Source organism: Metopolophium dirhodum, chromosome 3, assembly GCF_019925205.1.
Source record: "Metopolophium dirhodum isolate CAU chromosome 3, ASM1992520v1, whole genome shotgun sequence".
In the NCBI taxonomy this organism is placed as follows: Eukaryota; Metazoa; Arthropoda; class Insecta; order Hemiptera; family Aphididae; genus Metopolophium; species Metopolophium dirhodum.
The window spans coordinates 34,613,988-34,686,076 of NC_083562.1; the positions used below are offsets into that span (position 1 = coordinate 34,613,988).

At 30.6% G+C, this 72,089-nt stretch overlaps 1 protein-coding gene across 1 annotated transcript; it reads right to left on the bottom strand.

The window, feature by feature from the left end:
• Positions 1–30,817: 30,817 nt before the first annotated feature.
• Positions 30,818–31,747, bottom strand: LOC132940648 (zinc finger BED domain-containing protein 5-like). The gene has a single exon (XM_061008360.1). It carries the CDS (start codon positions 31,745–31,747, stop codon positions 30,818–30,820), a length of 930 nt encoding a protein of 309 aa, XP_060864343.1.
• Between the last annotated feature and the right edge of the window lie 40,342 nt (positions 31,748–72,089).

Here is a 72,089-nt window from a genome sequence, read left to right on the forward strand (position 1 = left end):
CCGTGCGTCGTTGTCGACTGTAAACGTGTGTGTATTTAACTATTATGAATGTATAGCCGTATACATTGGAGAAATAAGATTAATACGTCTGTTAAACGTTCTATTCAACATTCCTGCTCAATGAGAAAATGCTTCATCGACTTGAACAATGAACATACGAGAAGACAGACTGTTTGTAGAATACGAAAGAACGGTTTTACATCACCGGCGACCACCTACTACATTATAATAATATTATTGTCTCGGAGTTCGCTCCGACCTGCAGAATAAGCGAAAAACAATAATATAATAAACAATTATATTATTGTTATTTCCGAACGCCAATGAGTTCCATGGAAAAGGTCTATACCCATCATCGATTCCGACTGCCGCGATAGTGGTTACCACCCACCCCACACTTCTATTATATACGCGACTCATAAAATATGTAATATGTTTTACTTAACCCTCCGCGACCGTTTTCGCCTGCGACGCCCCAAAAAGTTTGCAAACGGATTTATATTACGCGTTTCCACATTTTTTTTTTTGTTTTTTTATCAACCTGCACCACACGATTCGCCGATACGCACACCGCCCGCGGGTAAGTGGTATGACTACCGATCTCATTGCCAAAATCGATATTATTTTATGACTCGATGAGGGAGGGATACATGGAATAGAGCTATTGCGCAAACTTTTTACTTATAAATGTGCTGTGCCGTTGTATTATACCAATGACGTAATATTATACTATGTATTTATATATGACTATTGATTGATTAGAAAACGCCAACAGGCAGACATAACGTGTGAGTTTGTTATATTACTGTGTGACGTCAACAGATATCGACGAGAAAAATATTTATTCGAATTTCGATGTCAATTAATAAAGTCAGACATTATAATATTATATTATAGTCTATAAAAAATGGAGACTATTCGATCGCGATAGTTAAAGAATAATATTATTATCACTAGGTAAAATATAAATAATATTTACTAAGCTTATTTAATAACTTTACTTACTAGCGTATTATTATTACATGCAAAATAAAAATTCATTAATTCATTAATGCAAATTAAAACGTTACCACATTAATAATTATTATCATTAGTAACACGCAGATCACAGTTGTTACAATGAATATTATTATTTATTTTATTGTGTTGTTGAAAATATGAAAATAATTTTCATGTATTTTACTAACCAATCATTTTATTACTTACTATTCCAATTATCCTACTAATGACCATGGCCTTCTTTAAAACATTTAAAAAAATAGACTATTATACTAAGATTTATCGAAGAGATATGATTGAAACTTAACAAAATGTGTTAACCATAGTACGCAATGATGTAAAGGGTTCAATTACTTTTTTCAGTATCTAACTGGTAATATACTTTTATTCTGTTGAACATCTATTCCTTCAAACAATATTTGTTGACTGTATTGGATTTTCAACCCTTTAAATATAGGAACATACTTAGATATTTTTAAAGTTTACTTAAATGTGAAAACAAAATTAGAGAGCGCAACAAACAAATCAAAAAATATTATGAAAACGTTATGAACGTATTATATATTAGGTTATGTATACATACAATATCATAGGTATATAAACATGCAGTATTTAAAATGTTACAAACACGTATATAAAAAATAAATTGCTATTTTTATAAGATATTTGTTTAAATAATTTCTTCAGAATGAGTAGGTACTAAGTTCCTACCTACCTATTTAGAAAGTATTTTAAATATACTTTTCAATAATACCTTTTAGTCTTGTAACTAAATATTTTAACTACCCAAGTCTTAAATAAAAAGTATATTTCAGTAATCCACAAACTATTGTATTCAATTTTATCTTAAAATGTTGTTTTTGTTATGTCTTAATGGTTATAATATGTTTATATATTTATATATAATGTATAATATTACATATTTGAGTAGATATCTACTATGTAAGTGTATATCTACTAGATATCTATATGGTATTAAAACAAGTTTAAAAGTATATTATTTACGACTGCATTGCTTAAATAATTTTAGATTCTTTGTAGACGATAATTACTATAATATACTAACTATATTGTGTACTGTGTAGGTACGTGCTCAATGAAATTATGTGGTTTTGCATGAAATACGCCGGACTGATGGTTGCAATTAAAAAAACTCTGAAACTTTATGCCTATAAAAACTACTTTTTTTCCATCCGATCCAGCGGTGAAAACTAAGTTGTATACACAAAAATGATTTGTTGGTTATACAAAACCGTAAGTCACATAATCAAGCCTGTCTAATTAATCATCAAACTTGAAAAGTACAGCAATTAGCGCTCCGTATTATTATTAAATTATTATATTGCGGTATTCACATAAGACTATTGAACAAATCTATATGAGCAAAACGCACCGCTGCAACTATAATATTATGTACCATTGATAAATATTATACATGCCTGATGTTAATTTCCAAGTGTGTGGGTGTAAATAATACGTTGATGTGGGCAAATTACTAATGTAATGTAGAGAATAGCGAAAATAGATGGACGTACCGCGACGAGAATGCATAAAATATTATAATAATAATAATAATAAAAGTGAAGGTGACGGCGCCCAGGGAATCATTTATACCTTTGTGTCTAAATCCGGATTTCTGGGCTTTTTTTTTGTATACATATATATATATATCCCCGGATACTTTCAACGGAAATTGAAGGGGAGAAACGTGCCATCTAGATCTCACCCTCGTCGGCGTCCGCGCCATCATGTCACGAGTTCCCAGACCCGGGGCGCTCTCATAAACTAATGCGTTTTGAGTAGTCGGCCATTGTTAACCTTAGAAGAAAAAAAGAAATGCCCTCCCGGTCTCCCCGCAATAATTTAATTCATTTTGTTCTTTAACTCTTCGTTTATTTTTTTTTTTTATTATTGCTTTTATTATTTTTTTTTTTCGCATTCATTATTTTCGTTTTGCTTTTTTGTAATATTATTATTATATAATATACCTCAATTGTGATTCAATTAATTTGGCTGGGTGGTGCAAAGCCAGCCTTTACGACGGGACCCGCATGGCCGCCGCGCATATAACGGATTGTTTATTGCTAAATAGTTTTGACACGACAGTAAAAAAAAAAAAAAATAACACAATACACGCACTACGTATAATGTATATATATATATTATATACATATGTATTGTAATAGTATATTTTGTATCTACATAATAATAAATATGTATCGATCAAAATAAAATAATGAAATATTGAATCGCGTATTGAGGTCGATTTTCGATAGCATATGTTTTGCTTTCATGCTATAACACTATAACAGTGTATATTTTGTAACACCCTATGTCCATATATATATTATGAGCGTTTTCATTTTTTCGTTTCGTTCCAAACCCATTAATCAATATTTTTTTTGTTTTAAATAGGTAGCTGGTTAGTGTGTCTGAACGTGTTAAACACACAACGAGATAATATATTATGTACACATTACACACTACACACTGCATTTGCGGGGGTAACATAATGTTTGGATTTTGGCATAGATTAATTAATAATATTACTGCAGATTAACACTAGAAAACATCGATTTATTTTTGTTAATTTTTTCACAGTCAACGGTTTGTTAAAAAAGACACCGTTGCGATTCGGAGACAGGTTAGGACCTATACGTTTCGGATGCATAATATAATTATATTATATTACAAAATAATTGAAAAAATATTATATTCATATACTAACATAGGCACCTACTGCCTATAAAATATTAATTAATTTTAATTTAGACGAGTTTATTAATAAGAGACATAATAATATTATAATATGTGCCATATGTGATATGACTTTACCGTCATACAATTATTGATCTGATATAATTCGTTACTTTTATCAACTTAAATGTCAGCTATAGCTTATAATACCATACAACTATACAATATACTATATAATACAAGTGTAATTTCGTATTATGAACGATTTACGAAACGATCAAAGGATAATAAAAGAAATATGAAAATAATTAACATTCCATATATACCTTTTGGAAACTGAAAATAACCGAATACTTGGAAATGTATGCGCATATTTTAATAACACTGGGTATACGAGCGGAGAAAATCAATTTCCATGTTGAACGGATGTATATTTTAATCGCGTATTAAAAATAATTAAAACAGTTTAACAATGTTTTTCATTGTTAGATAATAATATGATAATAATATTACAATGGCACTTAACGCCGTATAATAGTGTCTGTTTCACTTCTTAATCACGACGGAGAAAATATTATTTCGTATCACTATAATACCGTTGGAACGCTCTCGATGGATCATATTTTTAAAAAAAACGCATTGTGAAAACATCTACGCGCCTGCTGCTTCAGTCTGCTTAGTTTATAAAAACACCGGTTGCTCATCCTGTGGCCCGCGCTTTAATCACTAATCAGTCTACAGTCGTAGTCTTTACCGTCATGTGATGAGTTTAGGTGCCGTGTTAGGTATAATAATATAATATTATTATATGTACCGAGTCGGTTAAAAAATACGATATAGGTATTACACTGCGTGGCTCTACTCTCGGGAGATTCCGAATAAGTCATTAGTGTTTTGTAAAAGTCACAGTGTGTTTTTATCCAGTCGTTCACACGCATTGTACAAACACGACGTGATGGTTACCACGACTCCGCGAGTTTATTATAATGTGACGTGTGCACAGACGACTGTGTACGACTTGTCGGTAAAAACATTAAATCTAACATATTATTATTGTTATTCGTTCTGCACTGGCCCGTACAATATATAAATCGTATACGAAAACGCATACGAACATCATTTTACACTTCCGCACTCATATTAGTCATCACCAGTGCAGCTCGGGACTTAAAGCATTTGCTTATTTTTATGGATTGACTTAAAATGTAGCAGAGTGCTATGGAAGTGTAATATGTCGTGTCACGACACGTTCAATTATAAAAATTTGTTAGTGCTTTTTTTTTCCTTTTTTCATCGATATTTCTATAAAAATGCTTATTTCCAGTTTTTCTACTTTTTTATGGTTTTCCACTGCAAAGTTATTATTAAATCATTTAATGCAATAATGACGGTAAGATTTAATTAATTAATTTTTTTTCAACTACAAGTAAATATCGTTTACATTTTAATTTTCAGAAAATCCCTCGGAAAATCTATAAATAATAATGCAAAATGTCTGGAAAGTGAAGTTTGATTTTTGTTTATAATATTAAGATTTATTTATGTCTTTTGGTTTTTTAGTTAGAAACTTTTCCTAATGATCATTTTTAGCACAGTTACACAAATTATGTCTATAGTATCTACTTTATCACATAAAAAGAAAGTTTTTTTTTTTTGATAAATATTTTTGCTGGAATTTAAGTTTTTTAAATTTTTCTTTGAGTGTTTATAATTATGTTTTTAAGCGTTTATTTTAATGATTTTAAGTGCTATAAGTCCCGAGCCCTGGTCATCACGCATTTTACTGCTTTTTTTTTTACTCCCCATTTCATTATGACAATATTATTATACCGTAGTACAACTAGTACAAGCTGTATGTGGGTACGTGTTATATTACGTATAGGTATTCATATTATGAAGGGTATAGGTGACACTGTGACAGGCCACCAGTGGCTTATTTAAAAGCACGATCAAAGATATGATAATATATCTTTAACCGTGTTTAAAAAAAAGAGGTCGACTAGGCGTACAACTCTCCCATTGACAACCTCCCCATCAGAAATTCTAAACTCTATTAGAAATTGTAAAAACATTTTTATCTTTATATATGTATATATTATACTATATAGTATATAATATTATTATAGACTAAAGCGAACATAATACGATTGATTATAAATTATACACTGTTATAATCAATACTATGAATAAGTGTAAATATTTAAACAAATACCTATACATGTTTAATTACTCTCAAAAGTACCTAGTATTTTAATATGTATATTATATTGTACATAAACATATTTCTAATAAATGCTATATATGATTAAAGTATGATTTTATCAAATTAAATTGGTCCCCACAGCTTTGCTATTGGAAAACTATCTCAACCCCTTCCACCCAATTAAAAAAAAATTGTATTTCTTATACATTATTATTGCGTCAATTGTCCACTGCATAGCACAAATTGAAATAGGTATTCCGTGCCAGTAATCGGAAGAGTTACCCTCGAAAAACAGACGGTACACTACCGCAACGTACAATTATTTATTGTTATACGCCGTACGATAATATAAAGTGACATGCGCTCATTAATAGCAATTTTATCTATAATCGGTTTACCCACGTGATATTTCATTCAAAAAATATTTACCACCAACCGTTAACTGTGTGTTTAGCGTAAGGGAGTTCAGACATTTGAGGATTAGAACGGGTTCGTATTGTCTGTGAAACATTTTATAGGATTACCGCGTTTTATTGTCACCGGCGGGCGAATTAATTATTTTCGAAATAAACGAGCACATTGATTTATAGTGACACACGTTTGATCGAATAGTATCTCAATCGGATCAGTCTGTATACACTATACCACATGGCATATATATACATACATACATACATACATACATACATACATACACGTTACACTTAGTTTATATACTATAGTATATCATATTATTATGTCATAATATGTGTTATGTGAATGTTCATAGAGTTGTACAGCCAAATGCTCGGTGATTTTTTTGTAGGTACCCAACGCGTGTTTTATAGATGGACGGACGTCCATCGCAGGCGTTTTACAGACATAACATTATTGCAACGGATATATTGATATTATAACATCGACAGAGATATTTCTCAACGGACCTATGCCTATGCGAAATAAAAATATGTACGAAATGCCTACACCAAATGGTTTATGTGCGACGTGCCGGATGCCGGAAACGGCGGAAACAACTGCAGTCGGCTGCAGCTGATGACTATAACTATCGCTCGCGAATTATCGGCGCTATATGGATGGAACGGTTATAATAAATTATGATAATATTTTATAATCATTATTGATAAATTATAATAGTAGTAACAACAACACGATAATACTATATATGTATACCACGATGATAGACATTTAGTTATGCTCATAAAGGTTTAGATATATATAGGTAAGTATCAAGGTAAATCGGAGCATTATTAAACTTTATTCGAATGCAATATAAATAATTATATCACGAATAACGAGTCATTGTGCGCGCGCAAAATCATAATAATATAATAATAACGTAAAGTGTTTACGTAACTGACACAGTTCGGTTATTATATGACGGTTGAAAAAGTTAAACGGACAATGTGAAAAAAAATGTATGCACTATTATATACCTATGCTATCTATACAGGCCACTTTAAGTGTACTTATGAAAGTATATGATAAAATAAACAATTAGTTATGAAATTACAAACATTGGCAATGGATTTGTACAAAGTGTTACTGGCTACAGCAGCAGGAGCGTTTGTTATTCAAACGGCAATAAATCTGTGCTGTGGTGTCGGTGCGAGTGTGGGTGTTATTGTATAGTAGCCATTATGGTGATTAAAATCGATAAGGATCGCGGCCGGTATATACTGCACCAAGTGAATCATTATGATCAAACACTATAATATATATATAGGCCAACCATTACTATAGGACTATTTTACTGTTGTGAACAATATGCATTTAGATAATGGTACGTCAACAATGAGACCGCATGATAATAATATATAATGTGCAGACGTAGAGCACGCGGCATTTGAGCCGAACACATTTTCGGTTTAAACATTTGAAGTCGAATTATTACAAAGTTACAATATTATTATGATGTCTTGTCGTTTCCATTATTAATCTACCTATATCATATTAGTATAATAAACACAGGCGTTTGAACGCATTCGGCGACGATGAGGTTGCTGCACATTTTCTATAAAGGGGGGGGGGGGGCAAACTTAAATCGTCATATCCTGCGGCATCTGTGCCGTCTGCTGCAGCAGCGCGAGATAGTAATAATAATAATATATTATGTGTGTATGCGTCGTCAGTAGCGTGCGCAGGATTTTAGTTCGGTTAGGGTTTTACCTGCCAAACAGTTTTCATCTAATTGATTATAACAAATTATAATTAGTCTCAAATTTAGCCTACATTTAGAACAGATATTTGTCGAGTGTTTAACCTGGACGCCTGGTCATCTATATAATAGAGCCTCTTCGCAGGTCGTAATAAACGTGGTAATGATTGATGGACCATGGACGATGATACATGAATGATACACCGACGACGATTATGACAGGAGTTTAGCTATGTTCTAAATTAGCCGAAAAAAACGAAAACTATGATTATTGACTTCTTTGTCATATTTAACAATTTATTTTATATCTATTGAAAATTACCAACAATTGATCGACTCTGTGTATTGAAATGGTTGTAAATACGATTTTTTTGTAAAAGGGAAAAATTTCAGGGGGGGTGGGGGGGGTCAGAACCCTAGAACCCTACTCCTGAGTACGCCACTGTACGTCGTATAATATGTATAAGGTATAACCAATAATAGACACCACTCCGATTCGATCGAAGACGAAAAGACCTTAGGGGTGATTGATTACGACATTACGACGCGTTCCCTTGCTTGCTCGATGGCTATATACACATTATAATAATATAACCAGAAGTCCAGACCTATTTTATCAAGAGCACATACATTTATAATACAGGGGGTCAGATTCCACGTGAACTTTTTTTTTTAAAAAGAAATTTTACGATTTTATTTAAAATAATCTTAAACAATATAATATATTACATTAATATTGTTGTTCATATTCATGAAAAAATTTGCAAGTAGTTATTTCAATACAATACATACGATTCTACATAATTGAATACGTAGGTAAAGTAGATAATATACTGCATATAGCGGCAATGTACGAATTTAATATATTACAACACTATACACCTACTTTATTTATAGAATATGATATAGACAAGATGGGCCGTGCTGATTTCACAATTGGGTGCTTGTTAAGCCGGGTCCACACGAATATGCAATGACAGCAAAACGCGATTCTTGCAATAATTGTGACAGCTAACATAATATAATCGCGATGTAGTATTGTAAGCTATAATATAATATCTAGGCGCCTAGGCATAACTGCATAAACAAAGACGTAAGGCGTAACTATAGGCCTTGGAATTCGAGGGGGGGGGGCTATTGAATGCACCTTAAACTGTTTTTACCTACACTATAGTCTATAATCTATATCACTATAAAGCTATATATATATATATTTTTAGCACATTAAAAATACTTAAAAACATTTATTTTCATACGTAAGTTTTTTTCCACTTATTCCCCATCCCTCCCTGTCCTAACACACACGCACGCACACACACACACACACACACACACACACACACACACACAGAACTACAAAAGGTATGTAGTATATTATACAGTACACGCCACTGCGATGAATGGTGTATACTGTATACAATTCGCAAGCCACCGATTGAAAGAATTGCGCCAATTTTAATCCGCTACGTTCACGTGCGTGATGACAAATTCCGCGTGAGGAAACGCCGTACATAACGGCTTGTTTTCTGTTGTCATTATGTTATAATATTAATTTGCCAAACACATGCTTGACATTTTCGGGACAACTCTACGATTATAGGTATGCAGTGGCATATATTTCCATATTTATGTGCACCCCTCATCTTCACCAGGGTATCAATTATTTCCCCGTGTATTTTCTTCAACTCGTACCTATAGGAGAAAACGAAATAAAAGTATTGACGTAAAGATTTCTTTTTTTAAGAATGTTTGTTGTCATACTATCATGGTTATAAAAAAATCGTAAACATTATATTATGATATTTGAATAATTAAAATTGTGCAGGTATTATTATAATGTAGGTTAGTATATTTTATATTATATTATACAATAATATACTATATTACCTAATGTATTTAGTTCCAGAATCTGTTATATTTAACAGTATATATTTGCAATCTATCGGAACATGGATACGGTGGATTTGACTGCCTATTTGGTGTTAATCATTAATTGAATTTTTAGCATTTTATAGTGGCCTATTATACAATTATTCCCTAAGCCTCATTATAATATACAAACAAAATCGTAAATATATACGGCACTGCGATTATGTATAAATAAATAAGTACTATAATATAATATAAAATATGTGCGCCGGACAATAGCCGTATGATAATATTATGATATTAATTCGGTATTACACGATTTCGAGGTGAAATACACTTGGGACTGAAAAAAAGACTCTCTGATCGGCGGCTCTGGATCTCGACTCGGGTCGGATGTATGTGGGGCCGACTGGGGTGGTATACAAATATATGGTTAACGCGTCTCCGCACACGCGCACGTTTAACGCGTACTTATCATAACACACGACGATAAGTATATAATATTATATCGAAACAAACCTAAACGAAAACGGAAAAAAAACGGCGTCGGGTATTAGGTCATATACCTATATAACATAATTTTTGTATACCGGACGAACCGGCCAGCCGCGTAATAACGAAAGTGTGCTCGGGTATACAGTGTGTGTGTGTCCGCGTGTGCGTGTGGTGTAAACCACTTCCGGTGTGCCGTCGCCGTATGTACCGCCGGAAAAGGCAGCTTTCGCGAATGCGCACTGCTCTGTAATAATGTACCTATTGTATATATAGCGGCGGCGGCGGGAATCGACTCGGCGGCGGAGGATCGTCGTCCGTGCACAGTGCGAACACACCCTTTCGGTGTAATTAATGACCTCCGGCCGCGGGGCTACGGCTGTGTGTCTGTCGCGGGGAAGAGTGTAGTGGCGGGGAGGAGGGGTCGGCGGTGGAAAAGGGGAGGCGCGGATGTGCACATGTACGCAGTGGTAATGATATATATATATATATATAATATAATATGTATATAAAATTCGTATACGTCTCCCGCGCCCTCTTTCGCCGCGCCTCGACGCCGCTGTTTAGGGGCTCAAGATTAATTGACCGGCAATTTTCGAATTTCGTCCGACGCCCGCGATTTGTTCGCTCGATGACTTCGCACTGTATTAATATTATTATAATTATTATATTAAATTACAAAACATACCCGCGTTATACTGGTAGATATTATTATCATTATTATCACAAATACGAGTACAATATATATTATATTATATTATAAAAACAATACCTATAATATACAATAAATTATACGTGTACAATACTGCAGTACACAGTGTGTATTTATATCTCGCTCCGAAATTTTCGAGCCTTATTACCGTTGGGATATGTATACAATATTATGCATATTATACTGTTACAATTTCATATCTCGCAGAGTCGGCGCACTACATTTTATATAAGTTAACATAACTTTCCAAGAGAATGCTTACGAGAGTATAGTTCGTGAATCCATGAACAGCATGACGAGGCAATATACAAAAAAAAATCATTATCTATTATATATTTTCTCTCCAGGAGAAGTACATGAAACAATCCACAGACTTCCAAATAAAATTTCTCCGGGACTAGACAAAATCTCTAACTGCGCCCCGAAACATGGTGATAAGAAACGCACGTATATCTTTGCTAAATATTCAATGCCTGCACTATACTCTATTCCATCTAAGAGTGAACCCTCGGCCGACCAAATCACCAAATTCCGCGCATCCCCGCCAGAAACCGGACATCGGCGAGAGCGTTAGCACAGGCGTCCGACGACCGACGATGGCCGGCGATGACTGTCTGCCAATCACAGAACGCATAGCCATCGCATGGAGAGCCAGGCACTGTTCGGCGTCTCAGTCTGCGTGCGCGAAAGCGGTTCACTCTTAGATGGAATAGAGTAGATTAGAATACTTTACTAAGCCATGGAAAGAAGCAACAATCATAACACTGCCAAAACCGAGCAAAAAGATAAAAAATCTGACGAATCATAGACCGATTTTTCTTCTCAATACGATGGGAAAAATACTAGAAAAACTTCTTCTATCAAGACTAAAAATTTATGTTATGCCAAATATTCATCCAGAGATATTGCTCTGGTTGTAGATCTAAACACAGTACGACCATACAATTATAATAAATGTGATAGATGTAGTTACTGACAAATTAAATATTAGACACAAAACAGCGGCAATCTTCCTGGACATCCAAAAAGCCATCAACAAAGTCTGGCATAAAAGTCTTATATTTAAACTGCCAACTATGTGCGTGCCTCATCAATTAATTAACCTTCTCAGATCCTTCCTCCTAGACAGATCATTCAAAGTAAAAATTGGTGACTCATTTTCAACTTCAAGAAAAATTAGCGCAGGCGTCCCTCAAGGGTCTGGCCTATCACATCATCTATTTTCTATCTGCATCAACGACTTGCCAAAAGATAAAGAAGTCAACATCGATTTCTTCGCAGACAATATCGTTTTCTACGCTTCAGGCCCAACGAACAATGGACCAATAAAAAGAGTCCAAAGACAAATATACCTTGCCGTTCCCTGGTTCAAACAATTCACAATAACTTTGAATCCATCAAAAACACAGGCAATTATGTTCACAAATCAATCAATGCACTAAGCCAGAACTTTAAATTTTGAAAATACTCCGGTTAACTGGTCCAATTCAGTTAAATATCTAGGAGTCACCATAATATACTCTAAATTGAATTTTCTAAATCATATAAAAACCTCGATACAAAAAGCCACCGTAGCCAAGCTGTCACTATTTCAACTCATCAATAAACTCAGTCCACTTCCTATCAAAACAAAACTTTACATCTATAACATGTAAGGCCTATAATTATGTACGCTTCTCCGTTGTGGACAGCAAACATTTTTAAATCTAGTTGGACAAAGCTAAAGCATTTCAATCAACTTCTCTGAAAATGATAACTGGAAATGATTGGTATGTTTCTAACCATTTAATAAGAATGTTATTGAATATGTAATCAATCAGGGACACCATTAATATCGACAAAAATAAAATAATTCAAAAAATTCAAAATTCAAATTACGAACACATTTTAAACATAGCAAATAGGAAAAATCATAAAGAATTATTCAAAAAAAAAACCTTATTAGCCTTAAATAAATATCAACAATCAACACAGAAACTTTAAACAAAAATTAATGTACCTGGTATTAATGCCTTGGTACTTCTTTCTCGGACTTGTTAGATGTTATTTAAGGAAAACATTTTAAAAGATTTTTTTTTATTGTTCTATAATATACTTTGGCTGTATAGGCCATTAGTTATGTGTAAAATTACTTTTACAATTAGTTTTTTTTAATATTCATTGTATAGTTTGGATTTTCTTAAAAGTTATTAATTAGGTTATTATTAGGTTATATTTAGGTTTAGGTTATTTCTAGGCTTGGGTCCTAGCTCTTCGTCTAAGGTGTTGGGTATTTTGCATTCTTTGAGCTCTTCTTTCTTCTTGCGACATTTCGTCAGTAGGTGTTCGACCGTTATATAGTGTTACTCCGCAGGTTTCACAATTGTACCTAGGTGGATCTTCCTTTGACATCAGAAAACCTTATGTTTCTTATAGTTATTCTTTAAGTATTGTTTATTCTTTACTATTTAATTCAGGGTTTTGCCAATCGTGTTTTCTGTTTTTGATATCCCTTAGCTTGGATTCATTTTGATTCCCGCGATTGTTTGATATTTAATTTTAATAATGTTTTCAATTTGATTATTTTTATATCCATATAAGTTATGATCTGAACTATTGAGTTCAGACTCTGGAGTGTGTTACGGACCATTTATCACACGTACACAATTAAAACGGTCCTTCTCAGGACCAACAAATAACATGGACAAATAACGACCAATCACAGGCCATTATTAAAAAAAACACTAAAAACAACAACCGAAATATAACTTACAGTGACGGGGGTGACATCAATGGATAGGGGAGGAAAATACCTATCCAGAGGTATTACCAAATTTACCGAAAGAAGAAAACACTGCGACCAACATAAGACAGAAGATACGAGACAATCTGAAGGAGAGAAAAGGAGGAAAAGTACGACGAAGACAAAAAGTAACGAGGTCAAGGGTGGCATCATCAGATAGGGGATAAAAATACCCACCAGCAGACAATCAACACGCCGCCGCTACGGTTACAAGCACCATCCGCGACGTGTAGCTGACAGCGCCCACCGGTCTTACGTCGACTACGACGAATCTACACGGCCCGCCGCCGCGATCTCTCGTGACGGTAAATTGCCTATACGCCACATCACACGGTGTTTTCTCCGGGACGCACCTCTCAGGGCTAATCGATTACTAAATAATATTATTTAGCGAACGTCCTCGAAGTGTGATCGCGGTCGACAGTGCACGGCAACCCACGTACTATCCCGACGTGACGTCAAACGGTCCTTCGATCTGCGGACGGGTCCAAGCTCAACGTTCGACCGACGACGGACGGCACCCGAACCAAAGGAGTAAAGTAATCGCCGACGACCAAGGATCCGGGAAGCCCATACGCTACCTGCCCGGCGTGGCACGAACCACCACTAGCCAGCGAGAAGCTCCAAGGCGCCCGGAAAGACTGCCAGCCAACCGACCGGACGCGCCCTGAGGAACGATTCCAACGCCTGTAGGCGAACCCGCGGAGACGACGACCTGACCAACACTCGACCATAACTCTTTGCCACCAAAATTGCACTTTTCAGTGCTCCCAAAGCATCAAGGCACTTATTCAAGTTGACCTCACCGGAGTACCGCTTAATTAAGCTTGTACCGGCGACGGTCAATCCCCAGACCCATAACTGTACGCAACACATGATCTGCCCGATACATTGTAATTAGAGTCCGGCCTCGGCCCGACTAACTCCAAGCATCACCGACTCTTCCGACTCACTTTTTGCAAGTCTGGTCGTAACAAGCCGACGCTTTACTCACCCTTTGTCTTATATGTATATATGTATATTTTTTACCAAAATAAAGGAACGTGATTACTTACAAACTACGTACGTTCTAATTACTTCACGATTCGGAACGTCCCCCCCCCCCCGACGCTCCGTTTCAAGTGATGTATTGGTTAGATATAATGCCGTTTTTGCTTCTTGGTTAACTTTGGCATTTCCTTCTATATTCCCGTGTCCCAGTATCCAAATGAAATTTATTCTTCTGTTGCGTGATTGAATTGATTTTTCTTTTATTTACTTTACAATACCTGCAGTATAGTGTTCGTTGTGTTTGCTATACTTCTCAGTGCTCTGAGATAATCTGTAAAGACAGTGATATTCTTGTGGATATTTCCGTGATAATTTAGATATTCGACTATTTTAAGAATTGCTGTGGCATCTGCTAAATGGAACAATATTCCGGTAGTTTATATCTGTTTATAAAAAAGTCATGGACAATTTGTGGACATTGTGACTTGTGATCCCCACTCTTTTTTTCTGACTTAGAGGCGTCAGCTTAGTAAAATATATTGTCGTTTCTTTGTATTTATAGAATCTCATATAGATAGTTTTTATATATAATTGGATTTGGAATTTGGATTAAAAAGGTTTATGACATCGCTTATACGAACTTGTGCTGCCAATACACGGATCTGTATACACAGATACACAACCAATGTGTCCAATACTATAATATACAATTGTTTAATGTGAAGTTCATTATGAGTCATCCAACAATAATAGACACTTTATAGACGAAATGTTAGTAAAAATAAAAACAACGATAAGTGCCATCGTGGAATAGAAAATATATTGGGTACTGGGTAGATAATATTATGTTTCTATGTGTATTCAATAGTCGTTCAATTAAATCACCCATTTAAATTTGATTTTTATAACATTGATTTGAAATCAATCGGACAACGAAATGAATAAATTCGAGTAAAAAAATACGCTAGAAATTGATTGTAATATTTGTTTAAACAATTTTGTCATCGTGCGCATAAAATATATTATAATATTTACATATTATAAGCGTTTTATTTTATCGCCATTGTTGTTTTAATTAATGGACTTGTCGGTCGGACGCCTTTAAACAGCAGCACGCAGCGCAATATACTATGGTTTCCGAATGTTTCGGGAAAAAAACAGCAATATTTATTTCATTAAAAAAAAATATGTGTTCCACCAAAAGACATTTATTTCGTTTCTTCTCAATTTCGTAGAAACGTTTGTAAATTAAGCAGGTTAAAAGACCAAGCCAATAATATTTATAAAAATATAAAATAATTATTCTAAAATGTTGTTTTCGTGATACTGTATTTCTGATACATGAATAGGTATATTGTATAACTACAGTGTTTCCCAACCAGCTGTGGTGCGTTAAACAATTTTTAGAAGGGCGTGAGATTAAGCTTAATTAAAAACAATTTCTACATAAAATAAAAGTGACTGGCCTATAATACTATATTAATTATAAGCGTGTATAGAGGTGCCTATAGTATATTATAGTTTATAATATATAGGTATAAACATGAATAACATGAATTATGAGCATATACATGCTCTATGACATAAACAACGATTAATGAAAAAAATTGTAAATTCATAATTTTTTCATAAAAAATTTGTGATTGTGCTTCAATAAAAATGTACGATAGTTTTGATGAATGTGGAGTGGGTACCCCACGACCCACAGTTTTTAAGTATCTATATATAACTTCAGTCTCTCCAAACAATTGTTTCTATTTACGCATATTTAATAGATCATGCGAGATTGATGATCTCATAGATGTTTTCTAATAACTGTACACTTGAGAACTTTTAGTAATAATAAAATCCGTGTCCACAACATTTCAATCATATTTAATGTAATAAACAGAAACGAAATCGCACTACAATTTTTCAAATTAGTAATATTATATACTATATAGTGTTTAGTCGAAAAAAACTTCGTTTCAAGTCCGTTTAAATATATGATAAGTATAGGTGCTGCAGTTTCAAGGTTCAGAAAAAGTCTTTATTTTTCAAGGTTAATGAGTTTTGCAATATTTATATCATATAAAATACTGGTCATTTGAATAAATTGAAAACGTAGAATTTGCTTGTCATCGAAATAAAAGCACAATATTATCTAATTATATATATCTTATCACCATACTTACTTACATAGTTATAATATTATATGTATTATATGTTTATTCATTATTTTTATTTATATGTATAGTGTATATAGTTAAGACACCTACTCAACTATACTGTGAAACAATTTCAAAATTTCAAATCGTCAATGCGTTTTTGATTTTTTAACACGAAATATTGTTTTTATTTTGGTGTAACACAAATTAAAATAAGTCTTAATAATAATACACGGAATGTTCAAAATTTTTCAACTCAATTTATTCACTTTAATTTTTTCCACGCAATATTTCTTTCCCTACTCACATACGCTATATATTAATTAACATTCACAACGGTTGGATGAATACAATTACAATTTCGCTATATTATCACAACACATGCGATTTTTTACTCTAGAGTTTAGAATGATAATATTTTCGAATTACTTTGTTATTTTAAATAAGTTAAATATTTGTGCGCCGTAAGCCCCCATAAGCTCCGGCTAGATTAACATCCGCATAATGGTGATGGTATTTTAATTAAGTTTTACCGAATAAGTCCAACTTCGTTTTCACACAGTTGTGTTATAATAGCATTGGCATAACCTCAATGTAATAGGTACGCTGCATTTAATGATTTCACTAATAATAAACTCACTATAATAGTATTTAATAGCCTTGAATTAAATATTGAATATTAAAGCCGTCGAGATTTTAATGGAACCTACATATTATTATTTTAATATTCTAGAGTATAAACACGTAGGTATTTTACTATCTTCAAACAACGATATCTTGTACGAAAATCAGAGAAAATAGAAAACATTAATTTAAATTCAAATTTAAAATCATTATTACGATTATAAAACGCCGTCGTACCTATAAGCTAGAATATTTCAAAATCAATAAACAATAATCGAAGGAGGTTGCCGATGGTTACACGTAAGGTGGTTAGGTTAGGCTAGGTTACACCAAAGTTGTAATTTTGGTATTTGGTTATACCAAAGGTGACCAAATATATTTAAATAATATGTTATAGGATTTTACGTTAGGGTCACCTTAGTGACATGTAGTGTATGAAATATTTCACAAAAACGTGAAACATTGAAATTTATTTTAACTCAAATAAAAACACAATTTATTTATTTTTTTAACACAATGTTCAGTGTTCTAAATTCTAATGTAAGAATTCAGTAGGTATACAATATACATGTATAATATTGTATACCTATTACTTATTATTAAATATTTTGAATACCATTTTAAATGTAGAATACCAAAGGTTAGGTGTACATATTATAGGTAACATACAATAATGAAGGTAATTTTTGACAATTATATGTAAATATAAAACTCATTTAAAAATAAAACAAAATTTATTAAAATACTGAAATATGAAATATTACATGAAATATATAATTTTTTTAAATTTCATGAAATTTTCAAACAATAGTCACACGGTGTACAGATATTATTGTACATACGTAATATATGTGTAATGTGTATTGTGTATATTATAATAGGTATGTGCTTTTGCGTGTTTTCATCCCGTGAAGAGAAGATATTCTTAAAAAGTGTAAAAGCAGAATATACATAAAAAAAAAACGGTTATGTCCATCGTTAAAATAAATGTAATCTATAATACGGTCCACTATAATAATACACGTCAATTTTATTATATTATTTTCTTTAATATGTTATTACGACGATTATTAAAATATATTCTTTACAGTCGATGTGTACGATTTCCGGATAGGTAGCACACACTTATGTGTCATTTCGATTTCGATCTTCGCTATGAAAAATAGTTTTTACTTGAACCGTCGAAATACAATGTAATAATAATATTATTCATTTAATTGGAGGTACAAAATACCATAAATTGATTATAGCACCAATCACAGACTGCACATGCGGTATTATTATTATTATTATTATTATCATCGAACGGCCCATTAATATTTAATATCACATCAGCTCTGATGTTGTAACGACGTCGTCGTAATAAATAACGATTCAGCAGAGAATGGAAAAGAATACATCCGCTCACGTCGAATTCAACGGCGGACGTCGGCAAATTACCATTTATAGTAGCCGGGGCCGTATCAAAACGATTACCGAGTGTAATTTTGTGCATCACACGCGGGTTCAAATGATCCGCCGACTTGCTAGAAGTCGTCCAGCTCCGATGACGATAATATTATTTGTAATTCGTTTTGCCGAGTCTATTTGGGACGGTGTACTACATCATAATATAGTCGCACATTTTTAACCATTACATTATTTTGCAGCGAACGAAAACATTTTTAAAAACTTGACCTTTTTCCCTTTTTTTAATCAACTTTTTTTTTCTAGACATTCCAACTACGGCGGCGCAAGCATCCTGTGTTTAAATTTGTTTTCGAGAATGTGGCTCGATCGATTCAAAACGACTTCATAAATAAAAAAAAAAAAAGTCACATCTGTTTACAATATATTACACTGTCGGGAGTAAAATTCAATGACGATTACAAACGCATACACAAGCGCGTGCGTATATTTATTTAGGTACCTGCGTTGTTATTTTCCCCCGACAATCTGATACCGCGTTATATCCACCACATATTTTAATATACCTACGCCGCGGTCATAATATTATATGAGCTTATATGAATTAATAATTTCAATTTATTATAGTGGTAATCTGTTGAAATCGTTTTCGAATCGATCATCAATATACCACATAGTACCTGTTTTGTCCGAAAACCGTATACCCGGTATACCTACCTACATGTTATAATAGCGTAAAAAACCGGGTTCACACTACGCCGTGACGTGTAAAATAATCACAGTTACCAAACGATACCACCTGGTTGAATATGACATTCAAATTTTGACCGTGTACATGGTTACACTCATGTGCGAGAATAAGAGATAACTAAAATAAAATTATATTACGCTATCGTCGGGTACAATGTTCATATTATCATTGGCATTGCGTTTTGGTGTATGCTTAAAAATACGAAATCACGCGACACGCGGTGTAGTGTAAACCCCGCGGCTTAAGTCGTTATATTTTTCCCGTGACACGTATACTATTATTGAATTACGCATTATAATTATTTTTTTATAAAAAAATATGTCGTCTAGCTGCAGTCGAAATATTGCGGGCTTACTATACATCCATTCGCATCACTCGCACGACGATAATGTACGGACACAGACGGAAAACCATTGCGTGTAATTGATGAGCATTCGACTGAAACGCCGCCGCTGCAGTTAATAATAATTGTTATGAGGATAATAGTAATAACGACAATGATAATGCGAGACGCGCACTTGTGATGAGTAGACGCACCATAAAATTATATAATACGTATATTATTATGTTGTATAGGTTCTGACTTCTGAGCGACCGATTTTAAGCGTTTGGCCGCCGCCGTCGGCCGTCGACATTATACGATATTACAACTGCTGAGTTATATTATTATTATTATTATTATATTACAATAATATGCACAATAGTGTACCGCACACAGAGTGAGACTGCAGCGGAGAGACGGCTGTGTGCGAGTGGTGGGTGTGACGGAGGGACTGTGGGAGGATAATTTAATACCTGTGCGCATTACATTATGCCAACACGTTGTTGATATTATTTTGTTTCGTAATATTCCGCACTTGGTTATTTATTAAATTTACACGTGAACCTATCTACTATACGATATATAATATATATTATATGTGTTACACAATATTATGGGTTTTAACTTTTAAGCATACACACATGTTTACAGTTCGAGTGTATACGTTGACCTATATATGGTATACAGTAAGGTATACATTATATTATACTGTTGTCCCGTCGACCCATATATATATAGTTTACAACCTATCCCTCAGTCCCCGATTTATGTATATGCACAAGGTGCACGTGGCCCCTACTCATATCGTGTGTTATTGGAGTAGGTATTTTTCACTGCTTGTTTATAAGTGTAGAAAACAAAATACGATTTACCTAGGTACCTACTTAATATATATATATATATAATATATATTATATTCATTGTGCGAGTGCTCGTCTGAAATATGAATATCGTATTGAATATGATGATTTAGTGCTAGACCTAAAGGTTTACGGAGTTTGATGTACAATATGTGATATAAAAATATGTGATACGTAGGTAGGTACTGCAACATTATAACCATACCAATAATGATTCCTCTTAAAATAAAAATTAAAAAAACAATTACTTGCCAAGAAACGGGATAAGACGGTGTGAATACCTATATATTATACTATAACTATAGGATTTCATTCATGTTCTCTTATTATAGTGTAGGTGCTTATGTTATTTATTTAATTTTTTTTTTTTATTAATTACCTACCTATGGTATATCATCATATGATACACATTTTTAGTAACAAAAAATGTTTTGATATTAGAATAACTATAGGTATTAGTATGTATTAATATGATTACTGATATGTAAGATTTAAAGAAGATGTATTATCAGTTTCAATCATTTGTATTTTTTTTATATCCAAGCAATACCTATTTTACTATTAAATATCTGTCCCTCAATAATTACGTAATTATACCTATAAGAAATCTATTTATTTTATAGTAATATTTTACATTTAAAATTTAAGTTATATAAGCTTATTTAAAATATTGGGTGGTTGTGGTGCAATTTCTGAAGTATTTATTTCCACGATGGAATTCAAAGGAATGAGTATGGTAAAACAGCACCAACTTATTACCGAAGTATATACCTAACTATTATTGATATAAATTATAAACCAAGCATGTATACAGAAAATAATTCTAAGAGGGAGGCGTGTGTTTATAACTAAATTAAATTTCAAATTAACCATAAATAGCCTTGTTAAGAAAGAAAAAAAAAATGTTTTTGAAATATTTCAAAGGAATGGAACCCTTCCTTATATATTCTGTTTATGGGCCTGTTATAGAAACCTATACTTTTCCAAATATTTAAATTAATTATAGTAACAATTTTTTGGTATTGATAACCTCCTTAGATGACATTTAAAATATATTTATTTTTTTTTTTGGTATGGGAACCTCCATTTTTTTACTAAAAACTCTTGTTTTCTATACCAAAAGAAAATTATTAACCAATTGAAAAGTGTGTAATTTTATAGTATTTAATATATTCAATACTGTGTCACATCAATATACTTATACATTTTATTCTTATATATTTTGAACTTTATACATTTAATGCAACAATTTACAATAGGTGTTAACTAAAAAAAGTAATTTTTATTTGTTTCAGGTTTTAAAAGATGAAATTAAGTCAATGCATGGAATACGAATACATACAGAAATACCTGTTGAAAATAACAAATAGAATTAATTATGTATAATAAAAAGAAAATAGTTATTGTAAAATAGAAAATGACTTTTCTGTTGTATACATTTTTTTCATTATGAATAATATGCTTCATATGCGAGGGGCCGAGGGCCATTGGCTGTTTAATGTTCATTAATTTTGTACCATTATTATAATATCATAATCTATACTCTGTCTCAAAAGAGAACAATCTCGCTTTGTGCTTTGTGAATGATGTGATAGGCGAGTTCAGAATCACTTTAACACTAAGTTGTTGGTAGGAGAAGCAAAGCACTGGCAAAAATTTGTAAAAATTTTTGTAATTTAGAGTATATTAATATATTTTATAAGTGTACACAATGACATTTTCAAATGTAATTTTTTGACAAAAATTAATTTAACCCACTTTAGTAGATATTTACTAAAGCCTAATACGGAAATGAATTACTTTAATCACAATAATACCATAAAATATACCTACTTAGTAATATTATAGGCCGACAGGCAGTCTTCACTCAGAATCGTTTTTCGTATACAATGATTTTTTATTGTATGATATATAACAATGAACATTTTGAGAAATGTGCAATTATAATTCCTAAAAAAAAAACAACATATAGATACATAATATTATAATATTAACCAATACAATACATATAAGCATGTACCTGTAATATATATATTATATATAATAAAAAAAAATTCAAAAACCTGCATGTTGAAGTGTCTTGCAAGTCAGTAATTTCAAGTTAATAGCCTAGGCAGGCTATCCGACTTCGTCAGAAGCGGACAATATGCTGCAGCAAATCAGGTAGGCAATCCACCTGCGGTGGATGGCAGACCCGACGTCTAGCGGCTTTAAGTGAAGAGAAAAAATAGTACTTCCCAAAAACCCAATCACACGACATTGCCCGAAGAAAAATGCCACCCGCGGCCGGCATCGAACCGGCGCCTTAATCCGCTCGATCACTCCGTGCCCCATAAACGTTTATTATTTTATTTTGTTTGTTTGATCTCACACGTCTTTCGATTTCGTTAATACAATATTACAATATTATTTTATATTATACTATTACCTAAGTGCAGCAAACTCGAAAAGTTTGTTTCGAGTATATAATAGTGTCCGTAATATTATACCTTTTTAGTATATATTTTGTTTCCAGTTATATTATCAGGTTGACCACCACGGGTTTTTTTTTCAAGTAACTTAAAATCGATTTTGAGAATCTATTTGGGTTCTCAAAAGTATTATTGAGATTGACAATTAAGACCCTATTCGGGGTCTCACTGAAAGCGATTTTTAGCGAGAGCTCGTTTTGAGTCCCAATAATCATTATTTTCTAGTCGGATTTAAAATGTACAGTGTTGCCACTTTCTGATTGGATAAACGGGTTGGAGGGTTATAATTATTGATATCACATTATTTAATCGCGGACGGTTTGGTGTTCGTTAAAGATGAGTAGCATCGTTTCATAATATTTTCAGCGAGAGCTCGTTTAGAGTCACAATAGTCAGTATTTTCTAGTCGGATTTAAAATGTACAGTGTTGCCACTTTCTGATGGTATAACAAGCTTGCAGATATCATTATTAGTTTTTTTTTTATCAATTTTTGTTTAAATCGTCAAAACTGTTTTCAACCTAACCTATGAAAAAAAAAATCCGTGACGTACGGGAGTAAACTAGTGAAAGCCCAAAAAGGGGCTCATGGCGGTCAACATGTTATTGATCAATTCGACTGCACAAGTACTATAATATACATAGCGTATAGATATACTAATATAGTGCATTACATACACTTAGAACTTGGACGTGTCGCGCTTCGTTCAGATCTCTATATTAACCTATAAATTATACCAGGTCGATTGGATAAACGGGTTGAAGGGTTATAATTATTGATGTCACATTATTTAATCGCGGACGGTTTGGTGTTCGTTAAAGATGAGTAGCATCGTTTCATAATATTGTTAACTGAAATAAATTTACATAATACTGCGCGCTGTCAATATGCTGAAATTATTAAATATAGATGGATAACATTTTATGCATAAAATCGATGATTCAATTAAGTATAAACGGTGGTTTTCATTATTATAATATGTATGGCAGCATATTATATCTAATAAAAATTATAATGCACGTCAATTAACAATAAAAAAAATTGAATTGACATATATTATTCAGTCTTTATTCTAGTAGTCATCGGCAAATCAATTTCCAAGAAATTACACATGATTCCGATAATACACGAAGAAAAGGACATTGAGTAATAATGTAATATAATTTTGTTTTGGATTTACATACACGCACAAATTTAAGGAAATGTATGTACCCACCGATTTAAACCATAAATATCCATAAAGGCTTATTACGCGTGTCATGGAGTGCTGATTAAAATACTTAGTAATTAGGAACTATTTAATACTCAATTTTATTTATATTCCCAAATTTTTTATTCCCTTAAAAATGTAATAACCTTAGGTACATATTATTCCTAACAGCTATAAGATTTCTATTTTTCTACTTATTATATTCTTCAAAAATAAATCGTTAATTTTTAAACAAATTTTATTCATAATCGTTTGTATGTAATCGACAATCCAAATTATTTCAATGATACGAACCTATTTAACAAGCAAAAAATATTTTAATACACATTTGAGTCAATATTCATTATTTTCAAAAGTTTAAACTTTTTTAAAAGTATTATCCTTACATAATTTACCATAATTACTTATGCCACGTGCCCACGTCCCTAACTTTTAAATTGTCATCTATCAATACTATATTTTTTTATTTTTGTACATACCAATAGTAACTATCATATATATTTTATATTAATAAACTTTGTATAATAGTTTGCATTAACTTATTTTTACATTTTTGTATCCATGTTAAACTGCTGTTTGACGTAAATTAACTAATAATAGTAATAATTTGAAGTTATTACCAAAAAATTCGAACCTCTCGAAGAAATAAAATATATTAATGAATGTAGACCCACGTCTTAATAAATGAATATTTTTCATTTCATTTTGGTTCCATTTTCTTGTACCTATATCTTCTTCAATTAGCATTTCTTTTTATAGTTTTATATTCATAGGTTCAAGTTTTTATTTTTTTACCTACATTCGTAGTTATTTTTTCACGCTCGCAATATCATAAATAATGTAATCATTGTTTAACATTTTAATAAATTATGGTCATAATTCGCCATTTGTCAGATATTTATGAAAAAAACGATTTGTACACGTCGTCGGAAATAAATCTAAAAATATTGTGTATACAAAGAGAGGATATACACGTCACATTCTCATTGTGGGTGGCCGATGGCACTACAATAATTATAAACGCATGACAATTTGGCGTTTTGGAAACTTTTCAAGCGACTTAACGTAGGTTTGTTCGACAATTTACGACATTTCGTCAAGAATACTGCAGGCCATAATAAATAATATATGCAATGCAATTTACACATACATAATATAGGTATACTCGTATAGTTGTAGACTATATATTATATAATTTGATTTCGTTTGAATTTTCTTTTTCTTTTGGCAAAATTGTTCTCGTGTAGTTTATTTTATGCGCGTGTGTCTTTTCTTGTTTAAATTTCACTGCGGGACGCCACTGGCTAGTGAATGTGAGTTCCCCCTCGTGTGATTTAGAAACCACATGGTTTATATTATATTGTAGACGCACGTCACACACTGCCCTGCGATATATATTATGTGCACATAAAATGTACAATAAAATACGCTCAATATAAATTGCGGTTACAATAATAATATATGTAAATATCTTCCTATGTATAATATAATAGGTATGTCGTATGTGTATAAAAATATATATAACGTAATTTATTGTTACTTGTGTAACAAAATAATATATAATATTGAAAACCGTCTCGGCCTAAGTTGAGTGTGCCATTTTTGAGAGCATATAATATCAGACGATTTCAGGTGAGCATAATGAATTTTACACTTTATAAATGTGTAGTTTGGGTAAAATATACAAAGTATAGACAAATTAGGGAGTACAGCATTAATTAATAATGAATGTAATAATTAATGTAATGAATGTGATGAATAAAAAACAATCATACCATTTGTCAATATTAAAGGATTACGAATTGAGATCAATATTGTTACAATATAACATGAACAATTTGTTTTGATTAATTTTATTTTTTACATACATTGATATAATATAATGTATAAAAATATATTTTTTTTAGAACAGTTAAATATTATAACGTTATAGGCATTATAATAAATTATATTTTTGTATCAATCGAGTAAATAATTATCTATTAAATAAATTCAAGTGTGTTGTGTATTATTCATATGTATGTGGCAATTAATACGTTCATATTGTAAGTACACAGTAAATATTTTAGGTAAGAAGTTAATTTGATTGTTTCGAGAAATATATTATACTATACTTCCTATATATATACGTGCTTTTTAATTATAAAATATAGCGAATATTGTTTCTTGCGTACAATATTTTATTACGATAAATGAAATTATTTTTAATACATAGGGGTGGTTTGCCGCGTGTTTTACTGTGTGTAGGGGAGAAAACGTTCAATTCGTCATATACTCATATCGCCGTGGGAGTAAATTATCGATGGCAAGGGAAAGACTTTATTTTTATATATATCGAGGAGTTTCATTTAGTGTATGAAGTACACGAGATTTAATTTCTTGTCACGAAAACGCATTAACTTTTTGTAATTTGTATCTTTTTATTTTAAAAACTATTATTTTTACACTAATAACTTTTCTTCTTTTTTTTCAGACACATAAAAAACACAACATCTGTTCTATATTTTACATTGTATTTATGTATTACAATCAATAACTAAAAGTTATTTCTTTTTTGTATAGCATTTAGTACGTTCACATGCAACTAAAACTTAAAAGGTCAATTTTAACAGAGAATAATATTTCGTCTTGGATTGATAAACATTAGTTAAAACTAATTGTAGATTATTCAGTAAATTATTTGAGTTATAGAAAAACATGGTTTCATTTTTAATACCTTAAATAATGATGTCTGATAAAAAAAAATTGTTATCATAATATTTCTATCTCTAATTTAAGACGAATGTATTTAATTTGGCAGCCAAATTGTGTTTATTATGCAATTACTGAAGATATTTGTAAATGTCAAAAATTATTTTTATTTTGCATTTCAAGAAGTTATACACATTAATGCATAATATCGTTTGCCGTCTGCCGTTGAATCATTTGTATTAATTTGGTCATTTGAATACGATTTAATCTCATGATATCTTATTTAATATGCGTTAGCTATATAGTTTATAGGCAGTACAATTTACATTTTACAAAGGACCGTAAATAAATGTTTGTAAAAATAAACCAACAAGTAGAAATAGTATGAGTGTATGACTACGATTACAAATAAGAATATTGATGGATTCATGAAATAAAATGAAAATGAATATAAAATATTTTAAAAAGCATGTATACATATTTATAGAGTGATTTATAGGATTTGTATAGGTTCTGAAACGAATATAATATATATATGAAGAAATTCTTCCAAAGAAAAGTTGGGAAGCGAGTCGAAAAGGAGGAAATAAAAAGAATAAGGAAAACATTTGTCATAAAAGTCGTTTGAATTTAAAAAAATAAAATATAATATATTCGCATAAAAAATAATTGTACTTTTAAACGAATAACAGTTAGATTTACAAGAGTTCGTTGGCAAAAAGCCACACAGTAATATAGTCATACGATACTTTAACCAGTTATTAAATTAGTTACTGATAGAGATTATAGATAATAAATTGATGTTCAAGTTAAGAATTACGTTTTTTTTATTTTACGCACAAACAAAATACTATTGTCCTAGCTGTGTGATCACTAAAAATTTAGTTTTTCCTCAAACCCGATAAGCGTGGTTCAAAATGGACTCCTTAAAAATAATAATTTTTATACCGCTGTGGAATCGCATAAAACAATATGCTATTATAATATCTAAGCTTTATGGCCAAAGTGTGGTATAGTTTATGCTGAAAAACGTAATAACAATAAATAATCGCTGGATGGATTTTAACGACGACGCGTGATGGCGAAAAAACGAATAATTATAGATACCTCCTAATAATAGATACCTATACCGGACACGGACCGAATAAAATCATTACCTACGCTCGCGGTGATTCGGGCAAACGACGAAAGAAAATATCCAGACCTACCTAGGTACCTATGTGATGATAATATATTATGTTGTATATTCGGACGTGATACAGAAATAAATAACTCGCCACAAAAAGGGACCCGTTAAAAATGTAAAAAAAAATCCGTTCTCAAATATCGTGTGTGTGTGTATATATATATAGGTATAGGTATACCGTAGAAATTTTCATATATTACAATGATTTACTCGATTTAGCCACTATCTCTTATATATATAAATTATAATATTATACACGTATACACACCTACAGCCTAACCCCCGAGTTACTTACCCGCGTAATATTTCACGCGATTTTCGAATAATGCACGAAACGCACCGAACGTCACGATAACAAAAATAATAAAAATGTTTACGCGGTCGCGACGATAACATCGCGGGAATATAATATGGGAAAAGCCGTGTGATCTGCAGGGATGAGTGGCGGCGGTGGTGGCGGTGGTGGCGGTGACGACGACGACGACGACGACGGTTGCTTTATACAGCCGCGTTGACTTTTCCGTCATTTCCGCGAGCGCGTCGGATAGTATCCGGAAAAACTACATCGACTATTATAATAATAATAATAATAACGATATTCAACGGCGGTGTACGAAATATTATGAATATTATATTATATTATATTATAAAAAAAAAAAACAAAATAGTACGACAGATCGGCTCAGTATATTATATTGGGGATGGTTGGTTCAAACCCGAGTCGGTGGGGGTGGAAGTCGCCGCCGCCGCCGTCGTCGTCGTCGTCGTACAGCAGCATCTGGCCCCGCGCGCGAGGGGTAGAGGTGACGGCTAATAATAAATTACACTACCACCCCCCGCCCTTACCCCTACCGCCGCCACAGCCGCCGCCGCCGCCACCCCTAAAACCCACCCCCTCCCCTCGCCGTAGCGCCCACGCGCGCGAAAGGGATGAACGCACCGCCAACAACGCACAATCGATATACACGCGCACACACACACACACACACACGCACACACACGCGCACGCCCACGCACACGCACATACGCCACACGCGCCCGCGCGCCGCCGCCGACCCTTTCCTAAATATTCATTTCGCTTACATATATATAATATACACAATATATACTGCACGATACGCGCTTCGGCTCTTGACGGCACACACACATATTGTAATATATATAATGTGTATATAAAATATATACGACTTTAACCTGCAGCTATCTATATAATATTATGTAGATGCTGTTCTACTTTATATACATAATATATTATATTGTAATATTATTATAATTGTTATTCGAGTATTGCGAGTAAAATATTATATCGTATTATCGTCGTCGAAGTATTATAGCAATATGTGCCTTTATCATTTAATAGCTAATGATTTGTAATTAACCAATCATGGTATAAAACCTATTATTAAACGACATATTATGTACATGGGTAGCAATCGTAACTTGTTGTATCTATATATGTATAGGTGTAGTATTATAAAAAATTATATTATGCGGCGGGTCGCAAAAAGATATCGTCGTCCCGTCTCCCCCCTCTCCGTGATTATAATGAAGGCGTACGCGAGGACCTCTGGCGATTTACGGGTGATAAGACGCGTGCGCACACTCGAATATTATGATTGTAATAATAAAATATAGCGATATATAGGTAGGCGGCATAGCCGTATAAGAGGTAAATACTCAAAGTCCACGACAGCATTTATTCTACTGGCGCCCGCTATAAGAATGCAATCAGACGATTTGGACGCCTCTCTAATAGAATGCGGAAAATATTGCACGGACACCTGATTTATTGCCTGATCAACCTGCAGGAGTGCATAATATAAGTTAGGGGACGCGACGATCAGATTCCTCGCAGTGGTCTCTTTTTTAAAACATTTTTTGAAATAACTTTTTTTCGGAAAAAGCCTAAAATATAATACAGTCGTTTATATTCATAAAATATAAATATATATAGTTATTTGCTATTCAATTATACAACATATTTCACGATTATTATACAATAGAATACAAAGCACCAATATACGGATTTAATGTAGTAAGGCTACCTATATGCTGTATGTAGTATTATAATATATTATTAAATTACTTTATTATTAAAGACGATCTATTCACCGATCTCACCGATTCACCATCACTATATAGTTAAGCTGGATCCACGCGATGGACTATGGCAGCGGTTCTCAAACTTTTTTGTTCGCGGAGCCCTTATATTCCTAAAAAAAATTACGGAGCCCCAAAAATCAGAAATGTTTATATGAGACAACTAAAATTCATAATAATCAAAGGAAGAAGTGCTAAGATAGCTTTTTTAGCCAGAGATTGATATTCGTTAGTAATACTGCTACTGCACCAAAAATCTGTTAATGATATTTTATCAAATAAAGTTTTTAAAGATGAATCGGTGGTCATTTCAATAAATTCTTCATACTCCGTTATAGATAAATCTTCGGGCTTATCGTTGATTAAAAACGGATTTTTAACCCAATTATATCGTTGGATAAATTCTATGTCTTTACTTTCTGGAAAATATTTTTCTAATGACGATAGTATTTCATTTAAATGTTGTTCAATTTCGCCATATATTTCATCAAAATCTTCAATATTACCATCAATCGATTCTAAATATTCCTTTAACAAAGGAAAACTATCAATTTTATGTTGAGAAAAACACACAGCCCAAAATTTTTTTTTTTTTTTTAAAGCTCGAATTTTGTCATTTGCCGTGAAAACGGTGGTCATTTTACCTTGTATTGATAAGTTCACTTCATTCAATTTTGTAAAAATATCAGCCAAGTAACTAAGTCGAAATAACCAAATTTTATCACTAAGTCTGAGCTGTAAATTAAATGGGTGATCGGTGAAAAAAACGTACAATTCATTGCGCAATTCGAGTAAGCGTACAAGTGTTTTTCCCCGAGAAAGCCATCTTACTTCGGTATGGTAAAGTAGTGATTTGTGCATACTTCCCATATCTTCACACAAAATTGTGAACAGTCTTGTGCTCAATGGTCGAGATTTTACGAAATTTATAATCTTCACTGCCTCATCAAGTACATTTTTAAGAGGTATTGGCATCTTTTTAATAGTAAGTGCTTGACGATGAAGAATGCAATGACTATTACTACAATTGTTGGTTACTTCTTTAATTCGCGAAACCACGCCAGCAGTTTTTCCAACCATTGCCTTCGCTCCATCTGTACAAATATCAATACAATTATCCCAAGTCAATCCTTCTACTTCAAAAAAATTGTTCAAAATATTGAAGATTTCATTGTGAAGAAGCCACGGAGCCCCTAGACTAATCTCGCGGAGCCCTAGGGCTCCGCGGAGCACAGTTTGAGAACCGCTGGACTATGGTAACTTACTATATGATTGTAAACCGCGATAGTGGCAATCGTAACAAGCTAATATTCAAATGGTCTAAACTTTAAATGGATCTCGACTGTCACCGTGAGGACATATTATGATAATATTATTGCTGTAAAAATGTCAAGCAAGATAAAACTATTAGACTATCAAACGTGACGCATGATATTATGATAACTGTTATCAGATTCGAGGGCTTAAGTTTCACTTAAAATTCAATTTTCATACACGTCATAGATCTTTTAGATTCTGAGTGAAACGATGAATGTATTGATTTTACAATGATGTGTGTCTTTTTTTTTATTTTTTTTTTTTTTGTGTGCCTGTATACACGATAAGTAGTCGAAATAATGCTTCGATTTTCAACTTTAGTATCTTGTTTGATGGGATAGTGAATATTGTTGGTGCATTGGGCAGATCAACATTTAAAATACCCAATTGTTTTCAAAAGTGCCGGGAAAACAACATAAAAATTAAGGAAAATCGGGAATTGTTACGCAAAATTAGTTTTTCACAAAATCGATTTTAGTTTTTGGCGTAACTTTAAAACAAATGAACCTATATACACGCAATTTTCACTGGTCGTTTATAAGAGCATTTTCTATACACGATAAGATTTTCAGAATATTTTGATTTGTTTTGAACTGTTTAGGAACATTTTCTGTTTCTAATTTTATTAGTCTTTTTTTCTATGAATGTCAATGAAACTTTATTTGTTGTGTAAAAAAGCTTGAAAATTTAATACAAGGCTCCTACTATATTGTTACAATGACATTTGAAAAATATTAAAAATACATAGGCACAATTTTTTTTTATAGGTATTTAAAGTTTGAATTTTGACAAAATTTAATTATTATTTTGTAGTTAAAAATTTTTAAAACGTTCAACTTTTATAGCTAAGGATTGAAAGCTTAAAACAAGGTTCCCCGTAAATAGGTACTTAAATAATATATAAATTACTTTATTCACAATAATATCATCAAATATATGTAGTAATATCATAGGCTGACTGACCGTTTTCGGTCAGAATCGTTTTTCTTATACAATGATATTATATCATTGAATTCAAATTTAACACCATCCATTATAGTGACCCACTTGTAACCTACTGTACAGCGGAGTGACATCCACTTGCCCACTTATTTTTATTTTTAGGCTATAAGCATTTTAGGTATTTATAATACCTAAAACAGTAAAACACTTATATTTGTGTACATATATTATTATGTCACGTTACTTTCTTTCACTGATCCCATTCCCATCCAAAAGTTATGTATACGCCAGTGTGGCCAACCGTGCAGAATTACTGTTTTCCACTGTAAGCGTTCTTGCTTTATGTACCTATATAGATAATGGGTACATCTTTTGTTGCAGATTAAATTTTTTTTACTTATTTGTTGAGAGCATAATTAAGCGTTGAAAATGTTCACTTGAACAGTTGAACGCACTACTCGTAAGCACAGAATACTCACGAATGTCTTATTAAATTACATCTGTGGAAAATCTTCATAGTGCATCACCACTATATTATGAAGGTGTATATTAATAATAAGGCGTCACTTACTATATTATCACCACAATTAAAATATAATACTAGGTGTAGAAAAATACAGCCAATGACCTAGGCGCTGAAGATTATTTTCAAAAAATATGAATGTACCTACTAGAGAAAATATATTTAAATTGTTTATCTAATAAAGTAAAACATATAAAAGATGGATGTAAAGGTACATTTTCGAAATATTTTACTCATACAACTACAATGTCAGTTCCGTGAAATATATTATATTCCATATAATAATAAAAAAAATAAGCAAACAGTAAAACATAACATTTGCTGTCGTATTTATTAAAATAATAGGTTATATAGTATTACATAAATATTTTCTGTATACCCACACTTCCCTCGCTTGCAAAAACTAAACTACATCTTACAGGTGTGTAGAATACTGAATAATCAATACATTTTATGCATAACACTGAGTGTTGAAAAGAAATTTACTTTCAAATACTTTATAAAGTTATTGTATACATAATAGTTTTATAATGTTGCATTCAAACAATTAAATTGGAAGTAGTTCTGATTATAATATATTATAGTTTATAGTTCGATACGATTGTAATTTAATCAAAATGTATGGTGAATAAATTATACTGAATACCTCGGTTTGTTCGATTAACAACGCAGCTGATACCATTATCATTTATATTCAAATTAAATTATTAATACTATAAAACATAATAACACCCATAATGATAGTACAATAATTAATGGTTTAAAATGATTTGTCTAAATATATAAAATACCACAGTTAATATTCAGGAAAAATATTTTATAATTTTGAGGTACCGTTTTGCTTGTAGTAAGAAATTTAAGTTAAACACGTTCTACTATTCAAGTGTTAAATAAATATTCGTAGTAAATATAATAAGTTGCTTTTATTTATCATTACCTATGATAGGCTATAACTTATATATTAAAGTATAGTACGTTGATTAATTAATTTATATTATATATTATTAGAGAAATACATTTTATCTGTACTGACTATTTCTATAGGTTATTAATTATTAAAAAAAAAAAAGGTTATTATTAAGTTGTCAGTTAATATGCCAAATTTGTTACAATCATTATCTCATCTATATGAAAATATGGATATTGTTTGATTCAGTGTTATATGTAGGCCATAAAGGTATTATGCATGCTATTATAATTTAAAATGCATTAAATTAATTATGCTAAAAGTGTAGGTATAATAAATGTTCAAAAACTTAAACGGGAAATGTTTAATTTAGTCCGATAAAACTAAAAGTGCTCAACTATGTCATTATTCCTGTATTTTCAATACTTTTTCGATATATATATTATAGTCCTTTCAAGTTACCACTCGATGTGGGTGTACCTACTCGAAACCATATCACAGTAAACAGTTAATCAATTTCAGTGCATCACGCGTGTTTAATATATTTATATTAGTTATACCGCAACAATTGCATTGGAATAAATCAGCTCGTTTATTAAACTTCACGCGATCCAAAAACAACAAACAACACAATGCACACATAAGGGAATAATGTGTTTGGAAATAAAATTATATTCTCTTCGCAATACTTGCGGGACACTATAATAGTACATTTAGCGCATAGAGGCACACCCAGTGATTATTTTACGGTGTTTTTTTTTTTTTATGTTTAACTCATAAACATAAAATATGTTAATAATATATAATATATGATTGGCCGTGACGAACGAAAATCGTATCGACGAGAAAACCATTTCCTGGGATTCAAGTGTGTGGTTAAAACGCGCTAGCGAGCAGAGGATACCCGTCGGAATATAAAAAAATAATCAATCATCATAATAAACATGACTATAGAAATCTGTGATCATTTTTATTTATGGTACTTATATGCATTATAATATATTATGCTGTTAAATTTTTTTTTTTTTTTGAAAGACTGTTGTTGTAGTTGTAAAAATTATTATTGTATACGAGTCATGTATTTATCGTGAGAAAATGAGAAATGTTTACATTCGACTTGATGAACCGTCACAGTGCAACAACTAAAAACAAATGTTTTTGGATTGTCTACAATATCATTTGTATAAAGAACATGTTATTCTAACATCATTTCAGTATAATAACTGCAATCGTTTAGACTTTGGTGATTTATTAATGCGAGCAACTTGTCACATTTTTAATCAGTCACAAGGTTACATTATTTTTAACAACCATCAATTAAAATTAACAATGTTTGTTTTCAAATAACAAACAAATCAATAATGTTTAAATAAGTTTCGACAGCATAATCACGCATAAACGGTATAAGTATTGTAATACCTAATTCAGTTAGGAAAGTTAGGCACATAATAATGCTATGAAATTTGTAAATGGCCAGAAAGAAATACAGAATGAAAAAAAAATAAACATAATAATATATTCTTTTAAACATTAAACGGGGAAGAATACGAAAGAAAATAAGTCGATAACTCGCAAGGGTATGTGTGTGTGTTCTTTATGCAGCCATAAAAAGGTAATAAAAAAAACATCCTATAACATAAAAGACTTCGGTAACCCAACAGAGGGGTTTTGTTACACTAAATTCTTTAACGGACTAAAGAAAAAAAAAAGTGATTTATAAAATGTATGCCAGGATTAAACGTAGAGTTAAAAACGTAAAAAATAAAAAATAAAATGTCAAAGCATATATTTTATATAAGTCGTGAACTCTTCATGATGTATCGCAAAAATGTTTTTTCCTTATTTTATTTTAATTATTTTTGCATAAAATTTGTTTAAAATTCTTTAGGTACCATATTATTAGTTATCACTTACTGTATTATATTGTATATTTCCGTATTACAATTTATAATACCTACTATAATAATCGTATGAAGCTCATATTGAGTGTTTTGGAACCGAATTGCAATGAATATCTATTCGAAAAGTGATGAACGGACCTCATCTTACAGTATTCGTGTATAATATTATATTATGTATGATGTACAGCGGTAGAGTGGTCAGCACGCATTCTCGCTGTCGGTCTTGGTAGGTAATATGTGTAATTGTATAACTTAAAACCACATATAATTGTGGTAAGTGGTCTCTAATAATTCATTATATTATACCCTTCTATAAAACCACCGACTGCATTGATTTGTGACACGCGGTCAGCGATTATACATATACAAATATTATCGATTTTGAGAAATGTAAACAATAATTATTCGTAGGTATGTTAGAACCTTTATGAGTATTACAATATAGTGTTATGATTATATACCAATCGTATAATATAATAAATATTATATATATAGGGTGTTTCACCAAGCGTGCTCGCCCCCTTCTTTCTTCGATAATGCAGTTATTCAAAATCTGATTCTTGATAATTTTTGTACTACTTATAAGGAGTTACTTTTGGAGTTACAAACTTTTGTTTTTCATCAGTGAAACATCACTTTTCTACTTTAAATTATTTAGCGAATAGTTTTTCGGAACATTTTCCACATATCAGAATCGACATTTGAAAGATTAGTTTTCAAGTTATTTGACTTAGTGCACTAAGGATAATTATAGGGCCACGATAAAGGGTTTGGAAGATATGAGGACTATACGGTGGTTTGAAGTTTTTATGAGTAATAGATATTAATATCTATCCACATAAATAATTTGTAAAAATGGTCCAAGTATAATAAATACTATAGATTCAATAATATTACATAAATTTTATATTTTTGTGAAACCATTTTTAAAGGCTATTACCCCATGTATAATTATTGTATAAACATTATAGCAACTGAGAAACTACTCGTTCAAATTTTGAATTAAGTGTACCAACATTTTCTAAAAAATGATCCACAGAATAATATTTTATAGTAAAAAGGAGGGGGAGGGGTCGTTTTCATCTGAAAAACAGAAGTTTGTATCACCACTGAACACTCTTTATAGGTATCTAGTATAAAACAAGTCGTGGATTACTTGATTAAATGTCCTTTGAGTATATTTAAAAATTCCAAAAATCAGTATTCGGATAAATTAATAATTATTTAAGGGAAAAACGGGGGTGAGCATGCTTGATGAATCACATTGTATATCATAATAAATATATTATGCACCAAATGTGTTATACATTCGTGATAACAATACAGTATAGCCGAGAGAATGGAATTGAGTTTTGACAGTAAATAAAATGAACACTGATAAATGATAATATCTAAATTCTTTACACAATCAATATGTTATAAAGCCGTTATAATGTCGTCGTTTCCAGAACCAACAATTGGTATATAACGACAGTACGACACAGACTGTTATATCTTATTTCGTAATATGCTTGATTTAATGATTGTCAAATAAAAAAAATTAACAAAAATATAATTCTGCATTGAATCTTATAATTAGTATTTTTTTCCTTGTAAAACTTAACGTAAAAAATGTCAGTTATTAAGGACCAAAAAGTTCTGAAGATAGAGCCTTTTGTTTGTGAATATATTGTTTTCACTTGGACGCTTGGTTAGAACTTTTTTGTTCTGAATTAAATGTATGTTTTCCGGGAAACAATATTTGGTTAAACAAAAGAGGATGTGACGGGATGTTTGATGTTTAAGACCAAAATAATATGATGGTTGAATGGTTGATGTTAGATTAAGTATCATTATTTATGGAATATTTATTTTGTTGATAACATAATATATTTATAGGCAATAATGAATAATATAGTACTTACTGACGTCTATCAATTACCATATTATGATTGTATGCGATAAGTGGTTGACACAATGCATTTTTGATTTATCACTAGGTACTTAATTTATTTTATCATAATATAATCTGAACCGGTTTGTTCTTAAATCTAGGTATATAGGTATATTATGGTATCAGTTAGTATTAAATAACAAATTTGTAAATTGTGCAGAACCTCTTAGTTCTCGATAACTATTTTAAAAATATTAAAAAGTGGTTGCTTTTGAGTGTTTATCACAAAGCACTGATTCACCATAACTAATCGTATAATATGTATAAAATGTGTATTTCAAGTTAACATCCATTTCCGTCTCTATACTACTCTGTCCACTAAATATCAATAATTAAAAACTCACTTACAATATTTTTCACCACTAACACCACTAAGTATATTACAATATAAGTAACTGAAGACTCTCTGAATAACACGTTTGATTTAGAAAAAACGTTGTATGTATTTTATGAAATCATACCTATAAAAAAATAGTAATAACTTAATGAGTAAAAAAAAAACTACAGATTTAATTAAACCACATTACAGTGATGATAATTTAAAACTGTCACCTTTAACTAGGCACCCACCAACAGATATCAACTATCAAATTACTTAAAACGCTTAAATCTAATTATTTTAAACATTCTTCTCTTATTATTGTTTTGTGTTTGAATTTTTTTTTATAGTTAGGACGTTGCTTCTCACTTCACAAAATAATTAGTCAACATTACTATTGCTTACGTTTCTATATATATATATATATATATATACTCGTCTTTTGTCGCCGTTTTTCTCGGCTGCCGACCAGAGTAAAACTTTAACGTCGCCTGATGCAAATCTGCATTCAAAAATTTCCTAGAACACAATAATAATAACGTCCTATGGAATACTGCAATCGAGTTTACCGCCAAAGGTTCTCTGATATTATTTTATCAGGGAACCTTAGGCGGCATGTATGTGTTTTTCCATAAAATATAATAATAATAATAATTATTATTATTATTATTATTATTGATATTTATTGAACGACGGGCGCCCGACGATCGCGCGACGGCGTTCGGCGACGAGTATACTACACACTCTCCGCAGAGTTGGTGGTTATTATTTTATTTTTTTTTTGTTATCGAAAGGGTTTTTAAAAGTAACTTCTATAGCTATTAGAAACATCTTTTTTCGACCCCCGCGAACGCTCATCATTATTATTATTATGATTATTATTCAACCGTCGAGGAGAGGACGTCTGCAGCGAGAAACCAGTTTTTACACGACGCATATTACGCATATAGGAGGTACCCATATATATATTACTATAGATATAAGCCTTAATAACATACAGGTTACGCATGATAATAGTAATAATAATAAAGCGGCGGCCGGCAGGTGTCCGACAACCCTTTCTCTAAAAAAAAAAAAAAAAACACGTATTCCGGTAGCAGCAATATAATACACACAAACGCACGTTTGCGCACGCGCACGATAAATATTATGATAAATTGATACGGACACGGCCGTCAAACCACATCGAACAATTTTTTTTTACCTCTTTTATTGTACGTATATTATAATAGTTCACACCTCACAATTTTGTCTCTATACTCCGCCATCGCACTTCCGTCGTAACTATATTATACCGCCCGGCGACACCACTTCTGTCGTAAAACCTCCGAGTGCAAGTCACGAAACGAATTAACCGGTAAAGATTTATAACCCAATTGCACCGAGTAATTAACGATATTATTATACCGTGTTTATGTACTCGTGTATGTTTATAATTCATATTATTTTTTCTGTTTTTTTTTTTTTTATATAGGTGCATTGCGCAAACCACAACAACGTGTTTGGGGAATTAAAAATTTCCCATTAATATCATAATATATAGGTACACCTACTTATCACCCTGACTGTATTATACACAATCACTGTGGAGAAAGCGTTATGCATCTCAGCATTATTCATTACCTATATTGTTAATTATTATAATATAATATCATCGAAGAATATTTCACGTTTTCGTATGATTTCAGACGATATATTTGTACACAAATATGATAGGGTGACGATTTATCATTATTTAGTCATCGATTTGCTTCATATTATTTATTGACTAGACATTGTCTAGTTCACTATACGTGAACACACGCGTGTAGGTAGGAATGCATTAATCCGATGGATATAAATTATACTTTTAAAAATACACTTAATACACACAATAGGCGTCCATTATATTATATACATTTTTCTTTGAGTGCTATACTGAAGCATCAAGCATGGTTTACGGCGGAGATGTCCCAAGTGCGCCCAGTTTTTAATTTTTAATTTTTCACACCCCAAATGCGTCCTCGGTCCGCTTCCAAGACCTTTAAGAGACCGAACCGACTGTTGACTATTATGATATAGTACGAATACGTACAATTGTCAATTGTACACGTAATATTTACAGCAACTACTGTGGAAATTGTGGAGGTAGATACCGGAGTTTATTTTAGCGCCGATAATAACTGCAGAGCACGCGTTACTACGACTCGTTCAGTCATAGGTACGACTCTTGAAGGTCGATAAATGCAAGTAGTTCTGATACGCTGAGTAGTGCCATAATATAGACAAGTAATAATTACAAAATATGTTTATGATTACAATTAAAAACTATTATCATCATAGGCGAAATTTCAGTTTTTGACTTGGGTCGGCTCAACATATTTAAATGAAACTGATCACTGATCAGGCTCTGTCCCCCACAACCACTGTTCAAATGCCATTAAAATATATTACTTTATGCAATCACATAGTTTATTTAAAAAATTTTTTTTCTCATCCACTTTCGTAAAACGTACTTGGAATAGTGACAGTGGAAAAATCAGAGGCAGGTTTTAATTATTAATTATTATAGAACTCCGGTTTCGGTATACATTGCACAATAAATAGTTGTTCAAAATATATTTAAAGGAAAGAATGGACATACAATATTAATCATTAAATTATTTGTATTTAGTATCATAAATAGAGTACTTATTTAAATGTAAACGTAAAATAAACAAATTGACAAAAGTACCTATTTGACAAAAAGTATAAACGCTTTATGACACTACCAATCACTATATTAGCAAAGACGTTAAGAAGAAGGCTGAACGTGTTGTGTTGTCGCTGTGGCTATTGACTGTAATAATTAATGTTTAATAATTAATAAATAATTAATTAAATAGATGCGAAACAATTCATCATTATTGCTAATAGAATATTAAGTTATAGTTGTTTTTATTGGCGACCGACAAAAATACAAATACAATAGTCTCACACGCATAAGACCATAATAATATAAGTAAAAATCTAACTAGTCATTAAAAAATAAATTAGTTTTTTTTATAAATATTCAATGAGGAATGACCTGGAAAAATATCAATAATTCAAGTGGGATCATTTAATTTATTATATAAATTATATTGTATTACATTATTAGTAGGCGGTATACTAAAAAATAAAAGTGTTATTAAAATACCATAATATTTAACTAATTTACTAAATAAATTGTAAACATATTATTATACTAAAAATAGAAAATAGAAATATTATAAGAATTTATATGCACGAATATAAAGTAATATATAGTAAATATATGCAAATGATATACATAACTTATAGTATCTTGAATATCACTATCACTAATAATTAACTAATTATGATTTCTGAATAAAATTATTTTATACACGCAAAAATGCAAGATCATTAAGCTAATTAAATTCATAACCTCGCTAAGTTATCGGCTGCTAAACAATTTAATTATTATCTCGTTCAATACAATTATGTACATAATATGTTACACATTTTTAGCTTGGTTGTAAATGTAATTACCGCGGTACTTCATTTTATATATTATACGTACATTGTACAGTGTACATAGGTATAAATTGTGATTGAAATATTATCTGAAGATCTTTACAATTTAATAAAATTTCTCGTTACCTTCTTATTATAAATACCTAGGTACCCACACAAAAGTGCATTATTCTCTGCAATCGCTATAACATAATATATTCATTTAATTTAATTATTACGTGATCCTGTGTACCTATACCAAAACTGTAGCATAATATTTACATTATTTGCACTATTTAATTAAAAATAAGTGTATTTTAGTTATTGTTCTTCAACGATCGAAACTTTAAAAAAAAAAAAAATGATTGCATTTTAGAATTTTCCTGAAATAGTAATTATTAAGAGTTGAAAATTAAAATTAAATACAAAATATTGGTATCCGCATACGTCAAATGTTTACATAAATTTAAATAATACCGTTGTACCGTTATATCATATTCAGAATTTAGGTTTAAGTTGGTGTTTTTAAGTGTGATTCTGCGTATATATTATAATATAGATATCATGTGATTCGAAATTGAACTTTCAAAAAACATTAAAATTAAATTAAATTTGTCATAGGTATCGCACATAATATCATGTTCCGTATGTTTTTCAATATTAATATTGTATTATATTATGCGTATCTAGCGTATTATGCGTATTATAGTGTTAATTTTTATTATTACTGATCCTGATTAAAATATTAAACATAAAATATTTTATGTTTATAAGTCCTTTAGACTTATTCTACTAAATTAATTATTCAAAATTTATTTTTGTACGTATATACCTATTAGCTGTAAACAGTGGCGTATTTAAGGGGGCGAAGAGGGGAAATTTCCCCTGGGTGACAAATTCTTAGTTTCCTCGAAGGAGCGCCGTCGCTATAATAGGTTAAATTGTTTTCAAAGTGAAGTTATAACAAAAAAAAATAATTTTTTTTTTTAATTTATTAGATTTTTTGAGAAATTATATGAGTGATAAGTGATAACCTGTATCTTTTACATTTCTATATATATAATGTATTTTATTATATTGTCATAATATGTACAATTTAGTAAAAAAAGGTTAAAATCTAAAACTATAATTTGTTTTATTTAATTATAAAGGTTGATTTACCATATTAGGAATAAATAGAATGGTAATGGTTAAATAAAAGTGTGTTCTCTAAATCAGGGTAAGCATAAGTGCAATAAGGGGAAAAATATACATTTCTGGGTATCACTTTTAACGGAGAGAAAAAGTAAATTTTCTTATTAGAGGGGGCTTAAAAGTTTTTTGTAACGATGAGTAAGAAGAAATACTGACAAAAAAAGGGGCACCAAAATCGTAAATACGCCTCTTGCCGTAAACCTATAGTATAGGGACCTATATACTGTTCTAGTATGAACATACTATAGGTACTATACATGAATTATTTTATTTTAATTGATCTTGTTTATTCTCTGGCGAGACCGTATAGCTATATATCAACATTAATTAATAAAACAATCAATTTTGAAAACTATTCAAATTAAGTACCTCAATACATGTTAATTAAAAACCAAAGACATATTTGTTAATAAATATTTTATGTCCTTTTTCATCAAGCTGGTTATTTTTATTATACTTTTTTTATGGTTAAATGAACGATATAATACGCATTATAACATAATATACAAGTATAAATAGCGCAAACGTGTTGTATACTTATATTATTATATAAAGCGTATTTGTTAAAAAAACTTAAACTTTTTGTTCAGACACAGTAAATTTCACGGCGCTTGAAAATACGTTTGTGGAATTTTAAAATTGATATATAGTAACATATTATGTTTTTATATTATAAAAACATGTTATTAAGTGACCGATTCTGAAATCACTGATTATATACGAACCACACCACATCTATAATATATGCGTTATAATTTTATCTATTTAAAATTTTTTTAATCATTACCAGAAATAAATATTAATTTGTGTAAAATGATACAGATTTATTTATCAAAATATACTATAAATATAAATATATATATATATATATATAGATGAACACAATAAGAGTTGCAAAGCAGAAAAAAAGACCCTTTTAACAGAATTAATCAAATTAGCTTCTAGTTGAGAGGGGCCACAAAGTGTTTATGCAATCGAAAACGTTATTTTTTACCATTTACATAAAACATATTTCAAGAATTTCAACAACACTAAACAATAAATCTTTTCCTCGACCGTGTAATAAAATATTGTAAAAATAATTATTTATTTGCTGCTTTCTTTTTTCATTCTTATTGTTACGGACTGTAGAACAATTGAATATATTTAAGTTATATCATAAACGGACAAACGACTAAAGGGGTTGCATTTTAACATTTAAGATCTCGTTAACCACGGATAAGCTATAAGGCGTGAGAGGTAAATAAATATAACACGAATCCTAATGTCCGTTGTAATTTTGTATGCGATTACATGAATATACATAGTATAATACATAACCACATTTTTTTACAATACAATATAATATTCATTAACTCATAGATTTCAATAAGTCATAGTCATAAAATATAGTAACAAATACAATTTTTACAATCTTGTTCAATTGAATTAGATGCACAAATTATAAATTGTTATAAAAAAATCTTCAATACCTAATTATAAACGGTATCGAAATAAAATGTTTTCTTTTATATTTGTACTTAGAGCAAACTAATTATAAAAATAATATGTATATCTGAAACTATAAGCGTTATAGTACCTATATAACCTACGATCATACCTCCTTCATAATAAATTACGTCAAAATTTTACTTTTTAATGTACAATAAACCCATATTGTTACTATTATTATTACAGAATCAAACACTGGTTCCAAAATAACAATACTTATGTCTTATGTGTTTGGTGAACTGAAAAAGTATAATGTTTTAAATGAAATTAGTTCGTTTAACATTATATTTTAATTGATATTCGAAATTGCGTTATTGCATGACGTTGTCTTAAGAATATTTTAATATACCTACTTAGGATTTATTAAAATAGTTTGATAAATGTGGCGTTCTTTATACTATTATACAGTGTAGGTACTGGAGTGCAGACACAATCTTACTATCCATTTATTAAAAGGAGAAGTACAAAACGTTACGATTAAAGTTATACTTGAATGGAAAATGATAACAACCAGGCGTGGGCTGGCTGGGATGCTACAGCATCCCTTGCCCTAAAATATATTTGCCTAATATTATTTATTATGTATTTAAAAACACCTAATAACGGCAGATCGTTACGATTGTTAGTAGTCTATATAATATTGTACAATTTCGACCGAAAATTGGTTATGACTTGGTACTTATTTAAGTCTTTGTATATTCAATATTTTTTTTAAACAAAATAAAACAATAATATTTTATAAAAATCATCTACATGTTTTAAATTTGCCCGAATTTTGTTATTTGCCCGTTAAACTGTGTAGCGCATCACGCACCCTTTTTTTTTACCAGTCCGCGCCCGATAACAACAATATAGGCGTGCTATAATATTATAATTACCGTTATGAGTTGAAAATGTTCCTTCGTATACATACGCGTACGTGCAGAAGCAAACTCGTGCACAGACCATCCGACAACTTGGAATAATAATATAATAAATGAACCTCCTTCGATCCCACGCCAAGTATTAAATTGATATTTGTTATATGCTTATGAGACTCGCGGGCCGACGAAATTCAAAGATAAGACTACAATCAGAGTATACCTACCGCGGGATTTCTATCGAGATTGTTGAAAAGTAAATCCTCTTAACAACCGAAATGGTCGGTATAATAAAGTATGACCTCTTATAAATAATATCGTAGGGCGGCCGTGCAGACAAATTAGGTAAACACATTTAGACAAGACAGCTGCATGCTTGCATGGGAGGGCGATGGTAACGTGTACGTGATGGATGACAATACAGCGACGACGACGACGACGACGACTATAAGTTCTTCAGCCTGATTAAGCCCTTTGGCGTTTATATAAAACACAGTCTGTATTATAAAATTATTAAACTTTTACACTTTTTAATATTACAAATAATCGTATAAACGAGTAACAACATAATAATATCGTATTTGTCAGTATAGACTTTAAAATATTAAGATCACAAAAGTCGAACCACACACGAGCCATCGCTTTTTTACACACATCCGCACATTTCGCACGCATGCGCGTGGAAACTTTAAAACAGATTTTCACTTTGTGTCGTCCAGAGCTGCGCTGTAATCGTTTTCTTCCCAAGCAAGAACCACGGATATAAGGAAAGTATAACTATAATATTATCATGTTATATTGTTTAGAAGTGAAAAACGCATCAATACGCAAAGTACTTACCTATACCTATTTTATTATTATTATTAAAAACCGAAAACAGCTATCGAATTGCGATGTATTAAATTCAAGACGTGTACGACAAACAGCAATAATATTTTTTTTTTAAAGTGTACACACAGTACACTATAGTAGGGTACACTGTTTACGATATACCTAACAGGAAAACTGCTGTATATCAGCTGCATAAACCCGAATTTTCAGAAGACCTTAAAGACCAATTTTTCCTTTTTAATATTATTTTGAACAATAATAATACAATATAATTTTATAAGTATATACAACTAGTACGAAGTGTACGAATATTTTATTACTCTCTCTCCGTAAAACTCATCGTTCGAAAAGGTAACAAACATTTTGAGAAAAAGCGTTTTACGCCTATAGTAGGTACCATTCAAAATATATTGTACATATTATAGGCCTATAATCCAAGACTTTTTTTTAGTCTTACCTATTTTTACCTGTGCTCTTTTGCAATAAAGTTTGAAAAATAAATATGCAGACAATATCTATACATTTTATTAATAATTGTCGCATACATTTTTTTGATTACCGTATTTTATTCAATTCTGCGCTCAGCGAAGACCAGCAAAATTATAAATCAAAATAAAATTAGAATAGAAACAGAAACATATTATACTATGCTATACACGTAGACTCTATACCTATCTATAATAAATATTTTTAACCGTACAGTTATTCATATTATAACCCAATGGCAAAAAGCGAATTTACGGATAAATGTTCGATTATTATAATATCACGTTCGACAAACGTACCAGTTTTCAAAATTTCCAATCAAAACGTTTAAAAAATGTAAAATAATGGTATGATAAATAATTACTACACAAAACACTGCAGCGCAAACATTATATTTAATACCTTAACGTTTTACTCCAACCGAACAGGTGTCTGTAGTTGTATAGGTAACGGTGCGTTAATTTATGCAGACATGTGTCATTTTTTTTAACCAGACGAAAAAAAATCAACTCGAAGTTATAGTCTGGGGCTGTAACGATAACGCCGCTTGTACGACACCGATGTAGCGCATGTACAACAAGAATAATAATTTCGACTACTTCTTTATTGTTTTATTATCCACGGCGAGTACATAATAATATACGACGCGGTCTACAACGCATCGTCGTACATTAACATTATAATTATTTAATATTTATGAATTCTAAATACTATACCTATTATGTATTGTAATATGCATACGATTAGGGTGCAATACTATTTACGTTTAAATACAATTAAATATAACGATAATAATAATATATGTTAATAACGGTACCTATATACAACGATTAATGATTAATGGTTGACCAAAACGTACCTAACAATATATACATATAGGTGCACAATACTCAGTTCTACAGGTATTATACCCGTGTATAATATATTGTTTGAACACTTCCGTTTTAAGAACAGGTGTCCCCTTATGTCTTACATCGGTTATGCAATATGATATATTATTATAATATTCCTCATCAAACAAACAATACGGACAACGTGTGAAATTAGTTTAAGCGAAACCGAATTAAAATGTAATCATATTATAATATTATTGTGCTCGAGCCTATACTCGCCATTATTCCCAAGTCACCTGTTTATGAATCCTCGACAACGATTTAATTTTTGAACGCACAAATATCATAGTTGTCGTATTATACAATAATAGCATGTACTTGGTACAGCACTTGATCATAAACAAAATATAAATGAAAACTTTTACACGTTTAATTGTAGATACTTATTGTAGTATTATGTAATACAAAAAAAAAAATAATCATAAATCATAATGTACGTACTTTCGGAGTAGTATAATTTTTATTAGCTTTTGTTTAGATAATAATATTATATTATGGTTGAAAATTGAAATACTCCACGTGCCACCTAAATACTACCTATAAATACTGATTTATAGGTCAACTAAAGCAACTATATTATGAAATGCACTAGGTATTTAGATTATATTTTATTTTTAACATACCTATTGCATATAATATATATAATTAATATAGATCATTAACACACGCGTTTATTCACGATAATATCAAAAATTATAAATCGTAGCATATTGTGTGGCCTCATGACGCCATCAATATTTTTAACGGAACGCCAAATGTTATGATAAAGTATTTGAACATTTTTACTACCCGAACAATAATGAGTAAGTGAGAAGAAAAAATATTACATAATGTCGTATACAAATATTAGGTACATTATGTTAATCGCTGCTAAATATCAAAGATTGTTGTTTCGACTATCAATAAAGGGGAACAAAATCGCTTAAAACTATATAAATACGCGATGTCATGTTATTAATATATTGTATTTTACAAGTCAACTCGCTAAATTTACATATAGGGGTGGAAATCGCAGTATATATACATCGTGCGAGGGTGGTGAAGACGCTGTATGGAAAGAAAGGAGTAACCCACATATTGCTCGTAAAATATGTCACCCGTTGTCGTAGTAATCCAAAACGGACGCATCGGCGGCGGAAATAAGAGACGGGAGACGAAGAGGGAACGTCCGAGTACATAATATAATATATATATATACAGAAATAATAGCGATTACGGTCAAATTGGCCGTCGGACTTTGACGAAACTTTGTGGGGCAAAAAAAAAAAAAAGAAAACGCGGCCGATTTTAGTCGGAGGGTCAATCACGTACGACCCTCGTAATCCGATCGGTCAAACAGAACCAACCCCGCTCGTCCGTTGCTACTCTATTGCTACTATGGCAAACATTGAGAACAAAATAGAAATCGTCGTCCATTGTCGTCATCGTGATTCGAAGTAAGTTTATACTCGTTTTTTTTTTTTTTTATTTTTTAAATTGAACACGAAAAACGTATACATTCTAATCCGCGAATCGTAAACAATATAGTATAGGTATAGAGGTACCTACGTATTATTAATATATTCCGATACCTACCGATAACCACACATAAATCGTAAATAATACATATCATTATAATAGTAGGTACAATAGCAACAAGCTATATTATTATACTGCTATTATATCATATTATTATTATATTATTTAACAATAGATAGATTAAAATTAGGTCTGCATGATTTATAGTAATAATTATAATTGTTATTACTGTGACGACACTAAACATTTGAAATACCCCTTGATCTCGTTACCACGTATATAATAATATATAATATAATAATATAAAATATAATATTGTATATTTCGTAGATTGTGCTAAAAAAAATTTAAATATTCGGATATTACAAAACGAAACTGAAGTGGAAAATAAGTAAAATCATATTTCGAATAAAATAATATATTATATACGTGTATATGATTAGCATTTAAACATTTTCGAACTTCTAAAACTTAACATAACGACAAGTAGACGCGTTTATAACGCAATAGAACACCGTCCTTAAATGTTGAGAAAAATTCAAAAATCGTAAGCGTACCTATACTTAACGATTGCCATAAAATATATTTGAAATGATTCGTTGTTAAATGACAAAATGGCAGTGAGTAGTTCGGTATTTTACATCCTGTATATCAATTAAGACAATCTGTGTGTTGATGAGCGAAAGCAATATTTTTATTCATCACATCTGCAAGTGCCGTATATAACATTATTACTCTATATTAATTAAATTAATATAATTTTAATCGATCAATAATAGTTATTACGATTGTAATTGTTCGTGTTTTCCAATTACACGTTTTACATTTATGTTTAGCAAATGGAACGACTAGTATTGCTTACAATAAACACGTGGCTAAATAATAGATTCATTTAAATTTCATCGCTCATACATATTATAATATGTTTTCAATCGATTGTGAACGAACGATATAGCTACACGCAGAACGATGGAAAACAATTTCGACCTCGTTACGAATTCATCTAGTAATATCTGTATATTTAATTGATTTACTGCATATTATACATTTACGCGTATATGACGTATTAAGTATAGGTAAGTTATAAATTGTTACACGCGTGGTCTGTGCATTTTTTCTGTGTATAATATTTACTGTACCCAATAAATTTGCCATTGAAAATAAAAACTATTTTTTATTTAATTTCTTAAAAATATGAAAACTTATACATCAGAAATTATAATTAAACATTTTAAATACTGAGCTTTTTATAAGAAAATATAAAAATATTAATAAAAACTAAAAAGGTTCAATTGTAAAAAAAGGATAGGTGCGAGTACTTACTATACCTATACTTATATATATTTTCAATAAGAAGTTTTAACTTTAAAGAGAAACATTAAATAAATATATTTAAGACAGTTGCACTTAGATTATAAAAAGTAATTAAAATCGCTTGTACACGGTTTATGACGTATTAAAATAAGAAGAAATAAAAATAGCTTACATCTAAATTATTCTGAAATAATTTATGTAAGTACCTACCATAATACCTACATGTAAATCCATAATTATATATGAGTATATGAGTAATTTAATTAAAACGCAACTTTAGTGACAATAACTGTATACAAATATTGACGAGTTTCCTCAATTTGACGCTATTTTTAAAATAATTTAAAAAAAATTGTTGTTGTAAAAAAATATGTGATTTTGAAAACTTTAAAACTTTTTTTGTGAATTATTACTTTAATTTTTACTTTGAATTGTTATTGGAGTTTTTTTAGAAAAATATCTTTTTAATTAAGTCGCATTTATTTAATAAAGTTATTGTAATTATTTTTATAAAATAAAAAATACTAATTGTAATATATAATTGTACCCCGGGTAATTTTTTCTTTTCTTTATTGTTTTACTTCCGTTTATAATTAATGATGTATACTTATTACAAGACTAAGTAAAATGATAAACTTATATACTTGAAATGTATTATAATTTGGGTTGCTAATATATTTGATAAATAAACTAATATAGACCGTATAGTGTTGGTAACTTTTTATTTAAAGAAAATAAATATAATATACATTCTATATGTATATGAATCATACTCAACAAATTACTTATTAAAATAAATTTAATTTCCAACCTAACTTAATGACTTACATTAGATATCGATAAAAGTAAATACATCATGATGTTATAGTTCCCACCTATAATGTATAGTTATTACTATTTACAATTTTATTTATATTTTGATATACGTTCAAACCAAAAACAAATTGCACCGTTAATACTTTATACACATATTATTGTGTGTGTGCTATTATTTTATTATTATATTAATTATCCGATTCATCGTTATCTTAAGTTAAAACCATACTGTTAAAAAAAAAACAAAAAAAAAAAAAACAAGAACATTAATGAATCAATTTATTCGTATGAGTTTAAAGTCAGATTTTTTAAATTTAATTGAGATGACCTGCGGTTATTACCTAGTAGTTTGCAGTGACACGCTTCAAGTCCGCCGATCGTTATGGAGCAAAGAAAAATATGAATTTTACTTTCAACATAATAATATGCCGATACCACCCTTTGTAATACTAGTAGGTATTTTTTTTACAGTTTTTCACCATGTGTGTAAATGGTATTTTTAAATCAATAAAATAAATATACACACATACATATACTCACACATATTATACCCTACTGTGTGCATAATAAAGTATAATTATTTAATACAATATAATATATTGTAATGTATAATATACCTAATCCAACCACTGACACTAAAGTCCACCTTTTGATATGAATATATTATAATATTGTGTTTCTTTAATATTCATTTAATTAAAAATAATATCGATATTTATTGTATAATAATAGCTAAATATTTCATAATATGGACTTGAAAGCATCAAAATGTAATTTTTTTATGTTACCAACGAGTAAACAATAATCAAACATTTAATTGCGTATATGTGTAGTATGTAATTGCGTTTATCTGTTTAAAAATGTAGTAACAAAACATGTACTTAACCACATATTTTGTTTTCGACATTTTTTTTATGGTTTGTGATTTATATTGTGCCGTGTTTTACGAGTGTCATAAAAAATAAATATTTATTTTTTTATTTATAATTATGTTAAAATATTATATTGGTGGACACTGTACAATTTAAAATCAATCCTTTTATAATAACCACTATGAAGAATTAATAGAAATTTTTGTAAGAATAAATTTGTTATTGTACTATTATTTGCAACAGTCCATTGATTATTCTCAATGGTGTCAAATTCATAACGGAACCTTTGGTATTAAAAGATTTACTAAAACTCATAAATTATTAAAGAAAACTTACTCAAGTTTATTTTTAGTTGTTGATCTCACGCCAAATCAGGGAAATTGCAGTACACGAAGTTTATTAAAACTTGTAAAACACTAGAAAATGTTTATAATATAAAGTTATAACTCATAATACTCCAACTGTATCGATTATATAAGCTTGTAATACATTTATTTTATTTTTCAAAACCCAACGAAATATTTATCTAAATATTGTTATTTTAATATTACCTATCTATATTACAAAAAAAAAATATCACTTTACAATTGTATTTATTAAACTACGTTTGATACAGTTTAATTTTTTTTTTTTTTTTTGAAATCTGTTCATAATAAACACTCTAAAATTCAAACTTTGGGCGTACCAGTGTGTTAGGTATAAAAATAAAATAAACTAATATTGATTGTAAAAAAATTACAGACCTTTTCGACAAACCCAAATTCTATAACGTCCTCCAAGTCCCAAAATATAATATAAGTACTCAATAATCAGTAGTATGGATTATTATTATTTTTTCTTTTATTCGTGATACTACAGATTCAATTACTAAGGTTATTATAAGCTTATATAGATTATATTATAATATAGGATATCAGCAAATATAATACACAGGTACGAGTGTAAAAAAAACCTAAGAAATGCAAACCGTTTTTTATTCAAACGGGTTTTGATAAAATAATAAACATTAATATACGACCACTTTAAGTAAAGTAATATCGTATTGTGTATTTGTATTTCGTTTAAATTGTACGACTGACCGAGGAAGCGTAAAAAAATGGTCAAACATGTTTTTTTTTAAATATTATAATATACGTACCTACCTTACATTTTATATGGTAAATATTGTATATTTTAGACGTGCGTGTCCTTTGTACATCGATTTTCTTTTATTCCCAATGAAAATCCAAGTTGAAAACACATCAAAGCATTATTCCATCTTGTTTAAAGCAACTTTACCAAACTCTCGACCCAATATATACATAAACATACAACTTCTTCACTTCAATTCGCTTCTTATTCCGTAGATTTTTCATTTATTCTTCAGTACTTTGTCAAAGTTCTAAAACTCGGAAATTGAATGAGCAAAAGTACAGTAATATAATCATACTTTTTACCACGAAGTTCTATTGTTATCATTTTCACGGTTCTAAATATATTATATATTTAAAGGTATACCTTTATATACAATATAATCTCTATTTAACTATATAGGAACATTTTAATATCGTAAATTCTTTGTAATATTTAAGTACACAATTTCAATGTATTTGTTTTTTGATTTTCCGTATTGCAAGATAATAATTATTATTATAAAACATAGCAAAACTTTATATATTATTAAATTACATAATAATGAAAACTAAAATCGCTTTCCCAATGTCCTTATTATGAAAACATTTGTAAACACATTTTACGAACAATAATTGCGACGCTTTAAATGTATATTAATTATAATTTATAACTTTAATGTATCATTATACCTAATAGGAGTTAAATTGTTTACTAAATCAGTTTTAAAAAAAATTACATTGAAATATTATGTATCATAAAAACATCACACAACGATTTAAGCCATAGGTTAGGTTAGGTTAGGTTATATGGGTGAATATACTCGTATAGTGAGTTCTATTTGGGATCTCGTAAAAATCTATAACTATTATATTTTAAGGCAATGTAGACAACTCTGCGGGAGGGTTTGCCAAATTGAACATTTGAATTGGTAAATCCAACGTAATCGTTTTGCCTGACATAACTTTTCTTCCACTATAGAAGTATACAATACATACATACTACATACATATCTCACTGAGTTTCGTGGTTTATACCATTGCCATCTTATTTAGGGTCGAAATATTCTCCGTTTTTCGTTACAACAAAACTTGGCAAAATTAGGACACCAAGCAATCTAAAGTTTCAAAGTCCTTCTCTTTCTCATAACTCAAGAGCACCACTTTTTCGGTACCCAGCGAAATTTTAATCATCCGACAACGTTTCCTGTTACTTTTCTACTTTATAAATATAAATTATTCAATTATTCAGTACATTATTTTTTCCAAACACGTTATGATGTACGGTTCTGTTGTTTTCTCAAATTTCGCGTAAAAAATGGAAATTACATACCTAGTTATATAATATTACCTGCATATTTTTTTTATTTGATTACTAAATACTTGCAGTTTTTAATTGGCAATATATTATGAAATGCGAGTTAGAATTTAATGAAGCAATCGGTGGATACCGCAGTTCGACGGTTTGGACTATAATGTCTATATAATCTAATTTATTCACTGCATGTTGAATGTTGATCGATTGAATTGCTTCAAAATATAAAAAAATTTACTGAAAAACATATGATTCTGTACCTACTGCAGTTTAAAATAATCACGACAAATATTGTTTATAAAATAATAATTTTCTCCACTATACGACGGTAGATACGAATACCGCAAAGAAAAAATATTATAAATATTATATTATTTTTTTTTTCAAAACACATTCATCTAGCGGTAGGCGTGCATAGACGCACATTCAATTTTCCATCAAATCAGCCTTACTCGAAAATCACTTGTTCTTTTTCCAACATTGTCGTAACAACCACTATAGGGGAACTAAAAATTGCTTTTGTTCAAATCCCAACAGCTGCCTTTTAGCACAGTGGTGGCTTGAAGCGGGGCTGAGACTCTGCAGAGCAACGTCGCTTTATATACGCTTTTTTCACCGACCGATTTGCATGCAAGGCGCATTGCCTTTTCGTTTCGTGTACTTCTTTAATATAGGAAAAATCGATAATGAAGAAAATTATATGAGCACGGGACATACAGCTTTTGTACATATTATTCGGCTTAAAGATATTCAGGGGCAAATAAAATACATATATTATGTTGCTGGTAGTGTAATAAATATTATGCACAAACTATAATGGTAGGGTCTGCGAAACACTATCGAATTGTGATGCACTACTAAATTGTACATCCAAAGTCACATGCATGAATTTATGTATTATATTCACACCGAAAACTAGTAAAATACCGCTTAAAATATTTTGGTTGGCTTTCAAAGAAAAGAATCAGCTGAACTTTCAATAAAAATGAGGTACACAGGTATCTCAATTTACATAGACTATAGATAATCAATACGTTTAAGATTTTAATCAGTCAATAACAATGTGCAGTTTAAACAGTTTATGTGTAATTGGTACAAGTTAAAACATATTATTTAATTATTTATTACCAGTACGGTCTGTAATTGAGTAATTCTAAAAGTTAAAAGTTGTGATCACATCAATGTCGATAAAACATTGGTACCGACTATACTTCTATGCGGAAAATAACATTTACATAATCCCTCGCGGTCTATTATTACACATAAGCACAGAACATCTCGATGATCGATTATGAGTCGGACTTGAATATGACATGTTTATGAAGATTTCGTAATATTATGTAAATTTGAAAACTTGTGAAAATTAGGGTAATAATATTATTTTAGTCTCCTTGACGAACTTGTATAGTTTTTAAATCGACGTGTTTTATTAATATACATATAGATAGGCATATCTTGAGCCATTTCACATTTTTAATATTATATTTTCACCATAAGAGCAAAGAGTAAAACGCGCGCATATTGTGTTCGGCGGTTTAATATAAAATGCTTATAAGATGAAATTATTTGTATTTACGCGGATAGGCGACGGCGGCAAGTTAAGTATAGGTACCTACCTACCTACCTACCTACCTACCTACCTATATATAATAAATAATAATAATAAATACAATACACTCTACAGACATAATATATCGTACAAGAATATTTTTATATCATATACGCACCTATATACCTGCAGTGTGCGTATGTGTACCTATCAGATTTTTCACGTTTATTGTGGTGCGCACGTATATGTAACAAAGACATTTCGGGGATACACGCTACGACTCCATTGACGGTTGTTTGCAATATCATCGAAAAAATAAAATAAAAACAGGCGGCGGCTTTGGGGCACACACACACACACACACACACACATATTACATATAATATAATAATAATATATTGTTGCGAGTATTTTGTTGTTATACTCTCACACACTAATCTCGAACCATTTACAACGACGTCGCACTATATATATATATATATATTATACTGAGCAGCAGCAGCTGTTTGTCGCATTCCGAGCTGTAGTTTTTCTCCACAAAACCCGCACTATTATGGTGTAGGCACGGCCTCTGCACGAGTAATAAATACTACGCACCTATACCACGACTATACCTAGGGTAGGTACTAAAGTTTCGAAGAATTATTATTCGACGGCAAAGCGGCAGACGGTTTTTACGAAATAGAGTATTATCAGTGCGGAGTCGGAAAAGTTTTCCCCGACAGAGAGAGAGTAGTCCCAGATAAAAACGATTTTCAACGATGATGTTCCGAAGAAGAAGAATAATAATATAATTTGATGACATATCAAATACCTACCCACATATAAGTAACTGTGTGAGTACACAATGCCTAGGAGCCTATATTATAATGGTAATAGTATAGTGTACTATATAAATACACAATGACATTAATAACTATAATAATATAGTGGTAAACAGATATCAATACTCTTTAATGTCTGTTGTCAACGTTGAGTAAAAGAAATGTTGGTTCAAAGCTTGATAGTGCGTTTAAACTGTTACATTATAATTAATATTTTCCACAGCTCGAAACACCTGTCATTTCTTAAACGGTTGTGTTTGATGAAAAATATATGCTTAGCAATTTAATTACTAATTAGTTAAGATACCTATACCGGCCATACCTAATTCTAACGTGCTTTACCTATTTAAAGATAATACGACACAATCCCAAATAATATTTTATTGAATGATAGTTGTTCCGGTACACAAACTCTTTCCTACATTTTCAGGAACATTCAGGAATATTATTAATAACGATGAAAAAATTATAATGGTACTTTTTTTTTTTTTTTTTATAACATTGTAACATATTTTCTAAATAGCAACCCCCAATGCCTTAAAAATTAAAGAGATAATTCGAAGCACACAACGTCATTGGATTTGTTCAATGACAATAACGATTATACGAATTCCCTACATTGACATATATTATAGTAATACGATGTGCAGTACGACACTTCTTTATTCGTTTTACATTATATGTGATATGTACAATAATATAATATCGTACTACGTTATTGAACGTATTCCTTCTTCGAACAACGCTAGAAGCCTGCAAACAATTTACTTTCTTCATATTATGGTTTATACCATATAGCCATGCATGTATTAAGTAGGTATGTAGGTAGGTATGTTACATAGTGACATTTAGTTTAGTGTCTTGGCTAATACAATTTCAGAATATTATTATGCACCTACCTGTAGGCATTATACTATATTTATATTTATACAAATATAGGTATAATAATACGTAATGAATAATATATTATAAAAATATCCTCAATAATATTATAATCGTACCACCGACTACCATTTTTTTTTTATTCTATAACCCACTGCAGAATTCCTATTTACCGCGGCCGGTCACACCATAATATTCGGCGGAACTCTTATAACTCTTTTTCCAATCCGATCTATGGCTGGGAAGTATAGTTGCAATAGGTACTTGCTAAAATGATTAAAAATATCGTTGAAGTCGAAATAGTTGATGATAAAATAGCTTAATCATACTAATATATTACTATATTTTATTATATATTATTACACATTATTATTGCACTGCTCGCTTGATCGGATTAACGTTCGTCTCAGTCATGTCGTAAACCGAAGCACTTGAAACTCTAGTCACACGCGACAATATTTTTTGCATCTGCACGGGGGGAAGTTATAATCGCCGATAAAATGGTATATTATGATAAATATAAGTTTATTTTTATGGACTATTGTGTGGCGTAGAATAACTAGATTTATCCAGATTTTTCGTTCTGGTTGCAAGATTCGAACTGAATAATATGAGCGATACGCCTTTACGCGGCGCGTTTTGTTTTGACATCGAAGGACATATTTTAATCTTACATGTTGTTAAGTAACCCGTCATAAATATTGTTCTATAATATTGTTGTATAAACCACCGTCGTAATAAATAATACTACATCGCAGCTGTAGCAGCTATAGTATGATATAACTATATAAGTACCCGACGACAACCTGACCTCGAATATACAGAACTTTTAACATTATCCGCTATGTATTGACAGGCTAACGTATTACCATTATTATCCGGAGACAGTGTTGATATTTCACGCGATTGCAGACGAAGAACATTACACATTAGCTAAAACAAATGCGTCTAATGTTGCGGGTCTTGTCCGGCTGACATTGTCCAAAATATTATGTTAACATCGGGGTACGCATAGTTGGTAACATGTATTATTATTAAAATAATTTGTCGTGTATCCGTCTGACGGTTATAAATACTATACATTTATTTTATTTATTAGGGTTAAGGCTTCGACTACTAGGTCATTAGCCTGTGGTACTGTAGGGGAGGGTACTGTTTATACATTTATTCTATATACTATTATGTATAGAATACCTAATATAAAAAAATACCTTCGTGGTGATGATATAATATATATATTAATGTGCATCGCATCTGCAGCAGTTAAATTATCATAGAAGCCGGTAAGTAGGTATATATATTGTATAAGTGCACTAAAACGTTTCGTCGTGTCGGTAAATAAAATAAACAAACAAACACACACACACACACACACAAAAACAAAACAAAACAATTTCTTCTCTTCGCGCAAACGCGCGCGCGGTCTAAACATTGTAAATTACATTAATTAAACGCGGCGGCGGCGGCTGCAGGGGGTTGCGGATCGGCCGTGCGGGGGTGGACGGTTGAACGTCTGCGATGGTCGGAAGGGGGTGCGGTCGTGGAGGAGACGGGGTGGTAAAGAAGAGGCATATACGCACACACATATTATTATTATTATTAATATATATATACACACATGCGGAGGAGTCAAGAGAGCGTAATGGGACGGTGACACGCGACATTTCATTTGGCGCTTTGGCCTCGCCGCCGCCACTGACTGTTGGGACCGAATCGATCCTATAATATTATTATGTGTGTGTGTGTGTGTGTGTGTGGCATACGCCGCCGCCGCCGCTGTTATTATATCGACATAGCGCCGCCGCCGCCGATGTGTTCATGTCGTCGTCAAATACCTCCTCTCTATAATATTATATTATTATAATACACCAGCGCCTATTTGTGTGGTTTGTTCCGTTATATTATTATATTTTTTTATTCTACTGTTTCGTGATTTGAAATTCCTCTGGCGTCTCACACGCACACGAAATAATTCTCGACGATTCGCGATTCTAGATATTGGGTATAATAATAGTATATATATATTAATATCATCGAGCCATAACCACTGCACCAATAATTATTATTATTATTATAACACCCGCTCATAGACACCTAGGGTTAGCGATATTTTCGGTATACCGGTAATTACCGGTTTTTAAAACAATACCGATATCTGCTATTTTAGGTATTTTAGAACACTGCGGTACATCGTGAATCGGTTAATACCGTTGTTACCGAAAATACCGTATACCTATATTTATTATTTTTATATAATCGTGATGACGTCATAATAAAATAGCGCTATCTTAGGTTGAAAAATTCGAAACACTAATACATTTGCTAAGATTATGGTATTTTTGATAATTATACCGAGGAACAAATCGTACAATATTTTCGGTAATTACCGAGGTACGGTATTTTCGATAATTACCGGTAATACCGTAGATACCGACAGTCCTAGGTATACATGGTGGTATTTGGACGTTTCCTTCCCTCCCGTGGCCACCCCCACCACGGATTTTAGCGGTACTGGACGTCGCTCCGCCCCAACGTACTGAGACATTTCCCCCCTGAATCAATTTATTTTTTTTCCACATAATAATGTGTTATTGTTAATAAACAATTTTAATAATTAAACTTTAAATTTTTTATCAGGGATAGAAATGGTCCTGTCCGGGGAGGAACGTCCTAGAATCTACCTAGGTATAGTGTTGATCCGTGTGGATCGGATGCATAACATATTATTATATGATATTAATCAACAAGTGCGAACGTCTTGCGACAACCACACTTTTAAAATTTTCTCATTTTTCGTATTCGGGGATCTTAATACAATATATTATTTAAAAACATTTACTGGCAAACCTTAGACTGTAATTCCTTCAAAACAAACACCACTAAAATGTTTTATATATTAATAGAATAGTTTGCACTCGATATTATACGCACAATACATTGCTAAATTAAATTAGAAATTATTCTCCTTTCTTTTTCTTTCCATGTTGGTAAAATTAGAAATTAAAGTGTTTTAGTATTGGCATAGTATTATACTATTTAATATTTAGTATACAGAAATATTAATAGATATAAATTTTAAAAAAAGTAGGTCAGCGCATTTCGGTGGTGGATGTTTGTCCATCGTCCCTTCGGGCCTCGGACAGGATAGTGTAATTTTACTGTATTCGATTTGAATGCAATGATTGCGTTCGATAAAAAAACGATTCTGAGCGGACAAGGGAACCTTTTTTATTTAATTTTATTCGTTTCTATGGTGATAAACAAAGCGTTTTAAGAACAGCTTAAGAACAATCTATATAAATAGGTAATATATATAATTTATAATTAGGAAATATCATAAAAATGAAAAAAAAATAGAAAAGAAAAAGCTCATAAGTCGCTCAAATGTTTTGAAAATGTTACCATGTTTAGGTAAGGCTAATATGAGTAAACAACCCAAATTTCAAGTTTTTACAAATGTTTTTTTAACCGAATTACAACAAAAAAACTCCAAAAATTAAAATGTCTATAAATAGTTAAAAAATGACTAAAATGTTCCGAACTTTAAACCGTAAGGAACAAAATCCAAAATACAACAAAAAATATCACTTGTAATTTTTCATTTGAAGCAATATTTCTGGTAGAAAACGTCGTCCGTAATTATTTAATATTATAAAATCGTGAAATCGTAGGTTTTTCTCTTTTAACCGATTTTATTTCGAGAAGCGTTTCGAAAATCGAAAAATGACCTTTTTAAAGTACCAGCTCAAGAACATTACCTTTCAGAAAAGATGCTATGCTTGATACTTTTGAGCAAGTTTAGAGGGAGAAAAAGTGTTTGCAGAATTAAAAAGAAAAAGAAATAAACATCATGAATCTAAAACTAAGCATTAACTGTATTGTGTAATCGTTTAAGAAAATTATAAGCTTATAACTATCAAATAAAGTAATGGAAAATTATTATTTAATTGCATTTACTGAAATATATATAATAATATTATATATAACTTATCAAAAAACTATTATTTAACTTTAAATTTTCGCGAGAAACTAAGTATGAATATTGTAGAAGTTACTTAAGTGTAAACTTTTGTTGGCTTATTGACTACATTAGAATTATAATTTTAGTAACTTTTTGATACTACATGAAGTATTTTATACAGGTACTTACTGAGTTACGAGCATTACAAATACAAGTATTTCATCATGCGTATAGCTATACACATGAATCTTAAACATTATCTTTATCTTATATTAACCTTTTATTCAAAAAGATATTCAATTCAATTTTTAATATAAACATTGTAACATCAATGTATGTTAATAGATACAACAAGCTTGTTGCTCGTTTGGCAAATTATAATAACAAGTTATTGCGATAATGCCTACTATACATCATATAATAATTGTGTTATTAAATTTCTAATGATAGTTTAATTTTTCAAATTCGTTAATACCTAATTATAAGACATAGGGAAGTTTATTTGCTGTCAAGTAGGTGTCGAATGTTCCTCGTCATTGAGTAGATCATTGTAATGGATGTTTAAAATTTTAACTCAATGATAAATCATAGCATACGAAACACAATAATTCTGATCGGAGATCAGCCTACATATTTTGTATAAGAATATTTTAAGATATTATATTAAAATATGTACATTGCTATTAGTAATTAATTTTTATTTTTAGTAATATGGTATTTGGCCAAAAACAAATCACAAAATAACGTAATATATTATAATATATATTATAATTGTTATTTTTTTTTTCATGTTATAATAATACTAGATGTTATTAAATTTAAGTCGATACCGACGTACAGAAGAACTTAGTGAATACATTTGGTATATCACTAGTTTGAAATGAATCTAAATATTTTGAAAGTTATTATTATGTTTGACGTTTTTTCTTTATTTTTGACCACTCAAGTACCAACTATATCTTTAACTTGTTACCAGAAATCATTCTCAAAGTTGAATATTGAAGCATTTTTACTGCTCCAAGAAGTGATGAGAGAAAAAAATCACAACATTGTAAACCCAAAAGATTCATCACTCCACCACTCGGGATCTAAAAAAAATATATTAAAAATGCATTCATTGCTTCACTGATAAATACAAATTAACAAAATTTAATATTTACTATCATAAATGCGTGCTTTCAAAAGGTTCTCTCATTCCATTGCTTTTATTGAATAAATTTTAAATATATTATATACCTATGAATACTAAGGAATTATTTTTAAATACTTGAAACTATCTCGATTATAGTAATGCATTATGATTTATGAGCTATAATTATCTTTGAGTCTTAACTAATGTTTTTTTTCCGTCAAGTCTTGAGTATACATACAAAGATTTTAAATATTGACTTATTCTTATTGTAAATACTTAACACGGACCTCAAAACAATATTCTTAAATACACATTCTTTGTACGATTCACCGCGTACTTTGTATATCCTTATGATATTGTTGTTAAATGTTCTTTCACACCTGTGTCAATAGATCATATTGGTATTTCCAAAGTGCTTTAATTGATCGTCAGGCAGTTTATAAATGTAAAAAACTATCCATCACTATTGCTTGATATAATATTACTATGCTTTCCGATTAAAAATCAATCATTAAAATAACCACAATTTTTTCATAATCTAATCGTCTTAGGGTCCCCCAAGGACGTTGTACTACCCGCATGTGTCTTTTCGTCTTAAAACGCATTGCATATTTGCGTACCTAGCAAATTATATACAGTTCGGATTAGATATTGTACTCTGTTATTTTTACTATTAAGAGTAATTTGTACCCATGGTCAAATTTAAAGGTAATAATATTATTTAAGGCCCAACGTATATTTTTTCTAAATTGTTTATTTGAAACAAGTTATGCACATCATATCCTTCAATACTAATAAGCAGTAGCTAATCATTACATCATATTATATAAGTACTATACTTCACTATTATAGCAACTACAAAATATTTTTTATCCGTCTTAAAATGCATATGTAGCGAATTCTACAGTTTTGAATTGCTATTGTTCTCGGTTTTTTTTTTATTGGTAGTGTTTTTTGGACAGTTATTGGATAGTTGGAACATATTATGATCAGATTTAAAGGTAAGAATACCATGTAGGGTAAAATTTTTTTGAAATTTTAACTTAATACAATTTATGAGCATATATAACGTCATATTATTATTATAAAAGTACCTACTACACTTCACTATTATTAATATATAGGTTTATAATACAGTATACACGTTCCTACTAATCACAATTTATATCAATGAATTATATTTATTTATTGGTAATTATTAATTTCTATTGTCTATTAATGATGATGATTTAGAGTCGTTCTACTCTGCAGTTATACTCGGTAGCGTCGATGTTCGCTAAATGCATTAAGTCAGCGTGTGACCAATAAGGTACGGAGCTTTTAGTTTTTAGGGTGGGCACCGATGGATCATGGGCTGAACGAAAAAGCACTGGCACTGGCACGGTAAATCAGACGCATACAGCGTGATTGATTATGTCCTGTTGAGCTGAAGGATATTATTTTGACTTTAAGGGGTGCTATGTACCATCAACGAGGCTATACGCTATATAGCTGTTCATACAGCGACTTTTGCGTTAACTTTAACGTATACTTGTTGGGCTTATACATATAGAACATTAACGTTAACTCGTCTCGTTCAATAATACAGCACGAAGGACGGGGCAAAAGTTTTAGCTCAACTTCAAAGTTATACAACTTTGGTTTATTAACAATTTCGCATTTTTATAAAATCAAACTTCCGCGAATGCCTTCGTCTAAGTAAATATAATATCGTGGTAAATCCCTAGGGTGTTCGTTGTATTTATGATTGAATATCTAAAAACTCGATATTTTAATAGTATTATTTATTTGTTTTTTATATATATGATTTTTTTCTTCTTCGAAGACTCAGTATACCTAATTAGTAATTATAAAACTTTATAAAATATTATGCAACGACCTATTAAGCAACTTACAGTAAAAAAAAAAAAAAAAATACAAACACGTTAAAATGCGCATTTAAATATATAATATTATTAACATATTATTATTTCCTCGTCATTAAATCAAGAAACATAATAATACGATACCTAATAACATCTAAGTTTGGTTAGTACTTAGCTTATATGGATATGACTAATATAATAAATTGTTATTTTTGTCGACATCTTTGCATGTACCGTTAAATGTATCGAGTGTTTCTGTACAGTTAAATATTTTACTATAAGTGTCATTTCTAATAACTAATTTAATTACTCAAGAGGATGCACCCCCATATATACATCATGTTTTGTCACCGTTTTACAAACGTATGGTATTTAAATTTGAGTTATTTGTGTTGTTGGCTTAATTAATATTAGAGCGAATCGACCAATTATCAAACTTAAAGATAAAAACACTATGTCTGAGTCGGTTTTTATCAATATTTTAATTTCCAAGCTATAAATAAGTATGATAATATGTATAATGTGAAATATCACAATTAATTAAAGACGCTCGTATCTCGCTTAAAAATCAAGTTCGACGGTTAATCACAGATCGTGTTCTCACACGTTTGATAATAAGTGGATTCGCTCTAATATTCAAGCTAACAACACAGCATTAATTATTCTGCTGGACTCCAATTTGATATGTGTTACGTTCGTAAGACGGAGATAACACAGGAATGGGTACATTATAATCTTAATGAAAAACACCGAGCAAATAAATGACAATATTAACAAAGGGACATATATATATATATAATATAGGGATAGACTGAAATTAACCGATATAATTATCATTAATCTTAGTTTTTTCAAACTAAACCATTGACCAGTTTATGACATTGACTCAACAATAATTCATTTTTAAACACCCAAGATCATTAAGAAGCAACATATCTACCAAAGTAGGTACCAATATATTATTATAATTGACGAATAGGTACTTTAGAATATATTTTGATTACAAACATTTTAATTCTCCGTATGAGTTTATGGCAAAAAGATTTAAATTAAATCTATTAAATTCGTATTATTTTTATCAATTAATCACATACTTATCGCATGAATATAAGCTAGGTATACTCGAGTATATTTTATTAGTCATTACTTGCAGTGTGCACATTTTAACACAATGGTAGTTACATAATGTATACTAAACGTTTAAAAGAATACCAAATATATAGCAATTAAATATAATACAAACAAATAGTTTAAGTAATAATACCTACAGACATACTACTATCACATTTTATTTTGAAACTTATAACGAGTACCATAGCATTTAAAATCATAACGTAGTTTAAAACTTATACTGTGTATTATAATTTATACCATAATTATTTATAATTTTTATTCATACAATCTATTACAATTAATTTATATTTGAACAATAAGCGTAAACGTCCAACTTGACATAATATTTTTAACTGTACCTCACATTAGTACAGCTGTTTTCTAAACAATAATACAACGAACCACTCTCGAAATTGTTTCCATGTAATCACAATGACTTATACTCAATCATTATTGAACGGGTATAAAATATTAGGAGAATAATTTAATAATTAATAGCAATTGGCAACTTTTATATTGTATAATAGATTAAACGAATTTGAACCCATTTGCTAAAAAACAATTATTAACCTCGAGAATTTATAAATGTTAATATACTGTAAATTCATGCAATTCACGAAGCAACAAAATTAAATAAAAACAGTAAATCAACACATTTTTTGTACACGTATACATATATATATATATATATAGTACCCAACGAATATATTTAGTCCTCCTTTCTCGGGTGTCAGTAGTACGTTTTTTTTTCTGTTTCTCGGAGTTTTACTCTTCTTTTCATTCCATTACGATTGTGGCTGTATACAGGGAACGTGGGTGGGCAGCTGAGTGAATGGGGATTTATGGGGAGGGTGGTTGGATGACGGGTGAGATTTCGGGCGAAAATGCAATATTACACGGGTGCAGGGACGTAACCGTGAACGTGCGGGGGTAGTCACGGTTGGGAAACGGTGGTCGGTTGGATGAGGGTCGGTGTAGGCGACGATGGCGGTGGTGGTTGTGGCGGTGGTAGTGGTAGTGGTGGTGGTGGTGGTGGTGGTGGCGGTGGTGGTGGTTGTTAGGATGGGAATAAGAAGAGAGAGGTAGATACAAACGGTACTATATACCGCTTCGTCGTCCCTTGCACACTCGCTCACCCTCGTCCACCGAGTCCACACCACCACCGGTCCAGCACCCGCAAACAAAACGAGTTGCCGTTGAGCCCGAGAGCTTGAGATTAATTATGAAACAAACTTTTAATGGGAAACATAATTAAAAGACGGCAGTTTTTGATACAAACGAGCTTTTCGAGGAGAGATTTAGAAAATATAAAACCAACGCGATACCTCTATAGTTTTGGTGTAGGCACACGCAATATAATTATGTAAACGACATATTATACATAGGTAAAACAGCATAATATATTGTTTAATCATATTTTTCAGTACACCGATAGATTTACTCACAAGTCATGCTAATATACATTTGACAATTTGCGATATTTTTATTATTATTAACTCATATATTCCAGAGATACCTCGGGGACCGAATGTTGGGGTAATTGTATTGTCTCGTTTCGCTCACTTCCACCTCAAAATAGTGGTGAATATATTTTTGTTGTTATAGGTATATTATATTATAGGTAAGTTTGTATATTTTTTTTATTTATTAATTTAATATCTATTATAACTGACTGCACAAGGCTAGAAAGCTTTAACATAATATAAAAATGTATATTGACTAACTTGTATGATTTTATCCCAGGTATTTGTGTAACATATTGCAGCTCCGCCCTGGGGTAATGTGTTACAAATCGTTTTTTTTTTCTAAAGAAGTTTTTAACTTACAAATATATTTATTTTTTTCTAGTTATCACAATATCGTATCAATCATTACACGTGTATCTGATGAAAATTAAAAATTTAGAATTATTTTACTGCACGAGTGTTGTGTAAAATACAAAAATAACAGAAGTGTGTCATCTAGCCCCATACTCCCGTTACTGTTTCGTGTATAATATTTATTATAAATACCAATCATGATTTCTGATCAATCCGTAATAGTGAGTTGTAGTGATCACACAAGCCATACAATTATTCATTTTTATGTGTTTTTTGTATAATATACGGAAAATAATTGTAATATATATATAGATACCTACACATTTTATTTATTTTATAACAGTTGCTGATTATATGGTAAGTCAATATATATATATATAGATATTTAATTCAGGTTGATTGTTTATTTGAATAAAATAATACGTTTGTCGACGAATAACGTAGACTAGTCATCATAAGGATAGCCGGAAGCCAAACAAGTATAATTAAGTGGGGCAAAAGTATAAAGGATCGAGAAAAGAATGAGGGATATTACAGAACCCTAAATCGAATTGCAGCAATAGTGAAAAGGAATCAATCTCGCTACATGCAAGAGCTTGCCGAGAAAGATGTTTAGACCCTTGCACCCTCTATCTGATATAGATGACTTGAGTATGGCAGCTGTAGTGAACGGGAACATATTATAGTCATGCAGATGAGAGAAAACAATATATTCTATTATAACTGTTTTTAACAATAATAGCTACCTTTATTGTAAAGGATATTTTTCGCTATGGTTATGTAAAAATATAATATAATTGTAGTTAGTTCAATTTAGTTTGACTAAGACTCGTATCTCTATGTTTAATAAATGATTGGTGAAATTTTCTAAGTTAATATTCTATTAATTATTAATGAATAACAAGTTTTAATACGCTTGTCTTATTTGGTGAGGCGTACTAAAGTAAAACTTCAGTACCTAGTATGAAAACTATTGATACTATATGATGAGTTTTGCAATATTATACTTATAAAATATTACATTATAATAACATGTATGGGTGCCAATGTATATTTTTAATTCGGTTAATCATTCTGTGTTTATGTATAGATTGGTAACAAAATTATGCGTTGCTCAAAATAAATATATTTTTTCTTCGAATAAAAATAAAATAAAATTATGTGGTACTTAATGTAAAATATTTCATACTTATTATTTATTTTTGTATAGTTTGTATTTTATTCAAATTAGGACACGCTCAAATGGGATAGACGGTTAAGTACTCAATAGAAAAAAACTTATTAATATTGTTCTACCGTTTGTTATAAGAAATTTATTAATGAACATAGTTTTATAACCTTGACAATTTCTCATAAGGTTTTAGTTTAAATTGTTCTTAAAAAGTTTCGGTAATTACAACTGTGTCATTTAGTTTTGTAATTAGCTTTGCGATATAATAGTACGGTTATAAGTTATTAACTACCTACTTTGTTAAAAAAAAAAAAGAACAAAAATAATAATTATTGGTCATTATGTTTCTTTAATAATTGTGTATATTTTATTAAAAATATTCTGATCTCTATAATTTTGACCATTATTGTTTTCAAATAATTTGACACGAAGTGTAAGTTTGTTATTGATTTTTTTGTTAAATAACACATTTAAACTAATAACTACAATCTTGTAATAGTTCTCGATGTTTGAATTTCTATAATTATTTGAGTCCTAAACCAGTCAAATAACTATTTTAAAAGTAGGAAAACTTTAAAATTATGATATTATAATGTATCATTTGTGTGATTATTAATGTATCTTTTAAACTTTTATAATGCTTAGTATTATCTCTGTAAGAAAAATAAACGATTGTAAATAAAATGTGATAGTACATAATAGTAGGTACAACTGTACAAGTACTTAGGTGTTGCCATAATAAGCCGTTTGTTCTCTTGTACTGTATAGTAATGTAGTGATATAAAACTAAATTATCGACAGTAATTATTATTTATAAAGTTAACTTAATTAATCTCAATTTTAACATTACATTATTCAAAATAGATTTGTTATACTTAAAACTTTATTGTATAAAACCTATCGCCATTTAGTTATCGAAAATATTTATGTACGTGTACAATTATGTACCTAAGTATATATAGTAAAGAGATTTGCATTACGGATGATGATTGAACAAATATAACACAGTATACAATATTCATTGTGTGAACTATGATAATTCTGGTGATTAGTCGCAAGATTTTTTTATTATCGAAACAGAATATTTTAATCGGACAAAGTATATTTAATATACATTAATTTATTGTGTTATATTTGTGCTGATTACTTCTCTAAATAAATTACCATGCATTTTTACTCATCGTGAAGTTAACCGTTTTTTATTAAGCAATTGACAAAATTTTAAATTTCAAAATAGTGAATCGATTCTGATTGTAAACATACATAACTATTATAATTTAACTCTCGACAACCAATTATTAAAACGCGAACGAAAATACAGAAATATGTGAAACATGTGGAATAACCCTGACAATCTAGCAAATATTAACGGAATGTTGTGTGTAAACGGGAAAACCCAGGAAATTTTAAATACCGAACACCTCGGATGCGGTGCTAAGACCGAATTTAAAAATATACAACCCAACATTTTTGATTTTCTAAATAAAAATTGAATTTTATGAAGAAATTAAAAAAATAAATAAAAAGTAGTATTAATATAGTAAATAGATTGTAAATGGCCTAATAGAAGCTGAAGTTATATTTTTATCAATAAAAAAAAAACAAAAAAAATTACGTATATAAACACACTCATATTTTCAGTGAGATGAAAAAAAAAACTTGCACTGTAGTGATGTAGTATTGTAACTGTATATATATTATATCCGTCTCTAATGAAGACCATAATATGTTATAACATAAATATAATAGTAGTAAACATTGGTTAAACTGTTAATGTTTATATTATTTTAAAAACAATATTTATTTCATACAAAGGATAAACATTTTTTAACTGTTTTCGGGCGACACTGCAGCGCACCGTTTTCCATCTAACCGTTGTAATGACTGCAACGTCAATAGAAACGTGCGGCAATATAACTACCCCCTCGATTCCTCGACCACTAGGGGATGAAAACGTCAACCTAGTTGGGTGCAGCCACAAACACGTAATATATATAATATATAGGTATACAATATATGTATTATGATGGCTGTGACGAAAGAGACGATCGGTGGCGGCGACGGTGAGACCCGGCAGTGTATGGATAAGTGTTCGACACTTAAACCCAAAACACGATATGTCCATTTAAATATTACACTATTTTATCATTCCCCCTGTCATACAGTTTTCTACTGTCAACTATGTACTCCGACCCTATTGGCTCATGTATACGCAGTTGTTTTCAGTTAAAAAGAGCTTCGGCGAAGAATGTACATTGTAAAATATATAATATTAAAATAATTTACAATCGATCAAAATAAACGAAATTATTCAGATAATTAAAAAAAAAAGTGTTCGATTATTTTAAAATACATTTTTTATTATTGCACAATATTATACAGTCTGCTCAAAATAATAATTAACTTATATACGATGAAGCAGTTGCCAATATACAAAGATTATTATATTATCGTACCCACGCTATTAGCAGTAAATTATTTGACTTATCTAAATTTTTAATTAGACTGTTTTTATTACTTACGTTAAAAAAAGGATAAACTAATAATGAAAAACACGTTTAAAAATTTTAATTAAAATAAAAAGACGTATAAAATGTAAATACTATTTTTTCAAAAGAGTTACATTTTTTTTTATATAAATCTAATTACTGTGAAACAAAATCAAGGTCTAATCATTTGAATGTGGTGTTGATGTAACATTCGTTACTACATATATATATATATATATATATATATAATAATATAATAAACTAAACACATATTGTAGGATCTACCAATACAAGATATACACGGTACACACTCAACGCTTTTCAACCCATCCAAATTATTAATTATTATTGACACACGACAAGCAAATTTACTTTAGTGTGTACAATAATGGCATACGTGGTTGTGACTATCTGCTCGCAATTATTTGATTGTTTTTACAATCGCAAACAACGTTAATTTATTACTGCCACCTATAGACGTCTTGTTAAGTGGAAAAAATAAGACTGTACTTATCTGCCTAAGTTATATTATATCGAAATAACAATGGAAAAGGTCGCGCTCGCGTAGTATAGCTGGTAGATGACAAAAAACCGCAATTTA

What these genes read in the sequence shown, in the direction of transcription:
- LOC132940648 (XM_061008360.1), bottom strand. Translation starts at nt 31,747, where the DNA reads ATGGTTGGAAAAACTGCTGGCGTGGTTTCGCGAATTAAAGAAGTAACC.